Consider the following 60,948-nt stretch of genomic DNA (forward strand, 5'->3'; position numbering starts at 1 on the left):
ATTAGTGCCTTTATAAAAGAAGCTCAATGGAGTTCTTGTGTGCCTTCCACTATGTGAGGACATAGAAAGAAGGCCCCATCTATGAACCACGAAATGGGCTCTCATCAACACTGAATTTGTGAGCATCTTGACCTGAGATCTTACAGCCTCAAGAAGTGTGAAAAAAGAAATATCTGTTGCTTTTTAGTCACCCAGTTCATGTTATTTTGTTATAAGAGTCCAAACAGACCAAGATATTCCACTTAATATGTAGGGGAAGGCAACAAAAACTGCCACACTTAGAATACTCCTGATGCTGGGAGTATGAAAACAGGAAAAACAAAACAAAACTGCTCTTGAAGGTGAAGGAGGAATACCACTGAGCTCACCAACACAGCCAGGAAAAGAACAGAAGTGTGAGAAGGCTACATTCCTGGGACCCTGAGAAAAAGTACCTGCATAAGACTGAGATGAAATTACCTACTCTAGTTATAATTGAAATCCCAAAAAGAAAAGAGGAAAAAATAACGGAGCAAAAGAAATATTTTTCAAAATAACTGCCAAAAATACTCTAAAAGAAGTGACAGAAAATCAAACTTCAGATATAGGAAACTCAGAGAATGTCAAATAGAACAAAAATAAATAAGAATTACATCTTGAAAAATCTTTAAAAAATCAAGTCTAAATTTTATATCTTGCTCCAAATATATAGAGATATAAATAGGTTATCAGCAAGATATGGAGAAAGCCATATCATGGAAACACTAAAATAAAGCTGTGGAAGGACTACATTGATATTACACACAACAGAGTTCAGAACAAGAAATAGTATCAGAGATGAGAGATAATACATAATAGAATAATCAATTCTCAAGAAGATGTAAACATCCTACTAATTAGGGTATGCAGCTAACAACAGAGCCTCCAAATACATGAGGTAAAACATGAAAGAAATCAAAGGCGAACTAGAAAAATCCAAAATTATATTTGCAGACTTCAACACTTTTGTCTTAGTAATGGACAGACTAGGGACAAACTCAGTAATCATATGGAAGATAAGAACAACAATATCACCAACAAGACATCCAATCTTCAATGGCAGATACGCTTTCCTTTCAAGTGAAAAAAAAACAGTATGGCATATTCTCTAACAAACCCAGAATTTCTAATATTTGCGGTCTTCCTTCCTTCTTTCCATTTTCCTTTCTCTTCTCTTCCCTTCCCTTGCCTTCTTCCTTCCTTTCTTCTTTTCCTCTTTCTTTTCTTTTTCTTTTCCTCTTTCTTTTCTTTTTTCTCCTTCCTTCCTTCTTTCTTTTCTCTTATTCTTCCTTCCCTCCTCCCTCCCTTCCTTTCTCCCTCCCTTCTTTTCTTCCTTCTTTTCTCTTATTCTTTCTTTCTCACTTTCTTGTTTTCTTTCCTTTTCTCCCTTCCTCCCTCCCTCCTTTTATTCCTTCCTCCCTCCCTTCCTTTCTTCCTTTTTCCTTCCTTCCTTCCTTCCTTCCTTCTCCTGTTTTCTTTGTTTCTTTGCCTTCCTCCCTTTTCCCATTCTCTCTTCCTCCTTTCCTTCCTCCCTTCCTCCTTTCTTTCTCACTTTCTTTCTCTTCTTTCTTTCTCTCTTTCTTTCTTTTCTTGTGTTCTTGCTTTATTTTTAGTCCCTTCCTGCCTTTCTCCCTTCCTCCTTCCCTCCCTTCCTTCTCTCATTTCCTCCTTCTTTTCTTTCTTCTCTCTTTCTTTCCTTCCTTCCTTCTTTTTTCTTTCTTTTCTTTTCTTCCTTTCTCTTTACTACAATTCATATTATTTAAAAAAAATTAAGAGAGGGAGGCAGAAAAAGAAAGAACACTTTAATCTGCAGGTAAATAGATTATGTCTGCTGTAGACAGAAGAATGGCCTCCCAAAAATGTTCATGTCCTAATTCCCAGAGTCTAACATACAAATATGTTAGGTTGCATGGCAGTGGGAAATTAGATTTCAAGTGAAATTAAGGTTGCAATAAAATGATGGAGAGATTATCTTAAATGGGTGGGATCAACAAAATCACAAGCTTCCTTATAAGTGAGAGAAGAAGGCAGAAGAAAGGCAACCATGGAGGTCGTAGCATGAGAAATTACTCAACATCACTGACTTTTAAGATACAAGAATGAGGACCCAGCGCGGTGGCTCATGCCTAATCCCAGCACTTTGGGAGGCCGGGGTGGGTGGATCACGAGGTCATGAGATTGAGACCATCCTGGATAACATGGTGAAACCCCATCCCTACTAAAAATACAAAAAATTAACTGAACATGGTGGCACGTGCCTGTAGTCCAAGCTACTTAGGAAGCTGAGGCAGGAGAATCACTTGAGCCTGGGAGGCAGAGGTTGCAGTGAGCTGAGATCGTGCCACTGCACTCCAGCCTGGGTGACAGAAGGAGACTCCATCTCAAAAAAAAAAAAAAAAAGATATAGGAATGAGGTCATGTTCCAAGGAATAAAGGTGGCCTCTGGATGCTGAAAAATATCAAGTCCATAGATTCTGCCACATAGCCCTCAGAAAGACTGCAGCCCTGCCCAAAACTTGATGTTAGCCCTGTGAGTCTCAGTTAAGGCTCTGACCTCCAGAACTGTAGGCTTAACAGTCAATTTATTGTAAGATATGAAGTTTGTGGTAATTCGTTACAGCAGCAAGAGGAAGTTTATATAGTAATTGTATCATGAAAATGAGAACCATAATTTACAACTGCTTTTAATACTGCACTTGGATGTTTGAAATCACGTACATGGAAATGATCTCTATCTGAATGAGGGAGGATAGCAAATTGATGCCAAAATAACGCAAATGCAAATCTTACACTCATTTCTATGTAGGTTTCATTTAATCTTTGAAATTAAAGTGAAATTAAAGGATTATGATATTTTGATGAAATTAGACTAAAATGAACAATAACAAAATAAGAACTTACTTATATTCTTTATATGGTCAATAAAGAAGTGTCAATAAATAATAAATAGTGGTCAATAAATAGTGGAAAAAAACAAGATCAAATGAAGGTGATGATTTAGGAAGTTGGAAAGATAGCTTAAACTACAAAATGGTATATAACTGGTGAACACTTAGACACCCTGATTGATGAACTTCAGCTTTTGGCTTGGTGACAGCATAAAATGAGAGCAGCTGAGGTTTGCAAATTTGTAATCTCCTTGTGGAAAAACGAGAAAACACATCTCAGCCTAATAAGATTTATCTACTAAAGAGTCAAGAATTGATCCATTTGTCCTTGTAATTCAAAAGCTAATTCAAATCCTGATTTGATGTATTGTGTGAACAACCATTGCTGATTATCATCGCGTACCTGGCATTCTCTTTTATCTGATATCTAAAATATTTGGTAATTCCTGGACTTTCTCTTTTCAAACCCAGTACGGTTTAATTTCAATCTTAGAACAGTTGTCTTTGAGAAATTCTTCCCTCTACTGCATCTGTAAATGGCCATAGCATGGTTACATATATACTGTCGCCCCAGAGAACATTTGTTAAATTAAAACCAAAGTTTAAAGCAACAGCTTTAACTCACTGGTTTTACTAATGTTTTCCTCCCCAATAGCCACAACAATATTGATACCCTCACACCTTTTAACATAAAGCTTGGTGTTGTCTACTTTTCAGGTGCTGTCATCTATATGATCTCAGTATTTTAAAAATCAGCTTCCAGCCCATATGGTGGCTCATGCTTGTAATACCAGCAGTTGAAGAGGCTGAAATGAGAGGATTCTTTGCGCCCAGGAGTTCAAGAGCAACCTGGGCAACGTAGCAAGACCCAGTCTCTATCAAAAGTTAAAAAAAAAAAAGGTGGGCATGGTGATGTGCACCTGTTGTCCTAGCTATTTGGGAGGCCAAGGTGGAAGGATTGCTTGAGCTTGGGAGGTTGAGGCTGCAGTGAGCAGTGATTGCACCACTGCACTCCAGCCTGGGCAGCAAAGCAATGCCCTATCTCAAAAAATATATATAATAAAAATAAAAATCAGCTCTCATTGATTTCTGCATAAATATGCACAGGTGATGTCCATATAGAATAAATAATAATATATCTGACAATGGGCCCATATGATCTTCAAAATGTAAAATGCCTATCTGTGTAATTGACTGGTTAGTCTCATTAATGAATATAGATTCAATTCTACTTTCTTGTTCTAGATAAATTATATAATCTAGCTTTTCATTTCACTTATTTACTGATAACAACATGAAGAATGACAAGATACCTATTTTGGAAAATTACTCTGGTAGGAGAAAAGATGAAACAATGATAGAATTGCATGGAAAACTAGAAAAAAGTATGGTCTTCTGATATTCTATCACATCATATACTAAAGGCCTCATAAAACTCAGATATTTTATCTAAAAATGTTATTTTCATCTTAGGAATGATCAAAGCATGAGACTAGAATTGTATTGCAATGTGCTTGTATCACAAGCACATGTGCTAAAAAGGAGGGGAAAACATCATTACTGATATTTTAAACGTATGTTTTACTTTCCGTCAACATGAACTTCAACTTGATATGATGCAGATTGAAGGAAATCACCCATAATTCCACATTAAGAAGGCCTGTGATATTTTATGGGAAAATAAATAGAGAAAATGCTAACAGAAACCCTATTAAGCATGAAGCTTGATGGAGCAAAGACAAATCCAGTGGTGAAAGATACACACTCGAGTTCTGTTTGTTGTCTTGGAACAATTTGGTTTAGAGGTGACTGGTGGGTGAGGAGAACATATGCAAGTTCACCAAACAGAAAAGCTGAATGAGGCAATGCCTCTTCCTGACCATATCTCTTACTCAGATAACTATATAATTTATTGTCCAGTAAAGGGTATATTAAAAAATCATATTAAAAGTCATGTAATGAAGTTGTCCAGGGAAATCAAGACTTAACAGTCTCACTCTGACAACAATGAATAGGGGGGTTCCCTGAAGATAGACTAGGACATGACCCCACACTGGCAGGTAGTAGTACCAGAAAAGAACCCATGGAAAATCTTTACCTTATGCTTGAGATAGGGACCAGGCTTAACTGAAAGCCAGACATAAAATTCTATCTAAAATATATCCACAATCGATGAAAATATGTGGTGTACAGGCATAGAATGTCTTTACTGGATCATTGAAATAGTAAGATAAATTCAACTTTTTACATTTTTTTTTTCCTCCAGTTAGGGCTTGAGGTTTGTCTCGGGAGAGTGACTGTCAATTGGAGCCCTGCCTTTCTGGGGTTCTGGGCAGGGGGTTGTGGATGCTTAACATGTGCCTTTCACAGGACACTTCCTTACCCCAGCAGTGGCCAGGTGTGCATCCCACGACCAGGCCTCCCTCTCACAGAACATCTGTTGAGACTAGGAGATGCCTGGTGACTGTTGCCTGACCTGTGTCCTGTGTATTTCTGACAAGAGCCACTCTCACAGATCCTGGCCAGGAGGAGAGTTAGGTTCCAGTATAGGTCAGATCAGACACATGGAGGCCACAGGACCAAACATGGGAAATCACAGAAGTAGTTTAATTACTCACAGATACAGAGAGAAGAGGGTAGCTGAGAAAAGGGTTTAGCTGTGTCCCCAGCCAAATCTCATCTTGAATTCCCACATGTTGTGGGAGGGAACAGGTGGGAGGTAATTGAATCATGGGGGCAGGTCTTTCCCATGCTGTTCTTCTGATAGTGAATAAGTCTCACAAGATCTGATGGTTTTATAAAGGGGAGTTTCCCTGCACAAGCTCTCTCATCTTGTCTGCTGCCATGTGAGACTGCCTTTCACCTTCCACCATGATTGTGAGGTCTACCCAGCCATGTGGAACTGTGCATCTATTAAACCTCTTTCTTCTGGAAACTACCCAGTCAGGCATGTCTTTACCAGCGGTGTGAAAATGGACAAATACAGTAGCACACCTCATAGGGCTGAACAAAACGGAGAAGATGAGTGGGGAGCAAGAGAGAGAAAAGGGGTCTGTGGGACTCCAGCCTTTATTGGGCCCAGAACAGTACCCAAATAAGTTTTCCACGGGGCTCTAGTCGGTGGGGTGAGTGCCAGCAGGCACATTTCTTGGCTTCCGCTGCAACTGAGCAGGTCACTCTGGCGTCTGGGGGCTGTCCAAGTGGGCTGTGAGGTCTGTGGGGTGAGTCATGCAGATTGTATCCAACGGTTCCATAGCGGGTAGTCACCAGGAAGAGGCAACTGTGTAGGGTCAGTATCTGGGCCAGCCACACTGAGGAACTGTGAGGGTTAGAACTGGAAATTGTCAAGGGAATCTGAACCCAGCTACCATATGAGAGAGTTCAACTTACGTTCAATGTGAATGCCGTGGCAATATTAAAAGGTAAGAATTCGCTCCATACGTGCTTGAGGTAAATAGGAGAAACCTAGAATTTATGTAAACAGTGAGAAGATTAGATGCGTTTTCTGTCACATATTTTAATACTGGCAGCATATTATATATGTCAATCCATCAGGCATTCAGAATTACATGCTTATGAAAATTTTTTGCACCATCAGACAAAAGACAAGGGTAGAAGACATTTTTAACCCTATAAACACTAGTAAATTAAAAACAGAAGGACCTTTATGTCCTAATATATCTGTGTTGTGAAAGGCTGCCCTGCGAAATACGGGATTTCTTAAACATATTTTAAAAATCATAGGTGTCAATATTTTTTAGAAATCCATTTAAATTTTCTCTTGCTATTTTACAATGCCTATTTAGTGGTTCTGCTGATTTTGATGTATATCCTAAACTTTACATTTTCTTTAAAGTATGTTTTATGCAACTTTATGTAAAATGTTTCAGTATCTTCACATTCTCTCCCTGTCCTTTTGTTTTGCTCTTATATGGTGGCCTTGAGTCTTTTCTCTGGCTTTTCAAACCTAGTAAGACTAAGACACTAAAGTAACTTTGCCCGTGGTTTGGTAATGCCTTCTAAAGCACATCCTAAGCTCTCGTGCATACAGGGGTCTCCTTTGAGCTCTATGCTTTTGAGATCCCATATACCTAAATTCCAGTACTCCAAATCAGTACTGCTCAGTTTTAGTTACTAAGTTTAAAAATGTATTTTAATAGCAAGTTAGTTTAGTGCACTCTTGCTTCTTTCTTTACTGCTGGTATACATGTATATTCCTTTAAATGAATCTTGGAATTTATTTAAAAATTTTAAATTATACTAATGAAACCGTATATTGTTGTGAATTCATAGGTGAATTTGGAAAGAATTTGTCTTTATGATACTAAATCCTTTTTATCCAAGAATCATATGTGCCTTTATATTTATTCCAGTCTATATTTATATCACTGAGTAAATATATAGAAATGTAGATACATACAGCCATAGTTATAGATAGATACAAACATAGATATAAAATGTTAAATCTATATCTATCCCATATAACATGTATACATGTTATATGTGTGTGTATATATATTTGTTTGTGTTATTAAAGAGCTCCCTTAAAATTTTTCTTTTATTTCCTATATAATTTTAGGTTGAGCTTGAATTTTCCTTGTATAAACAAGCAAATATTTATACTAGTTTTCATACTGAGATTTAGACATTCTATCTTATTTTAGCATTGAATATTTTCACAATTATTATAAATATTATCTAATATTAATAATGGAACTGTTAAAAATGTTTAAAATTGTACCTTTGAATTATTTTCTTGTTGAATTTAAATTCCTTTAAGTATGATAGTAAATTTCTATTTTATGCTTTCTCTATGCATATGCAAATTAATCTATCCACTTCTCTATCTCTATGTAGTAACATATGAAAATCAGGCCTCTCTTCTTCTAATGGACATACACATGTTTGCATATAGAATATCAGACTCTTTATAGCATTTAAAATCTTTAAAGACATGAATATTACCTTTTGACAAATATATTTTTGCATGTACTGAGAATACCCTATTTATTGTTTATTTGGGCTAATCAATATGATTATTAATATTATTGGATTACCAAATTTAGAATCACACTTTCATCCCCAAGGTGGATATTTGTGGGTTTTTTTGCCAATTTCTTGTCTTACTCTTTCAAATATTGTTGGATATTATTTTTATTTTATTTGGCATTTTAGTGTCAATATTTGTAAGTGATGAACTCTACTTATTTTTTCTTCAATATCTGGTGGGTTTTATAATTACTGATATATTGGATTTTTAGTAGACATTGACAAAAATTATTCCTGTACGTTTTATAGCTGTATGAAGGAAACAAATATATTTTACCCCAAAATATATTTCCTTGATATATTTCAAAATGGCTATTCAGAAGGGCTGGAAATGCAAACATAGCTGCAAAGCTGTCTTGGGGAGATTTGCATCAGTAGAGAATCTGCCTTGATGCAGCCAGGCTTTCTCTGAGGTCTGCCCCCTTGTCTGGGTCTAGGAAAGGTTAACTGAGAGTCTGAGGTCTCCAAAGGTCTGAAAGAAACATTTTCTGTCTATTCTCTCTGAGGACTGCTCCCAGTGAGGTTTCACCTACATAATAAGGTAATAAGTCCACTGTTGCTAGCCAGGGTCCTTTTCTCACATAACCTTTTTTTTTTCCCCCCTGTGATCCAGGACCCCATTCTTTCTGTAAACTTCATGTAGTAGATAAGCTTCTGCACCCATCGTGTGTCTGGGTCTTCATTCTAAGGGCTCCAGTGTACACACATTGCAGAAACTGGTATGCCTTTTCTACTATTTATCTGCCTCCTATTAGTGATTTTCAGGGAAACTTCAGAAGGCAAAAGGGACATTCTCCTTTAGCCCATACTCAGACAAAATCCCCCAACATTTAACTGATTCCTAATAGCTTAAAAATCACTTTGAAAAATCCATATATTTATAACCTTTTCTTCCCTCTATGATTTCTGGTCAGCTTGGGTTTTGTTTTTCATTCCATTTACTTCATCCTCGAAAAGATCGATTTTATGTCTATTTATTCTCATTTATTGACATTGAGAAAAGAAAATAACTTTCATGTGAGAAATGCAAGTCCTTTTAAATAATCAGGCCCAGAGAGATATTCAAATGAGACAGCAGTTCTGTCCTGCTCCTCTTTGAGCTGTGTGTTCATCTAGGCTGCTTGCTGTTCCCACAGTAGCTATAAATTAACCAATAATGCCACACCAGACACTACAATCCACACCCAATAATAGTGTAGCAGTGTGTAGCCAGTCACTAATAATTGTTATTTCCATAAGCCAATGAGAATTTGTGACAAACCTTTTTGCATCATCCCACTTCTTGTCCCTTTTTTGCCTTTAAGAAACTGCTTGTTGCAAAGCTCCAAAGGGAGTTCATATCCAAGGATACTTGGGTCTGTTTCTTCCAGGCAGCTGTCCTCATTGTGGCTCAAGTAAACTCTTTGAATTACGTTTTGTGCTTCAGCCCCTTCCACTTAGATTAACAACATGGATTTGTGTCACCATGTACAGCAATTAAAATGTTTACGCTTTTCCCCTCGAGGGCATTGATGTGCTTTCCTGAGCACTTGGAATAGCTACATAGTGTTCACTTTCTAGATTATGGTTTCTCAACCTTGGTGCTACTTACCTTTAGGACTAGAGGATTCTTTGTTGTGGGAGGCTGCCCTACCAATGCTAGGTGTTTCGTTTGACCTCTAAATTTCACACCTCCACCAGTCTTGACATCCCCACAATAACCCTAGACATTGACAAATGTCTCCTGGGGAAAACTCTCCACCGGTTGACAGCCAAACTTCTTGAAATATTGGAATTGTCAATTGAGTTTTTATCTTATCCAAAACAAATATTTTTCTTTGTTTTTAAACATCTACTTCCATCTACTTATCTACTTATTTTTACTTTTATTTGTAACTTAATTCCATCAAGGAGAGAGAGTGCATTTTCTGTTATGCTAAATTTTTGAAGAATGTGTTGATTTTTTTATGACCTGATATATGGGTGATATGTAGATATTACATGTTTGTATTATCAAATTTCAGGGTGATAATAACATTAATACTTATAATATTTATATTGTCAGTGTATGTTAGTTATTTTCTTTCTTCACTACAGGAGTTTTTCAACCTAAAGGCTATTTTCAATTCTAGGTTATCCAGTAGATTTTGAAATGTTATGATTAAATATCTACTTCTCAAGCATTCATCTTTGCAAATGAATTAATTCCAAGCTCTTATAATGCACATCATATAAAGGGCAGATTAGTCAATATATGGTTCAGAAATAATTATGTAATATTTATAAGAAAATTAAAAATTTAGATCCTTAACTCAGATAACAATAATCCAAATTAAAATTTGATTTAATTACATAATTTAAAATGACACCAGAATACTAGTAAAAATGTAGATCAGTTTAAATAATCCTTTTTAGCTGTAGGACTTTATTAGCATAAATTCAAATACAGGAACCAAAGTAAGATTGAGACCTATAGTCAAAGGTTAAAATGTACACATTATAGGGGCATGATTAAACTAATTTAAAGCATAATAACATGGAGAAATATTGCAAAACATACATTTTACTGAATTAATTGTTAATATCTAATTAAGTGAGAACAAAGGTAAAGAGTAGCTACACACACACACACACACACACACAAGTGCAATATTGTCAAATAAATGTGATGTTCAGCTACACTAGAAATCACACCTGTGTTTTCTCCACAGAAGAGTAAAGATTAAAAATCACAATAATATTTATTGTACATATGGAGGTAAAGATACTCAAAATATTACCCTAAAATACATTTTTTTTTGGCATGGAGTTTTGCTTTTATTGCCGAGGCTGGAGTGCAATGGCACAACCTTGGCTCACTGCAACCTCAGCCTCCCAGGGTCAAGTAATTCTCCCAGCTCAGCCTCCCAAGTAGCTGAGATTACAGGCATGTGCCACCACACTCGGCTAATTTTTTGTATTTAGTAGAGACGGGGTTTCATCATGTTGGTCAGGCTGGTCTCGAACTCCTGACTTCAGGTGATTTACCCACTTCAGCTTCCCAAAGTGCTGGGATTACAGGCGTGCGCCTGGCCAACTTTTTGACATATTTCAAGATGGCTACTCAGAAGACTGGAAATAGCTTCTTCTACAAGAATAGCTGAAAAGTTGTGTTTGTTGGGGAGATTTGCATTGGTACAGAAAATCTGTATTGATATAGACAGGCTTTCCCTGAGATACTCCCTTGTCTGGGTTTAGGAAAGATTAACTGAGTCTGGCACATTTACATTTCTAAAAACCATTTCCTATGTATACTTCCCAAGAGGAGGGCTGCTCCCTGTGAGGTTTCATCCATGTAACAAGACCACCTCTGCTGCCAGGCTCCTCTTTCTTCCTTGTCGTCACCTGTCTTCTGCAAAGCCTGATTGACCAACGTACAGCTCTGTGTTTTCTGTAACCTCAAGACAGCATAGGCATGTTGACTACCTTGCCTTTCCTGGAGTTTTTATATATGTAGTATATATTTGCATATCTATTTATAATATACAAATATTTGTATATATATTTATATATATTATGTAAACTCCAAGTGCATACTTGTGCACATAATTCTATCTGTAAACCTTTTTTCTGTTAATTTGTACATTATCAGTTTGTTTTATAGACTCAAATAATTAAAGCTTCAAGGGAAAAATTTAAACTTTCGTATAGAGAAAAGACAAATATATATGTGACAATATTTAGAGTGTAAGACGCTTTTTAAAGGTATATTTGCAATTTCTGTCTAAACATTTAAATATACATTTGTTACTTTAACTATAAAATTTCAAATAATTTAAGCTAAATACATAGTATATGCAGAAAATTTAGCAATATTTGTATGTAGCACCTTACTGTGTATTACTGTAACCAGTTGTGTAATATAAAGAATTAATTAAGGTAGCACCTACTTTTCAAATATCACATTTTTTCACAGACCTATTAAATAAGACAAATAACATTTAAACTTTATTTTTAAATTTGTAGAATAGTAGTTTTCAGCAGATGGTTTATTTTAGCAAATTCCATCTTCAGATTGTGCTATGCTTTTATGAGTTCCAGCTGTTAACGGATAATATTTTACTGCTGAAGCTATCATGTGTGATATAATTGCTCATTATGTGCCTTAAAACACAAGGAATATAGTTATTTTCAACTTTTAGCAAATTAAAATCTTATCAGCAATTTAAAAACTCTAGAATTGTCTTCTTCTGGTTAATTATTTTAAACTTGTATTTTTCTCTCTATGTTTTTAGTGAGTTGTCTTATCAAGGAGAAGAACTCAAGCTGATTATTCTTTTTTTTTCTCTTCCATCCACCTCGCAGGTGTGTTAATAATTTCATTTCTCAGAAAATGTTCTTTCATAGCCATCTTACAAGATGAGAGACCTTTCAACATCTTCCATTCGGATGTGATACCAGTAATGGAAAATATTCCAGCTTCATGAATATGGTGATACAAATAGTTATCCGTCTAACCTCTGTCAGTGCCAAATGTTTACTTTACTCAGTGAATTACTCAGTTGACTGGTAATTTCTTCTGAAATCACAAATGAGAGGATCAGAGGTCTGGCTGTTGTCTATACCGCATATGACTCCCAGTGCAGACAATTGTTTCTATGGAGCACAGACAGTTGAAAGGATTGACTTCCTGCTTAGAACAGTTTCTGCTGTGCTTCTTATCCTTCTCGTGGAGATTTCAGATTATCTGAATTGTTTTTCTATCTTAAGAAAAAACTCAACAATTCTCCCACCTGCAATTCTCCCACCTGAGAGGAATGTAAACTGTAGTAAGTTAGCAGAAGCAATCCGTAAAGTTTTTACATTGTTTGTTGTAAAATGCAGCGTTGGTGTCTCCATCACTAACATTTTGTATCCCTCATTGCTCTTTTTTTGACTGCAATAGGATACCTCTAGGCAAATCTGTATTCCCGAGACAGAGTGCCCTTTTGGTTAGCTATAAGTACACTCAATGGTAGGCTGAAATACTAGTTTTTATCTATGGCGAAATGGAATCATATCAGTGATTTTCTTTAAAAGGAAATTTAACTCTTGCTATGGTTTGAATGCTTGCCCCTTCCAAATCTCATGTTAAAATTTGATCCCGAATGTTGCAGGTGGGGCTTACTGGGAGGTGTTGGGTCATGGGGATAGACCTTCATGAATGGATAATACCCTCCCTTAGGAATCTCAAGCTATCCTCCCTCCTCGGTGCCCTCAGGAAAGAATGTACCATTCTTTATTCAACTATAATTCCCCCACCCATCCTTTTTGAGATATTAATTACATGTATGTTACACTGCTGCATATGGTCTCATGTATCAATGAGTTTTTGGCTTTCTTATTTTAGTTTACCCATTTTCCTTTAGTTTGTAAAGCTTCTATTTTTTCTACAAATTTTCTGATGTTAGGGTAAAATCCATTACTTATTCTATCTCATGGAATTTTTATTTCAAATATTTATTTTTCATCTATACATGTCACATTTTTCATTTTATAACTTCTATTTTTCTCCTATGTTCAATTTTCATTTAAGTAATTTGACATATATATGTATTTATCTATATGTATTTATAAAATATATTTACTTTAAGGACCTTGAAAATTCCTTCTTCTCTGTCATTTGTAAATGACTTATTTTTATCCTGTTAATATTTATCTTAATAATATATATCTTCCGGCTTCTTTGCAGGTCAGAGTTTTTTTTTTTTTTGGATATTTTGATGTTATGCTATTGAATATCTAGATTTTATTGGCTACCTTTGAACAATGTTGTGGCAGGCAGTTCAGTAACTTCGGGAGGAGTAATTTTCTGTTGTTGTTTTAAATCTTCTCTTTAAACTTTGTTGAGTTAGTCTAGAGCCATCTGTAATTTGGAGCGAAATGAGCACTGTCACTAGGGCATGAACCTCCAGTGGTCTTTACTGAATATCCTGGAGGTACAGAGGGGATTCCCTTCTCTGGCTGGTCAGAGCTAACATGTCTTCCTGTCATGTGATGCCAGGGAAGCCTTCTTCTTCCAACTCCCTGGTAGAGTCCTTTGCTGAGCTCCTTAGAATTTCATCCTATGTACATTTGGCTTAGGGACTTGGGAGAAACCTTAGGCTGATTCTTATTTCCTTTCTCTGTAAACTTTCTCTTCTACTACACATTCCAGCTGCTTAACCTTTTTTGATTTTTATCTGGTTCCTCAGTGCAATGACAATGTCTGCTGTCTCTGGGATTCCGCTCTACTGCTGTCACGGAGAACCTGGGAATAAAGCAGGACTCATTCTGGTTCCTTCTCTTCTCTTGCAGAGCACAGTCCTGTGCTGCCTGATGTTCAGTACTTCAAAAAAATGTTTCATATATTTTGTCCAGTTTACTATTCTTTAACTCTAAAAGAGTAACTCCAGTCCCAGTTACAGCATCATGTTCTGTAACTCTACTCCTTGTTGCTTCATTCTGCCATTGTCTGGTATGATCTCCCCTTTCCCTTCTGTAATCAGGCCAAGAGCATAATATAATACTAGTTATAACTGCACAGCTTGCCTCCATTGTGTAAAAAAATCACTGAGACTTAACTGTGTCCAACTTTTTAAATGTGAATATAAGTACAACTAAAGCTATATTTTGGTTAATATTTGCATTGCATGCTTTTCCATTATTTACTTTCAACATCTGTGAAATATAAATATAAATTATAAAAACTTTAAGAGAGTCCATTTAAAAAAATCTGGTCTGATTATGTTTTAACTGGTTTATTACAACGTGCATTCTTGACTCCAGGGTCTAATATAATTGGTACATTTGTCTATTTGCAAAAAAACTTGACAATATTTTAAAATTAATTTATCCAACTCACAACTTATATGCTTCTGCTGTTGTATGGAAGATACATTTTAAACTTTATGAGATAGCATTCTGTTATACAGTCGATATCCAATTAAATTTCTCTCCATGTTTATTTCTTTCATTAAAATAAATCATTCTTCTAACTGCAAACTTTCATCAGGGATCATGTCTCTTCTACCTGAAGAATAATCTTTAGTATTTCCTTTCCTATGGGTCTGCTTGGGAGAAATTCTTTATTGTATCTTTGCTTTTGATGGACATGTCCACCAAGTAGACAGTTCTAGGTCGGCCCTTATTTTATTTCAGGACTTGAAATATATCAGTACCTCACTTGTTGGCTTTCATTGTTTCATTTGAGAAGGTCGTTATCAGTCAACTCTTTCTCTTTGTAGTTAGCCCAATTTTTTATCACGTGCTCTTTATATTTTTCTTTTACTTTTCAGAAATTGTCCCATTATGTTTCTAGGTGTGTCCTCTGTATGTGGTTTCCTTTGCTTTGCAAAGCCTCCTGAACCTGTGGTTTAATATTATTGGTCAATTTTGATAAAACCTCTAACATTGACACTTAAAATTCTATTCAGACCAGCTGTTTTCTCCTTCTTAGATTTCAACGTGTGAGATTATTACTGTATCCTTTATATGTTTTAAATGACCTTTCTCTACTTTTTTTTTAGTTGGTTAATCTGTATTAGTGTATACTTTGTTTTTTTATTTTATTTTATTATTATACTTCAAGTTTTAGGATACATGTGCACAATGTGCAGGTTTGTAACATAACTATTCATGTGCCATGTTGGTGTGCTGCACCCATTAACTCGTCATTTAGCATTAGGTATATCTCCTAATGCTATCCCTCCCCCCCCCCTCCACCCCACAACAGTCCCCGAAGTGTGATGTTCCCCTTCCTGTGTCCATGTGTTCTCGTTGTTCAATTCCCACCTATGAGTGAGAACATGCAGTGTTTGGTTTTTTGTCCTTGCAGTAGTTTACTGAGAATGATGATTTCCAGTTTCATCCATGTCCCTACAAAGGACAGGAACTCATCATTTTTTATGGCTGCATAGTATTCCATGGTGTATATGTGCCACATTTTCTTAATCCAGTCTATCGTTGTTGGACATTTGGGTTGGTTCCAAGTCTTTGCTATTGTGAATACTGCTGCAATAAACATACGTATGCATGTGTCTTTATAGCAGCATGATTTACAGTCCTTTGGGTATATACCCATTAATGGGATGGCTGGGTCAAATGGTATTTCTAGTTCTAGATGCCTGAGGAATAGCCACACTGACTTCCACAATGGTTGAACTAGTTTACAGTTCCACCAACAGTGTAAAAGTGTTCCTATTTCTCCACATCCTCTCCAGCACCTGTTGTTTCCTGACTTTTTAATGATCGCCATTCTAACTGGTGTGAGATGGTATCTCATTGTGGTTTTGATTTGCATTTCTCTGATGGCCAGTGATGATGAGCATTTTTTCATGTGTTTCTTGGCTGCATAAATGTCTTCCTTTGAGAAGTGTCTGTTCATGTCCTTCGCCCACTTTTTGATGGGGTTGTTTGTTTTTTTCTTGTAAATTTGATTGAGTTCATTGTAGATTCTGGATATTAGCCCTTTGTCAGATGAGTAGGTTGCAAAAATTTTCTCCCATTTTGTAGGTTGCCTGTTCACTCTGATGGTAGTTTCTTTTGCTGTGCAGAAGCTCTTTAGTTTAATTAGATCCCACTTGTCAATTTTGGCTTTTGTTGCCATTGCTTTTGGTGTTTTAGACATGAAGTCCTTGCCCATGCCTATGTCCTGAATGGTAATGCCTAGGTTTTCTTCTAGGGTTTTTATGGTTTTAGGTCTAACATGTAAGTCTTTAATCCATCTTGAATTAATTTTTGTATAAGGTGTAAGGAAGGGATCCAGTTTCAGCTTTCTACATATGGCTAGCCAGTTTTCCCATCACCATTTATTAAATAGGGAATCCTTTCCCCATTGCTTGTTTTTCTCAGGTTTGTCAAAGATCTGATAGTTGTAGATATGCGGCATTATTTCTGAGGGCTCTGTTCTGTTCCATTGATCTATATCTCTGTTTTGGTACCAGTACCATGCTGTTTTGGTTACTGTAGCCTTGTAGTATAGTTTGAAGTCAGGTAGCGTGATGCCTCCAGCTGAATTTCATTTTCTTGTGTCCCTTGAAGTGCTTAAAAAGGATTACTTGGGTAATAATTATGTCTGTATGTGAGAGGACTCTTATTTTCTTTATTATAGCAACAAACATAATATATTGCAAACAATATCCAGATAAAGTGTCAGTAGTGGTTTTGATTAAATGATAGGTCTTGTTTGTTATTAAAACCAATTACTGATATATCTGAAAAGAACCTTTGACGTTTGGATATCAGACCAATTAAGGACAGATTAGTAGGTTAGTGTTGACTTACATGAAAAGCAGATGCTTTAAACCCAGGCAACATGGATTTTCGTGTGGTTCTTATTATTTTAGTCAATGCGTGTTGTTTTCTGGATTTCGTTCCTAAAAATATTAAACAAGCACCTGTTATGCCACCAAAACAAACAAACAAATAAGCAATCAGCATAAGATAATACAGTCACAGGCATAAAGGTGCAGAAATGTTTTAAAGAGAAACCTGGTTACAGAAGATGCTTCCCTAACGTATAGGACTAAAATTATCTTGCTATCTTTAAACTCTTTTTTCCTCTGTATTAGTTTGTTCTCACATTGGTATAAAGAAATACCTGAAACTGGGTAATTTATAAAGACAAGAGGTTTAATTGGCTCATGATTCTGCAGGCTGAACAGGAAGCATCGTGGCATCTGCTTCCGGGGAGGCCTCAGGGAGCTTTTACTCATGGTAGAAGGCAAAGTGGGAACAGGTGTCTTACATGGCAGGAGCAGGACCAGGAGAGGGAGGGGGAGGTGCTACATACTTTTAAACAACCAGATCTTGTGAGAACTCACTGTACAGTAGCAAGGGTGGATGTTGCTAAACCATTCATGAGAACTCTGCCCGCATGATCCAATCACCTCCCACCAGGCCCCACCTCCAGCGTTGGGGATTACATTTCAATATGAGATTTGGGTGAGGACACATCCAAACCATATCATCCCCACTCCCACTTAATGACCTTAAAAATCAGGGCCCCAAACATGTATTTTACTCAAGTGACATTGTATATAATGCTACTGGACTTAACAAAAACCCACTGCCCTCCCCGTACTTTTGAATCTTGATCCCCAAGAACATTTTTTTCCAACCCCTTTAGCTCTTTTTCTGGTATTTGTCTCCATTTTTCACATAACATTTTTATGTTGCTATTTCTTGATTTTTTTTTTAGCTTTCATTTTGATTGTCTGTCTACTACAGAATATGATGACTTAACTCCCCACAGTGCACACATTGCACATGGATGAGTGCATGAACACACATATACTTCCTTTCCTCCAATCTTTCCAGTAGGATTGTATCATAATTCTGATTTAATTAGTATTCAGTGCTTGTATTATCATGATTCTGCATTTGATGTTGCAGTTAATCTAGTGTACTAAAATACCATTTCTATTCTTAAACATTTGGTTTTTCCTGAAATTAATCATTTCTTGCTTTGTCATATGCTTAGATTTCTGTATAACTTATCAATTCATCCTCAAACTTTGACAGAACTATACATATCCTTTCAGTATATCCAAACACCTCAAACAGCCCATCCATTCAGCTTCTTTTCTTCTTGGAGATTCTTCTGGAGGCTTCCATTTCCCTGCTCTAATCTGGGTGGGATGATCTTTGGACGTTTGATGGCTGTTAACTCTGCTTCTCTTCATCATCACTTTGAGAAATCCCCTTTCCTTCTCCTGTGCTGAATTCCCTGCTACTTGGATTCTGGGTCTTGTTCGTTCTTGTTTCCTTTCTTGGTTTGGAAAGTTTCCTTCCATCCCTGAGAAGCTTCATAAAAAAGGTATGCATGGAAGGTAAATGATTTTTTGAGTTTTCTTCATATTTTAAATAGACTTTATTCTACCCACACACTTGATATATAGTTTAGCTTGCTTTCTTTTCATTTCAAATAAAACTCATTTTTTCTTATAATTTTGAAGTCGTTGTCCATTTTCTTCTGACTTCACATTATTGCTGTGAAAATCCTGAAACCATTCTGAGCCTTAATCCTTCCCTGTAATCAGTTTTTACTCACGAGTGTTTTAAAATTTTGTGTTAATGTTCCTTCACATAGGTTTTCTTCCTTCCCCTTCCTTTCCTTTTCTTTTTGCTGGCATTTTATAAGTATTTTCAATCCAAAAATTCTTATTCTTCAGTTCTGAGAAATATTCTTAAAATTTTCTTTAGTAATGGCTTCTCTTTATTTTCTCTTTTGGGGATTTCAAAATTGGAAAGTTAAGCCACTTGAATGAATTCTCCAATTTTATGGTCATTTTCATTTGTTTTACTTTCTGAAATATTTTCTCTACTTGCTCTTATACCTTATCTATTGAGATATTTCTATCTTTTCCTTTTTAATTTCTAGGAGCTCTTTCTTGCCCTCTGAATGTTTCTATTCTTTTAGCCTCCTATTCTTGTTGCATGGACACACTTCTTGTCTCTGAGGATATTAATAATCTTGAAGTTATCTATGTATGTCTTATTTCTATGTCCTCTAAGTTTATCTCTTCTGTTTGTTTCGGTTCCTGACTTTCACGGTAGAGGCTCCTCTCAAATGTCTGCTGTGATATTAAGAGTGAGGTGCTGACATGGTGTTTGTGAGCCTTGGAAGTGAGGACAAATTCATTGGCCAGTGGGCTTTACTTTAGCTCGAGCAGGTGGAATTGGTCATTTAGTTGGGAAACATCCATGTAAGTATCATTATGTCATTACCCTTGGACCAGATTCTCCAGAGAAGACTCTTCCAATTTTCTGTATGGGGTTTAGTGGGGGCAGGGGTGGATGGGGGGAGATAAGTCAGGCTGCTGCAGTCTGGATGCTAAACAGGGAGAGGGGACCAGGGACTATCCATTCAGCGTGCAGACTTTTATTCTATAGAAACTCGCTATGTCTTCAGCTGTGTTTGATGTCCCTGAGTTCATCCTCTATAGAAAATTACTCTCTGATCTTCTGTGCAGAGGGACTGGAGTTGAGGGAAGGGACTTTAGAGATTTTCAACCAACTCCATTTTCAACCCCACCTTCTGCAGCCTCTGGTACCTCCACTCCAGGGCCTTCATCATGTTAAGTGGAACACCAGCTTTGTTTCTGTTGGCCTCATCCCCAGCCCCACTCCTTGTGGGCTCTCACTGAGCTTTTTCTATTCTGGTAAGTCAGTTGCAACTTGGTAATCATCTGCTTTTCAGCTTTCAAAACATTGATGACATTTCTCTCCTCTTTTCCCCGCTTTTTTTATAGTAGACAACTTAGTTGGGTATTTGGAGGAATTAGAGTGTCTTAGCTCAGGTTGCTAAATCAAAATACCATAAACCGAGTAGCTTAAACAAGAGACATTTATTTATCACAGTTCTGGAGGCTGGAAAGTCTGAGATTAGGATGTTAGCCTGGTTGGGTTCTTGGTGAGGGCTGTCTTCCTGGCTTGCAGACGACGGCCTTCTCACTGTGTTCTCACATGGTGAATGGAGACAGAGAGAGACAGAGAGAGATCAGTCTGATCTTTCCTCTTCTAATAAGGACACTAATCCCATGTGGGAGTCTTACTCTCATGACTTCATCTAAACTTCATTACCTCCTAAAGGTAATACTATCACATCAGAGGGGTAGGGCTTCAACATGTGAATTTTAAGGGTATACAGACATTCAGTTTATAACATGGAGGTAAATGAATGTGTTCTATTTTCCATGCTCAACAAGAGGCCAGGCCATGCAACAGTCCTTTTTTTGCTGCTGCTATTAGTGAGTCTCAGTAACAGGATGGAAGTAATTGAAAGGGTGCTGTATCAGGTGGCTCATCTCCATTTTCAGGTTTTTAAAATGGGAAAGACAGAGTAAGAGAAGGGAAGGGGAAGGGAGAGAAAGGGAAAGTTGAGAAGGATCAAGAAATAGGAGAGAGAAATGGATGAGGAGAGGAAAAGCGAGGCTATTATTGAATAGTAAAATGGAAGCCATTGTTGTCTTCATCTTCAGCCTATCGCCAACACTCCTTTCATTTTTTTTTTTTTGAACTGACAAGAGAACTATAATGCTTCAATGAACTGGTCATCAGACCCCTAGCACCTGACCAAGGCTCCAATACTCTAACAAAAAAATAAGTTTTTAAGATCCCCAGTCATGCTTTGACTTGTGAAGTCAGGATTTATAATTTTGAATTGGAAAAGTTTTCTGATGTACCCTCTAGTTCATCTCCTGTAGGATTTTCAAAAAGCAATTTATTGCATTTTACGTGATGTTCTATTCCCATATTAGAATTTACATAATTCACAGTACTCATGGGAGGGAGCTATGTGGTATATTCATAGAAACACAAAATGTTGAAATTCAAAGGCATCTTGAGATCATCCTGTCAAGCACCCTTCTTATTACAAATGAAGGAATTGATAGCCACAAATGTTACACATCTTGCCCAGGGTCATGCAGAGGCAACATGGGTGTGCTCCATTGCAGGGATGAGAAGAGGATAGCATGCCATGAGTGAACTTGAACGAGTGCTTCTGTTACTCTGTTTATATTCCGGGATCTTTTTTTTATTAAACAAGCTAAGCTGCTTTTCATTTGTAGATATTTACATGTTATATATGGTTAAGCTATAATGCATTTGCAAGGAGAATGAATTTTATCTAGAAGTCACTGCATGAACGGAAATTGTAGAAATTATATCACAGAAATTTATGAAGTAACAAATTGTTATCCTTTTGTCATTTGCAATTCTGATCGATTTTCATTTTTGTGCTTGGATGATGTTGGGATTGTTGGAAGCTTAATGTTCTTTTCTAAGATCTCCCTTAGATAAACAATACCATTTAATGCAGAAAGTTATAAAACACCTGCTATATTTCCTATAACACTGAGAATGTAGATGTTTTTGGTTTCAGTAAAAGATTGTTTGACAGTGCATCTTTAAATTATGCAATATTGACCTGGCTTGCACATTTTCAGAATTTCTAATAATAAGAATAAATTTTTAAAAACCTATTCTCACAAGTTCTGATGTGTTTTAACATTAAAATAAAGCCTTGTAGATAGCTGTTTGATTAGTTGTGATTACATTTTATTGAGTCCAGCTGAAATCCTTCATTCTTAGGATTGATGTGTTGCTATTTCCTCTTCCAGTGGTCATTTTAATGGTTAATTTTTTTTCTGTATTCCTTCTGCAGTAACATGAGTTGTCTGCTTCTTATTGTGGAAAAGTGAGATTAAATCTCCTTTTGTACATAAAGCAGGGTGTTTATTACATCATATTTAATGACAACATTGTCAAAGGAAATATGCATCTCTGTGGACTGGTAGTATCCATTAGAAATAGATTTTGCTGGTTTTTGGCCGGCTGAATCAAGCATAATCTCACTTCTGAAATGTTTTCTGACTTGTTGATTCTGAGGCATATCAATGTATCATACAACTATTTTTTATGCTTCTCTGACCACGTAATTCCAAGGCTGCTGGCAAGAGCCAGTAAATCTTACTTACAGTTGCCAAATTCCATTTTCTTGGTCTTTTGTCCCTAGGCTGCCCTATATGATAGCATTTCTCACATCAAATTGTAGTATTTGTTTATGTATTGTGTTGTTTACTGTTATCTCCTGAAGATGAGGGACTGTGTCTTCTTATTCATTCATGTAACTCCAGATTCTAACAGAGAGCTCAGCATGTAGCAAGAGCTCAGTTAATGCTCCACGAGTGATGACAGGCAGACCCAGGTTTATGGAGAAAATAGCTTGCAATAGGCTCTTTTGAGAGGATGTCAGTCAATGAAATTTCTATCCAACTTGAACCAGACCAAAAAACATTTATCTAAACTGTGCAGCCTTGATGATGTAAAACTTTGAAGTTCACATTTTGAATATACCACCTTACCTGTTGATGTTGTATTTAATTATGTACATTGAGGCGACCTAATGACCAAGGAGACAATTATTGAGAGATAATAGTAAAGTACAGGAATTATTTGTTATTAGGATTAGGTTGACAAGGTTTGCATTTGACTCCTCAATAGCCGTGTGATCTTGGGGACAGTTTTTTCCATGTAAAAAGAAATTTATAATGTTTACCCTACTAACCTGATAGTATTAGGATATTATGAGGCTGAAATTAGATATTAAAGCATTAGTGAAATAGTATTTTTCTGTTCAAATATATTATTATTTGCTATTTGTTCTAAAAGTAGATCTTTCATTAAGGAAAAGGTAATAGAATCGTGTGTGTGTGTGGGTGCGTGCATGTGTGTGTGTGGTTGGAGGAGGTCCTTGCATCTCAAGCTACTAATTATCTTCTATTTTGAATAAAATCTAGTCCAAAATGTATTCTGACAAGAGTCCTTCAAAGAATTATGCTGGGCATGGTGGCTTCCACCTGTAATCCCAGCACTTTGGGAGGCAGAGGCAGTAGTATTGCCTGAGGCCAGGAGTTCGAGACCAGCTGGCCAAAATAGCAAGACCCCTATGTCCACAAAAAACAAAAACATTAGCCAGGCATGGTGGCACACACCTGTAGTCCTAGCTACTTGGGAGGCCAGGATAGGATCGTCTCTGGAGCCCAAGAAAATGTTAGATGGCTTGCTATCCAAAACATATCTATTCACTATCCTTTCTTTTTAGTACTATCTGAATCCAAAAAGTTAAAAACATAACTGCATTTTTAACCTTTTTATGTACTAAACACATGGATCAAATCCTCCTATAGGGAATGATCTTGCATTACCTAGGGAAACACTACGTGTTACTTGCATTTCCTTGAAAGACTGAGTTTTTAAATGCTTTGGGTGCTGATGTTTGTTCTCTGAAGTTCATTTCCTAGTTTGTTTACTGCCATACATTGGTCATTGTACAACCCTTGCTCAGAAGGGTTATTTGGCTAAAATAATAATGACCTTTCTGCTATCAGTTTATTCTTTCTTAAATTGAGAATCTCAGCCATTGTATCTGTTGAAAATGCTGCTTTGAGCAAAGACCCCTCACTGTTTGAAAGCTAATACATAGCAGAATTTGGGTAATGCTGATAAGTAGAATCAGATATTACTTGGTGCTAGGTAGAAGAGTGCACATAGATTATAAGCTCTAATACCTGCTGTTGATGTACTGTTGAGAATGTCCTATCTGCAGAAGGTATTTGGAAATGACTTTATGATATGTACACATATAACACAGATACCAGGATACTTTGCCTTTTTCTGAATGATGGTGGTTTTAAAATGTGGATATGCTTATCTATTTATTAGATAATTTCACTGTATCAGGAAACAGTGGCTTCTCATTTATTCACGTATTTGTCACACATCCAATGAGTGTTCACAGCTATCAGGCTTCACTAGACTTAGAGATACACTGGGGTGTTTAATTGCTGCAATTCTGTAATGAAATTATTAATTCTGTAATGGGCTTAATTCAAAGTCTAATGCTGTTTTAAAGTCCAGAACAAGTAAGAAATTTAAACAGTGCTCACTTTGATTTCAATATTGTCTTTGTCATAATGGTTTTTCCAGGCAATATGCTGGAAAATATGTCAGAGAGTCTGTTCATATTGGTCATTTGAGCATTTAGAGGGAGTTAGTTTTCTCTTTTGAAACCTTCCTGTCATATTTTTTGCTGCGGAGTCTGGGAACCTAATTTGAAATGGCAAAAACAAATAGACAGAACAAAATAAAGGTCACAAATCACTCACCAAAAAATAATCTAAAGAAAATACAAATGCACACAACACATTAATGAAATTCATTTAAACCTAGTAAGTGCTCCTTCTCCAATTGTTCCTCACCTTGCACTTGCTTTTTTGACCCTACAGAGAATTCCTTTTCTGCCCAGTTCCATAGATACCTCTGGACTGGGTGTTCTCTCTCAGCTCTCCTCTTTCTACTCTTATTCTCTTTCATTCTCCCCCGACGCCATTTCTCTTCTCCCCTTTCCCCTTCCTGCTTCTCTTCTTTTATATTTCTTTCTTTGTTTCTCTGAATCTTTCCCAGTTCCTGTACCCATGTCTCCTTAGACATTTCTAATTCAAAGGAAGAGGTAAGAAGAGGCAACATATCAGACATTCATTTCTACTGTGGTGAGCATAAGTTTTTCTTCTAACTATACAGCTTTCTGTAGCCGACTCTATATCCCCCTTGAGGAATCTCTAGTATGAGTTGTGATTCTGGGTATACTTGGGGAATGAAATTTGAGGTTTCTAGAAATAATGCAGGTGAATATCACTTGATGAAAGACAATCACTGTTTCTGTGTGGGGGCTGTTGATTTTGATTTTAAACAATTTACAACTAGCAGGTGTTTTCTGAGGAAAACATAATGTGTTGAGTGTCTATTGAATCTCTTCACAAAGCCCATTTGGGCGACATCTTCTCAATCTTCAGATGAGGGACAGAGGTACAAAGAAGCCACCTCACTTACCCAGTCTCACATAGCTAAGAAGAGAAGGGCCAGGATTTGGACCTAGGAAGTCTGACCCTAGAGACGAGATTCATATTCACCCCACTCCTCTTTTCCTCTGAGCAGACCTCCAGATCAGTGGTGAGTTGTGGCTGAGTGAGAGCCCAGTGTGGACGCTGACCCTGTGAACCTACCTAGACCCGATCCACCTCCAGATCACAGCATCTCTCTGAGAGTACATCTGCAGACAGGCAGGAGAGGGGCTCTCTGTGCCAAGGTCCTTTTCTTTTCTTTTTAATTATGATTTTCTTTTTTTAAAAAGTATCTATTTTTATTTTAGATTGGGGGGGTACATGTGCAGGTTTGTTACAAGGGTATACTTGTGTGATGCTGAGGATCGGGTTTCTGTTGATCCCATCACCCAGATGATGAACATAGTACTCAATAGGAAGTTTTCAGCCCTTGCCCCACTCCCTCCATCCTTGGGGAGTTTCCAGTGTCTATTGTTCCCATCTTTATGTCTGTGTGTAGCCAAGATTTAGCTCACACTTATAAGTAAGAACATGAAATATTTTGTTTTCTGTTTCTGCATTAATTTGCTTAGGATTATGGCCTCTAGCTGCATCCACGTTGCTGCAAAGGGCAAGATTTCATCCTTTTTTATGGCTGTATAGCATTACACAGTGTATATCTACCACATTTTCTTTATCCAGTCCACTGCTGATGGGCACCTAGGTTGATTCCACGTCTTTGCTATTGTAATAGTGCTATGGGGAACATATAGGTGCATGTGTCTTTTTGGTAGAACAATTTCTTTTCCTTTGGGTAGATATCAAGTAATGGGGTTGCTGGGTTGAATGGTAGTTCTGTTTTTGGTTCTTTGAGAAATCTTCATACTGCTTTCCACAGTGGCTGAACTAATTTACATTCCCACCAACAGTGTATAAGTCTTCCTTTTTCTCTGTAGCCTCATCAACATGTTATTTTTTTACTTTTAATAATAGTCATTCTGACTGGTGTGTGATGATGTCTCATAGTGGTTTTGACTTGCATTTCTCCGTGACCAGTGATGTTGAGCGTTTTTTTCACATGTTTGTTAGCCACCTGTATGTCTTCTTTTGAGAAGTGTCTGCTTCTGTTGCAGTCCCGTTTCACAGTGGATTGTCTTTATTTCCCTATGCATGGTAGCGCATGCCTCTTCTGTACCATTCCTTCATTGCATTGCTTTTCAGAGTCCCTTTAAGATTCCACATGGCATTTGATAGAGGAAAAAGTATAAAATGTTTGAAAGTGAGAAGGAGAAAATGAACACAAATATAAGTGCAGTTTTGCTCTTTTAATCCATGTTGGTACTTTCCTGCTAAGTCCCAGTTGTACACCACATGAGGAGGCGAAAATATTGTTACAGGATGCGTGATTACACTCATTTAAACCATAGAACAAATTTTACTCAACTACCACTAAAGGACGAATTACTTTAGGTCAAATTGTTAGTTTACTTAGTCTTCAGAAAGATGGAAATATAAATTATGCTAAGGATATTTAGGGTAGAGAGTTTATGTGTTTCTATTGCCTTAAAAAAAACTGGTTATTTTGTTTTGCTCATTACTATTATCTGAAGGCATGTTCATAAGAAATAAATAATGGTGGATGGGCTGTATCACATTTTTATTAGATCAAAAAATGTTTAATTCTAGGCAAATTTCTTATGGTCAAACTGTAAGTCTAATCATTTTTAACCAATAGTCTAGTCATTCTCTTTAACAATTGATAAAATGGTAATTTTGTTTGCTTATTTGTACACCAAAACCAAGGTCTGTCATGTAGCTCTAACAAATTATATAACCACAGACTTGAGTTGATTTATGTAGAATTTAATTTGATGGAAATTGTGAACCAACTTGAGATACTGATAATACTGTAGTCATGTTGTTTTTTTAAAAAGCACACTTAGTATTCTATACACAGCTTTGTACGTAATTTCATTCCAATAAGTTAATCCTCAATTTCCATCACAGTTGGAACTTGGTGCTGTGACATTGTTTCTTGTTTTATTTTTCTCCTACTATATTATTAATAGAGATTTTTGTCTTATAAATGAGCAACAACTAAAAACACAATTCTTTATCCTTTTAGATTGTTTTAACAAAACGTCTTTATTGAAATACCAGAAAGAATGAAGGTCCTATTTCTCCTACTTGTGCTGGCTACAATTCCAGTTTTCTACCATTTGTATAGATTGCCTTTCTTTGTGCAACAAGACGTCTTTGAAAGGAAGTTTTAACATTAAATAATAACATTCTATTAATTATTTGCCTTATAAGGCAAACAATAATCTACGGTTGTTTCAGAAAAATGATATCTTCATTTTTGTATAAATTTCAATTATACATTATTAACACTAATGTACATATGGTGAATTGACCTTCAAGATCCCATCAGTGCATGACCTGTTATTCGTATTTCTGGGAGTGCTATAGGCAGACAACCTTCAGCTCTGAACACTGTGAGGGAATGCCCTGGCTACAGAGAGCTGCCTTGCCCAAGGTCACCTTCCCCTCTTCCAGAGTGGCCCAGATCTGATGATTCATTGTATTGGTCAGGGTTCTCCAGAGAAACAGAACCAAAGAGATTTTTTGTCAGATACTGGCTCACATAATTTTGGAGGCTGAAAAGTTTTACAATCTGCTGTCTGCAAATTGGAGACCCAAGAAAACCAGTGGTGTAGTTTGAATGCCTCAGAGCCAGAGGCACTGAGAGCAGAAGATCAATGTCCCAGCTCAAGCAGTCAGGCTGAGTTCATTCAACCTTGGTCTACATTTTTGTTCCATTTAAGCCCTCAATATCCCAGCCTGCATTGGAGAAGGTAATCTGCTTTACTCAGTCCACTAATTCAAGTGCTAATCTTTTCTGTCTTTTTTTATTTGTTTTTTTGTTTGTTTGTTTTTGAGACAGAGTCTTGCTCTGTTGCCCAGGCTGGAGTGCAGTGGCGTGATCTCGGCTCACTGCAAGCTCCGCCTCCTGGGTTCACGCCATTCTCCTGCCTCAGCCTCCCAAGTAGCTGGGACTACAGGTGCCTGCCACCATGCCCGGCTAATTTTTTTGTGTGTGTTTTTAGTAGAGACGGGGTTTCACCGTGTTAGCCAGGATGGTCTTGATCTCCTGACCTCATGATCTGCCCGCCTTGGCCTCCCAAAGTGCTGGGATTATAGGCGTGAGCCACCCCGCCCAGCCAATCTTTTCTGACACACCTAGAAATAATGTTTAACTAGCTATGTGGGCGGCTTGTGACCCAGTCAAACTGATACATAAAATGAATCAATGCACTGATTGATGTGGAGGTATAATGGCCTGGCCTTTGTGGCCTGTTTTAAAGCAACTCTGAAGGCCACTCTAGCCTCAGAACTTCTTGTGGTGTCAGCAGCCTCTCACTGGGCCACAGCCAGCTGGATTTCTCTGCTTCCCCTGAGCCCTCCATCAGGTAGATGCCAAGAGCAAATTTTGTGCATTTCAAACTCCTTCTGAGGTCTGCTTCTAGGAGGGTCCAACAGTATTATCTCAACACATTAGATTCCAGCCTCTTAAAAACGTAGCACAAATGTTTGAATGAAACAGAACATGTGGTTGTTTCCATAACAACTTTTGCTTAACAATTGGCACCCGTTAATATTTTAATGGTTTTAACCATTTTATTAAAGAGTTAAATTCTAATTTCAGCTCAGATATTGGAGCCAAATCTTTACTACTTATGGAATCCATTTGAAAGGAGAAATAATTCTTGGGGGTAGGAACTGGGGGATGGGAGAAGAATGTAAATAACTTTTCTCATTCTCTCACCTTAAAATTGCCCAGATCACATTGTAATCAACAATGATGAAGAGTGAAATCTAGTCATTTCATCTATTGGCACAGGCAAGTGAGCAAGTATCACTTTTCAGAATTTAGGATGTTTGATAATATTACACATAAAATGGTGAAGGTTCAAAAATATGATCTGTTGAAAAACCTGTGTTTTGGGGCTGAATGTCAAGTATCTCTCGGTGTTGGTGATGATTCTTGTCTGGTTATGATTATTAGTGTTATTAACACTAACAATAATGTGCTACATTGGCATAGGAATTTACCCTTTATAATTGGATTCTCACAGTATACCTGAGAGATAGTTATTATGAACCTCATTACAGAGATGAGGAAACTGAGAGATGAGAGACTTTTCAAGATTACGTGGGGCCATTCTCAGGTCTTCTGACAAGTCTATTTTCTTTCTCATTCCACCATCTCTCTGCACTTGCAAATCAATACATACAAGCCTTTTATCTCTCATATTTGAGACACCTGACCACTCACCCACAAGTCTCAGCCTTCTAAAGAGGTAAAAATTCTGAAATGGCATTGTTTACAAATTTGCTCTTGTATCAATATGAGGAAATTCTAATGCCACTCTACAGATGAATACACTAAGACCTAGGTAGTATTCTAATTCATGGCACCCTAATAAAAACTATTTTGGGAGGCAGATCCCATTTCAGTGACAACTTCCTCTGAATTGTCATGGCCCAGATATTTTTTTTACTTCTTTTAATGACATCTACTTTTAAACATATATTTACATGTAGCTATTTGTTCCCCTACTTGATGGAGAAGTCTTTGAAAGCAGCACTGTCTCATTTGTATTTCTCTATCCTAGCAGTACCTGTCACAAGTCTTGCATTTATTCATTCAACAAATATTTGTTGAAGTCTATGTACCAAACACAGTGATACGTGTTGGTGTATACTGATAAATTTGAAAGACAAGGTTCAATACTCATGGATTTCTAATAGAAGAAGAAAAAGAAAAAGAAGTAACAAAAAAAAGTAAAATTAAAATTATTATGATTGCTGCAGCATGAAAGAAGTGGAAGACAAGAACCTCAGAAAAGTCTTCCTGAGAACATGCATCAACAGAAACAACTGGAAAGTTTGGAGGGTAGACTGGCTATTTGCTGAAGAACTTTAAGTCAGTTCTATAATCTGCATGGATTCCAAGTATTTTAATTAAGCTCTTATTTAGGATAACAGAAGGACTGTATTTATGTAGCTGTCAATTAGATTTACAAGGGACAACTGGCAGGGTTTTAAAAAAAGAGTCTTTAAATTTGCTTTATCTTATCCATCAATCATTTGCAGCCACTAAACCATTAAGCCACAGGTATAGTCAATTATGGATGGGCAAGATGATGGAAGAAGTCTAGACTTAGAGGCAGACAAATCTGGCTTTGAACCTGGATTTCAGTATCTTGCAAGCCATTGGTACCCCTGTTTCTCATTTTCCTTATCAGAAGGATGGTCATGATACAAACCTTCAAGTTCTGCCATTAGGAATAGAGATGGTGTCACTGAGTAAATGAGACTGGAAAGGAGTGATCATGTATATTGTATAGTATACATAAAGTGTTAAATTCAACAAATGATCTTTAAATTATTGTTAAGTAACCAGAAGGAAAAAAAATACACAGGCTGCAAGGAAACTAGCCAGGAAATTCTAGAAAACAGTCAATTATAAATTCCTTCATACAACATTTTGCCTGTAAGTACTAAGCTTTAAAAATTACAGAACAGGAACACCCCTGCAGAATAGGAAAGTTAAAGTCCCTTGAATTGTACACAATTAGTAATCTTTCAGACTGAGACATGGAAGAATAGATGTGGTGGACACATTCTTTGATGAAGGGCAACTTCTCTTCCTCCCACCCACCCCAGGAATTTAAATCAAGACAGAGAGTCTCTTTAAAAAGTCAAGCAATGGATGTGGAGTATTGTATGGAAAACGTATCTTTGAGGTCTGAATCTTTGAATTTCATTTTATTTTTAAAACCAAATTCTAACAGTATGTAATGACCTCTTCCTCTTATGAAGTCATAGGACTATTTTAGGGGATGACCTATTTGTCATTTATGACTGAACTGTGGTATATCTTATGCTGTTATCTGTGTTACCTAATTTACACCCTTGTCTGACATTTCTTATGTGTACGTATTGTCATTCGATTATATCATAACTGCTGAGGACTGGTGGTCTTTGTCTGTAGCTCCTGAAACATAGTAGACCATGAGTGCTTATGAACAGATTAGCTGTCTTGTTTTTGACTGATATGAAGAAAGAAAGTGTGAATGGGTATCAGGGTTAAGGAAATAATCCCAGTCTTCTAAGTACAATCATTTGAGAAATAATTAATCTACACTTTAATAAAATATCCACAGGCACCAAACAGCACAATGCCATGTGGAACAGGTTCTCTACAAGCATTTGTTCAGCTTAATAGTCCAGTGCCTCTTTCCAGGAAAATTCAAACTGACCAGGTTGAAAGATATGAGGTGAGATGCAGGAATAGCAAAAAGTGAAATGGATTTAAGCTATGTTAAAATTCAACTCAGCTAACTCAGCTCTTTACAAACAAAAATGTTTAATAGGTCCATGGTGAATAAATAAATCAATGAATTCAGACTAAACTATGTTTGGATTGCTTGTTTGCTTCTTCTGAAACAGTAATAATAAAAATTTTCAGAACTTAATTTTTTATGGCTACAGATTCAATAACAGTCTCAGAATGATGCTCAGCATATAACATGTCTTTAATGGGATGCTTAAGTAATCATGGCAATTTAATTAAAAGGGCAGTCATCTTTTGAAACAGCTATTGTTCCCTAGAGAGTGTTACTTCATATTACATTTTTGCAGTTACCTAATGTTTCCACTCACGGAGGTTTGCTTGTTTGCATTTTAAAGAAATTATGCATAGTCTTCAACTTACCTCTAGACTTCATTCCAAAAGTTTTCTCAAAATATGTAATCACTCCTTTCCTCCTTCTCCAAACCTGATTTTTTTCAGAGTTTTATAATTCACCTTTTCTATTGCTCATTTAAATATTCTCTCTCAGTGACCTCTTTGCCCCACAACACTTCAAATACCTAACCTATCAGCCCCTGACGAAAGCATTACAGTTTCCTTCTCTCTCTTTAGCTCCAGATTCACTTTTTCAGTTTGACATTCCATGCATACTTTGAAGACAACCTGCCTCCAATCAAAATCATTCTTTCCTCCTCCTTATCCTCCTGGATTTCCCACTTGTTTAATGATACCATCACATAACTGGTCACAAAGACCAAATCCTTGGAGTCATACTTAGCGGCTTCCCATTGCTTCGCTGCTTACATCAAATCAATACAAAGCCCCATTGATTCTAACTCAGAGATTCTGCCTTAGCTCCAGCTGCTCCTCCCCAGCACCAGTAGCGCTGGCTCAGTCATCATTTCCCACTGCCTATTCCAATACCTCCTTGCTGGGCTCATTGCCTCCTGTTCATCCCACTTCAGGCTGCCCTCTGTATCAGCGATCCTCATCCATTTTTCTTCCATGGAGTGCAATGCTCATACATGAGACATATTCCTATGGGCCACTCAAAGATCGAAGAAATAGAAACATTTAGTGAGAAAATTAAGCATTTAATTATTCATAGTCTTCCACAGGCCCTGCAGAGCCACACACAATCGGACCCTTATCTCCATCTCATTTTTGTTGCCCACTCCTCTCACCCTCTTCTGCCTCTTCTGCTTCTGCTTTCTCCTTCTCCTCCTTCCCCTTCTTCCTCCTCCTCCCTCTTCCTCCTCCCTCTTCCTCCTCCTCCCTCTTCCTCCTCCTCCCTCTTCCTCCTCCTCCCTCTTCCTCCTCTTTCTTCTTCCTCCTCCTCCATCTCTTCCTCCTCCTCCTCCATCTCTTCCTCCTCCTCCTCCGTCTCTTCCTCCTCCTTCCATCTGCTCCTCCTCCTTCCATTTCCTCCTCCTCCTCTTTGTCCTCTTCCTCCTTCTTCGTCTTCCTTCTTCCTCTTCCTCCTTCTTCCTCTTCCTCTTTCTCCTCCTCCTTCTCCTGCTCTTCTTCTTTCTCCTCTCTGTTCTTTTTCTCTTCTTCTTCTTTCTTTTTATTTTGCATAAGCCTGATTTACCCACAATATTTCTGAATTCTGTGAACTTAGAGAATTTCTTTTATTCACCATTGTGTCCACAGCACCCACACAGTATCTAGCAGATACTGGGCACTCAAGAAATATTTACTGAAGGAATGAATCAATTATCACAACTAGTGGTGGTATATCGGTAGACTAGCTAACTGCGGGTAGTGACAGCCCAATCTTGTATTATAGGCAATTCCCACCCCTGGGATGCAAATTGTAAGGTTACTAAGAGTCCTGCTATTGCAGGCATAATTTTGAATGTTCTCTAACTTAAAAGAAAAATAGTTTTATATACAAGCACCAGTTAGTCATACATCTGCTGTACATATTAAGTCCGATCACAGTGCCCTGGAAATCTATCATTTGGCTACCAGACGTTTCTTCTTTGAAAGTCTACCTAAAGCATAAAGCTCAGCACATACTTCTCCTGCTGATGAACCTAATGGATCCCCATTGTTTTCAGAATAAAGTCCGAGTTATGTGATGTCTTAGTCTCTTTGGGATGCCATAATAAATTATTATAGGAGACCAGTGCGGTGTGGTGGCATGTGCAGAGTAATCCCAGTTACTCCGGAGGATGTGGTGGGCAAATCACTGGAGCCTAGGGCTTTGAGGCTACAGTGAGCTATGATCTGGCCACTGCACTCCAGCCTGGGTGACAGAGTAACACCCCCATATCTAAAAAATAAAAAATAAAAATTATCATATACTGGATGGCTTAATCAATAGTAATTTATTTTTACAGTTCTGGAGGCTGAAGGTCTGAGAGCAAGGTGCCAGCATGGCCAAGAGCTGATGAGGGCCCTCTTCCTGGTTCAGTGTCTTTTTGCTGCGTCCTCACGTGGCAGATGGTGCAAGAAATCTCTCTGGAGTCTTTTTTATAAGGGCGCTAATCCCATTCATAAGGACTCCACTCTCATGACCTAATCACCTCCCAACAGTCCCATCTCCTAATACTTTCACACTGGGGATTAAGTTTTAACATATGAACACTCAGCCTACAGAATTTGGCATGTCTAACAAAACCATTCTCAAGCTGGACCTGGTCATTGTTTCCAACTTCAAACCCAGCCAGTGTCTGCCATAGGCCATGATCCTGCTAGGTTTTTACATACTTTGGCCTCCACCAGACATGTTCCACTTTTGTCCCCATACGGATGTATATTTGCTCTTTAAAATTCAGCTCTCTCAAGCACTTTAGTTACTCCTTCTTCTGTGTTCTGATTGTATTGGGTATCCTATTAATTATATACTTTATTATCTATTCCATAGTAACTTATTCAAATGCCTGTTTCCCAGACTAGGTGGTAACTCCTGGATTAGACTGTGCATTTCCAATGTTGAGCCCAGTGTGTAGAATATAATGGCATCCAATAACAATTGGATGACTGAGTGCATTGTCAATTGTTTGGAAGTAAAAATGCCTTTGCCTACTGAAGCAATGCTATAAATGGTGATTTAATTCTTAGCTGACTAAAAAAAAAAAATACTGTTTATACCATAATGCAACTGAAACCTATTGCTAATATTGCTTTCTCATCTAGTTTCAGAATGTTATCTCTGTTTCACTGCAATTGGGGGAAACTCTTTCTTCTCCTCCTACCCCAGCCCAGAGGCAGAGATCTTTTCTATACTTTTCTCTTTTGTCCTTCATTGCCTAAGAAGGAGAGGCCAAAAGAACGGTTCTGTCTTTTTATTTGTAGTGAAAATGAGATGGTATTTCTGCCATTTCGATTTTCATAGTGGAGATGTATGTCAATCCAAAGTTGGCATCTTTGGGGTTTGCCTGTGTCTTATATAGCCTTGAAGACCACTTGTCTCATAAGACATTGCTATGCTGATGCATGAGGATCTTGCTGCAGTTCTATTAGCTATACAATGAAATTAACTTTAAAAGAAGTCTACCAGTAAATAAAAGTAACAAAAAGACCGTGCTACTTAATAAGGGTCTCAACTATAAGACATACTCATACTTTTATTAATTCTGTCACTTGTCCTTTGGTTTATATTGCATAAACCAAAAGAGCCCTTTTTCTTTCCACCTTTTCACTCTCATCACACATCTTATACACCTTGGTTTTCTTAGCTATAGCCACAAAAATAATGTTTAAATTTTGGGAAAGAAACCCATGTCTGATTAATAATTGTTGTCATTTATTTGGTGAATATATTATAATGCAAACAAACATAATTGCTCTTAATAGGTGAGAGTGACACATATTTTGAGAAATAATATTCATACAGAAGTATGTGCTTTTACAAAGTAGATAATTGGGTTTGCTAATTAAATAAATGCTCTTTCTGAATCACCCCCTCCCTTCTTTTTAAAATAGGTGGTGTTTGCATTGCTCAGTCCCAGAAAATCCCATGTGAACCAAGACCTGGAGAATTTGAAAAAATTATCAAATGCCTGCTAGAAACACCTAATGCTCAAGCAGTGATTATGTTTGCCAATGAGGATGACATCAGGTGCTGATTACTTTTCTTCTGTATGCAGGGTCAGATTTGTGTCCCATATCCTCTTTCTAACATATTTCATGTTCAACATAAAAGTTTGTAATTCCCTTCCAACAACAGACTGCTTTCTGCTGCCTTCTAGTTTGTAAATCTGAAATACCTACAGAGTAAAACTTGGGGACTAAATGAGATAAGACAAACAAAGGTGATAGACAGAATGATGTGAATGAGGTTAAGGATAAGGATAATTAACATATGTTGGAGTTAGTCTCTGCTATATTGCTTTTAGGAGATGATAAGACTCGGGCAGTTAGAATGATTGTCTTAATTGTTAAACGGTGACCTACTGAGTGTATAAAACTTCCTAAAGCTGGTATTGTAATATTCATAATTGTGGTATTTTTAATACATGTGATATGCATTATTTATTTTTATTCCTACAGGAGGATATTGGAAGCAGCAAAAAAAACTAAACCAAAGTGGCCATTTTCTCTGGATTGGCTCAGATAGTTGGGGATCCAAAATAGCACCTGTCTATCAGCAAGAGGAGATTGCAGAAGGGGCTGTGACAATTTTGCCCAGACGAGCATCAATTGATGGTAAGAATGCACCGTAGAGAATTTGTTTTATTCCAGTTGGATCTGAACTCAAAGGCAAAACTGGAGTATCATAATATGAGGAAATGCGCTCATTACTGATGACTTGATACAAATTTTAGCTTTGGTGGCAGAATTGTCAAGACCAGTATTTAAACCAGCATGCATACGCATATATATATATATATATATATATAAGTAACAAAAGGACCGTGCTACTTAATAAGGGTCTCAACTATAAGACATACTCATTCTTTTATTAATTCTGTCACTTGTCCTTTAGCTTATATTGCATAAATCAAAAGAGCCCTTCTTCTTTCCACCTTTTCACTCTCATCACACATCTTATACACCTTGGTTTTCTTAGCTATATCCACAAAAATAGTGTTTAAATTTTGGGAAAGAAACCCATGTCTGATTAATAATTGTTGTCATTTATTTGGTGAATATATTATAATGCAAACAAACATAATTGCATTATATACACATATATACATATATACACATATATATGTATATGTATACATATATACATATATGTACACACATATATACATAGATACACATATATATACATATATACACATATATACGCACATATATATACACACATATATATATGTATTTTGTGTGTGTGTGTGTGTGTGTGTGTGTGTGTATTTAGGAAAGAGGACCCATTATATTTTTTTAAGAAAAAGACCGTAGTCAGTTATTTCCATTATGTTAGTAATTGCACTTTGAGTTTGAGTTTGCATATTTCTGTGGGTATTTATGGTGGTTATAGCATTGTTGGAGGGAAATGCTTGATTTATAGAAAATGAATATATGATGCTGGGCTTATCCTATGGATAAATAAATGCAACAGGAAAGACTTGGAGCATCCTGAAAGGCAGTCTATCTTCTAAACATCTTTTCCAGTCGGTTTGACAGTAACTGAAATTCCCATCTTAACATTATCCTCTGGAGTAAGGCATTATTTCCAGGGGGTCTCCCTTCAATAAAGTAGTTACCTGAGTAAACCAACACTTGAGTTCATGACTCCATAAGATGACATTAACATGATTGCTTTATTGAATTAGCTAAAAACAGCATATGGGAAGGAGAAATTTTGAAGTATGTGGAAACACAGGAAAGTCTGGAACATTGATCCATGCTAGGAAAGAGAAAAGAATGAGGGAAGTTTAAGTTGGGTTCTGAGTATTCAGGATTCAGCATGAAGTCACTGGTTGCTGCCTCTGGGAGAAGTAGAGTAGGAGAGGGTATAAGAAGGACGCTGACACCAGGCTTTCCTGTAGTACTTATTCACAGAGCCAGGTGCTTGAGTACTGGTGGTGGTGTGGGGGGATTGTCCATTGATCCTCCTTGACTTTTGCCATAAGAGAGGCCTTATTTATGGGCTACTGGCTTTCTCTCATTTGTTATGTGTTTTTTTTTCTTTTCATGCAGTGATCCAAATATAATGTCCATTTGAAAGTTCTGACAATATTTAATTTTGAAAGAATATTAAAATCATACCTTTCTCCTTTGAAATAGGATTTGATCGATACTTTAGAAGCCGACCTCTTGCCAATAATCGAAGAAATGTGTGGTTTGCAGAATTTTGGGAGGAGAATTTTGGCTGCAAGTTAGGATCACATGGGAAAAGGAACAGTCATATAAAGAAATGCACAGGTAACCACTCAAATGTTTCCTGTGGTGCATTTGTTTCATTTTCATTTGTTTTCATTACTTGATAAATTATGTTTTTCTATATGGATAATGATGAATGTATTTTCTATTTTTTGTGTCTTTTTGTTATAGTGTCTCAGGGCTGAGCATACACTGAACATTCAACAAACTTAAATTTGTTTATTGGTTCTTTCAATTGATCAGCAAGTTTTTATTGAACATATACCATGCATACAGTACTGAGGTATCTGGGAAACATTTATTGTCTACTTTGGAAAATGTACTTTATTAGGTTTGATGGAATACAGACAAATAAGACATGGTATTGCTCTCCAGGGGTTCAAAATGTAATATGTATCATAATAAGTTGCTATAAGACAGTATTTTTCAACTATTTTAATCCCTGTCCCCTATAATACTATTATTTTCTTAAATCCTGCATAGCAGCTATCCTGGAACATGTATGATTTTTTGATGCTTTACTTTCCATAGCTTGTGCTTGAAAATAATAATGATATTGAATATGCATTTTTGAATATATGATTAAAACTATATTTATTTTCAGATGATTGTGCACGTAGAAAAAAACCCGCATAATTTTTTTTTTTGAGACAGAGTTTTGCTCTTTCACCCAGGGTGGAGAGCAGTGGCGCGATCTTGGCTCACTGCAACTCCGTCTTCTGGTTTCAAGCGATTCTCCTGCCTCAGCCTCCTGAGTAGCTGGGACTACAGGTGCATGCCACAACACCCGGCTAATTTTTGTATTTTTAGTAGAGATGGGGTTTCACCGTGTTGGCCAGGCTGGTCTCAAACTCCCGACCTCGTGATCCACCCACCTTGGCCTCCCAAAGTGCTGGGATTACAGGCGTGAGCCACCATGCCTGGCCCAAAACCACATAATTTTAAAAGTTACTTAGAAATGAGTAGTAAATTTAGCAAGGTTACAGATGTGACGTCAATATAAACATTCACTTTTAATGTACATATTAGAAACTAACACATAGAAAATGAAATTTAAAGAATACTGCTTATAGTAGAATCAAAAACATACTACATATATAAGGGTCAATTTTAACAAAAATGCGCAAATCCTTTACACTGAAAACTACACAACTTGAATGTGTATTTTAGAAATGATTCATTCCTTCTTCTACCCCGCCACCCCCAGACTTTGATATGTCCTCCTTTCCCTCCTCCTCACTTTCTTTGGAAATAGCTGTTCAAATAAAAGATGTAATATACTAAAAGCTAGCACAGACATATAAACAGAGACAGAACAAGGAGGTGGAAATGGGTGCCACGCTGTGGAAGAATCTGATTTCAGGCTTCCATGTGCCAGGCACTTTTCCAGGAGCTGGGTTGAGTGAAGAAAGGCAATATTCATGCTCACGGGGCTTACATTTGAGTGTGGAGAGATGGACAGTCCATAATAAACATAAATGAACAGATGTGTTCAGATGCTGAGATGTGCTTAGAAGAAATACAACAGATTAACTGTGAAAGACTAACCTGGGTATTAGGAGGAGGAAGGTAATTAGACTGTGTGGTCCAAGTATGCCTCGCCAGAGGAGGTGACATTTGAGATAAGACCTGAGTGACAAGAAGTGGTCAGTTGTGTAAAGATATGACAGGAGTGCATGACAAGCTCTAGCGCCAGAGTAAGGCTCTTTTGTTCTAAGTAAAGGGGAAAAAAATAGTTCAGGGAGGTTGGAGCAAGAGTGAATATCGCGAGAGGAAGCGTGATGACAGCTGAGGCTTTGATGATAGTCTGGAGCCAGATCATGCACGGTCTTGAAGTTCTTTCCAGAAGTTCCAGAGTTGCGGAATTTGGGCTTTATTCTACCAGTAGGACACAATGTCTTGAGGCTCTTCATCTAGAGAATTGCTCAGACACTCGGTTCAAGAAGATTTGCCTGGCAGAAGTGTGAGGAGGATTGGGGTTCAGGGGAGAAAATGGAGGCAGGTCAATGAAGACTCATCCAGTATCCTGGGGACAGGCCGTCATGGTCTAAGAAGTGCTAACTAGGGGCCGGGCACGGTGGTACGGTGGTGCACGCCTGTAATCCTAGCACTTTGGGAGGCCGAGGTGGGCGTATTGCCTGAGCTCAGGAGTTTGAATCCAGCCTGGGCAACATGGTGAAAACCCATCTCTACTAAAAATACAAAAAATTAGCCCGGCGTGGTGGCGGGCGCCTGTAGTCCCAGCTACTTGGGAGGCTGAGGCAGGAGAATTGCTTGAACCCGGGAGGTGGAGGTTGCAGTGAACCGAGATTGCACCACTGCACCCAGCCTGGGCGACAGAGTGAGACTCCATCTCCAAAAAAAAAAGAAAGAAAGAAAGAAAAAAAAAGCTAGCTAGGGATGTAACACACAGGACAGACGCTCTGGTAGGTAGTGTTATGTTTATCTAACGCTATATAGTGTTGTATTTATATAACAACCAGCTGAGTGGTTGATGCTGGGGCGAAGATCGTTAAATCATGGAGGATGCTGATGTTAAACCTCTATCAGGGAGGTCTAGGAAAATGGTGATGTAATTAGTTAACAGAGGAAAAATAAAATAAATAGAATGGTTAGGTGTTTGGGAATAAACTTGCATTTTGTTCTGAGATAGCCCCGTGAAACTGGCCAGCAGGTGGCAGCATAAGGTCTGGGACCCCACAGACAGTTCACTAAAATTTGAGATTAGGAAGTCTTGGAGATTTTGAAGTTAAAGACAAAAGCAGAGATGCAATTGCCATGGGAGACTGAGAAAAGATGAGGGGTGATGACTGAGAATTCAAGGGCAGGAACCAGGAAAGGACACTGAGAATGCTGGGCTTGGGGGAAGGAGATGAACCGGGAGTCAAGGTTGTCTCAGTCTCCAGGAGAAAGACAGGTGCGTGAGGTTTCAGTGCTGCAGGGACTTGCAGCTGAGAGATAAGGGTGTGCCCGGGTAACCAAATTAGAGGGGCTGAGAGAGAACAGAATAGAAGTGGAGGAAGGGATGCTGTTTAAAGAAGTTTTGAGAGAAAGAAAGTAGATATGGTGGGAGAGCTTGAGAAAGAATTGGAGATTTCTTTAGGATAGGGCACGTTTAAGCATGTTTTCAAAAAAAAAAGAGAAGGGATAACTAGTGAAAGAGAATAAATGCAGAGTAGGATCTTGATGGAAACTTTAAGGAGAGGCATTAAAGACCAATGTTACCTTTAAATCATGTGATTTTGTTGGGGGATAAAAAGGTACACACAAACATATGCTTAATCAGAGAGGAAAGTTCTATGATTAAATGCTAAATTTGGATATAGATAATTAGGGAAGTTCAGAAAATGTATGTAAGTTCACATTGTAAAATCCAAAGCTCTGTGGAGGAGATGAGTGTTTGATGACAAGAAGGATTTGGGAAAGACATCCAAGATGAGAAGAAATGGGGAGTCAGCAGGACAAAGGCATGGAGTAGGACGTGATGTGTAGGTGCGTGAACAGCAGTAAAAAGGTCCAGCTTCTTGGAGAGGAGGATACATGAATGGAAAATACAAAGTGGCAGTTTATAGATGGGTTTGGAAGGAGAGTTAAGACACTTACATGCTTTCCACTGAGATATATTTTACACTATGCTTAACTTTGAGTTCTGAATGTTATTGTTTGATTCTCTTTAAATTCATTTCCTGTTATTTAGACTGTATTGGTGAAAATACCCCAGTTAATGAAACGGATGGACTCATACACACACACACACACACACACACACACACACACACACACACACTGTTAACCAGTCACATAACTTTTTAATAGGCTGTTTTCAGAATAACCAGTTTCTCCAAACTCATATTTTCTTTCTTTTTTTTTTAAACTCGTAAGTGGGAGTTGAACAATGAGAACATATGGACACAGGGAGGGGAACATCACACAGTGGGACCTGTCAGGGGGTTGAGGGCGAAAGGAGAGTGAGAATTAGGCCAAATACCTAATGCATGCGGGGCTTAAAACCTAGATGATGGGTTGATGGGCGCAGCAAACCACCATGGCACATGTGTACCTATGTAACAAACCTGCACGTTCTGCACATGCATCCCAGAGCTTAAAGTACAATAAAAAAAAATCATATTTTCTAAGTTCAGTCGAGGTATGTAGCTGTTCCTTTAGCGTCTGTAGATGGTATATGACTAGACTTTTATTTCAGGCACAAATACTGAACTGGTTTGTGGCCGAATCCAGATTCTGTGGCATGTCTGCCTCCAATTCCTTTGATTTATTTGGGTGTTGCTAAAATTATAACAATTTGTCCAATTAGAACTATTTCTAGTGCAATGAAAATGGTGTTTACTCCAAGTGCTAGGGCAAATGCACCCCTAGGGAACTGGGTCAGTAAACAGATTTTCATGCAAATTCCATTGTGGGTGATACCAAAATAACTTGTCTCTGGGTGGAAAACAAATAACACTAATTTAATTTTTTTAAAAAGCAACATATGATAGTTTTCAGATGATGAGAGAAGATATTTGTCCCCCAAATTACCATTTTACCCAGTTTTCATTTCTGTTTTAGGGGAGAAGGGAAGATGATCTGGCATGTTAGTGGTCAAATGTACTTGAAAGGAAAAATTTACAGGATATTCACGAGTAGAGGTGTCCAGCGTTTGCAAAGTGCTTTAAGATGTGGCCATAAAAAGTTTACATTTTAACTACCTGCAATGAGTCAAAAAGTTAAGACACTCTCTGAAAGTGAGATATCCATGAGGCCCTTTTTGTTCATTCAGAACATCATTGGTAGGTTAGGTTATACGTGTTGAGTAACATTTTACATTAGGCAGTGGTGATCTGCGAACGTAATTATTTGCTTCCATTGGGGGCAAAATTGGCAATGTATTTACATGGATGAGAGAGTGCTTCCCAGCAGGGAGGGACTTCTGTCTTACCAGTTTTCCAGAGATAGAACATCTTCAAGCAGTGAGGAGCATTTCTTCCTGAAATTTACTCAGTAGAAACAGTTTTCTTTGATAATTTTCCCCTCTAGAATCTCAGGAAAGCTTTCACAAAGATGTGATATTACTGCTAACTTTTGATTTGCTGGCCAAATTCCAAGTGAGGTAATTCCTACCATCCACTTAGCTATTTATGTAGTTATTATTGCTTCTGAGAGCTGCTGAGTTCTGAAAGCTACTACTACTTAATCCTACTTAAAATTCCCTTTGTCTTTCTCTAGAAGAAAAAAGGACTCTTTTATACTTGTTATCAGTGGTGATGGGTGTTATTTTATAGACTTTTATCTGACCTCTCCCTCCCTCCCTGCCTTCCTCCCTCCCTCATTGTACTCTCAGGCTTAATGTCTTTCCACTCTCCAAAACCCAGACACCCACAGACTCTCTTGAGAATTGCATCTTCATACTCTCCCAGTCTTTACACATTTTTCACACACTTATTTCCCCACTCAGGCCTCTGCCACAATTCCTCTCCCTTCATTGCCTCATTTTTTCTCATTCGTATCTTTTCTCTGATCAGTCCCTTACTTGACCTTGTTTTGTCCAGCAATATTCTCATTGGCAGTAGTCTTTCTTCAGAAGTTTTGCTTTACTTTTTAAATGACTGTCATTCTGATTTCTTGTCTTCTATAGTGAGGACCCGATAGTGAATATTGCAGAGACCTGAGTATGTGGGTTAAGCTGCTAAACAAAAGCCAGCTCCCTCCGGACTCAGGCCGGGTCTTTTCCTTCCTGTCTCCATCACGAATTGTAAATAGCTCTGCGCTTATCGAAACGACATCCCTTGACTGACCCAGTAAATACAGTTGATTTCATATCCTATCTTAAAACCTTCCTTTGTTTCATTCATCCATCCATTCATTCATTATTCATTTAGTTGTTTATACATTTTGAAGCTCCCCATGTGCCAGGCACTGTGCTTCAAATAGAGAGACAAACAACAGACCTCCCTTACTCTCAAGGAGCTCACAAAGACATATACACTGTCTTGTGGAATTTGAGGTGTTTTCTTTGCTAGGTTTTAATTCTCAGCCAGGAGGCTGGGGCACTGCTGCTTAGCCTGCATACAGCTGACACTCAGATACAAAATAGTGGTGAGCATATGCTATGCAAAATGGCCTGTTGATTCTTATTTATGATGATAGAAATAGCGGTAATGGAAAAAGCAATGCACAAATATGTTTCTTCCCACAAACAAGCAATCCTGTCAGTGAACCAAATAGCAGGCTCAATAATTAGCTCCCTGAAAGACCTGTCAGTTTATTTTCTGGTGTGAGATTAACTATGTAACTTTTCAGGTATAACTACCTCTCAGCAGTCCTCTGTTTGTTTTGTGAAGTTATGAAAGGTATAAGCTCTCCCGTATTCACTCAGGAAACATAGGGACCATATGAAGGAAGTAGGTAGTCATCAAGGGGGATGAATTTACATAATTTGATTTGGTGATTCAGAGTGAAAGATAACCCAGGTAGGTTCCCCTGAATTAAAATGTGTTCTGCCTTCCCCATTTGTCCCCTTGCCTAGAGTAAAACTCTGTTGGGGAGAATGCCTTTACATTAGCACTATGAGGTAGGCATCCATATGCTCTTGTTCTTCGCAAGTAAAATAGCAGAAATCCAAGGATGACTTATTTATGCTGTCTCTGAGATTTCATGGTGAATTTCAATAGATCCATCTGAGATGACAAAACAGGCATTGATTTCAGACATACTAGATTTCAGAATTTAGAGCTGGGATGTAAAATAAGAATCAATCTCTTGTTTTCTAGTGAAGAAACTAGAACCCAGAGAAGTAAAGTGAATTACTGACAAATCACAGTGTTAATCTCAGAGCTGCAGCCAGGATCCTGGTTTCTTTTATTTGGATTTGTCCTTGACATTTATATCCTCCATTTATTATTTACTTATATTAGACATTTTACCACATAGTTGAAAAATATTTTCCTGTTTTGCTCTTTATGATACTTTATGTGTGATGGAATACATTTTGGAATTTTAATCACCAACTATAAAGTGAAGCAAAAATAACATATTGGTTATTACCTAATCCTTTATAAAGTAGTAAATATTTTAATATTCTTCACATTGATTTTCATTTATACATGTAGTTTTTGCTAGTGGGTCTTGAACAGCATAAACCTTTACATCCAGTTCCCTGGCCCCTTGCCTTGTATAAGAGTAGACCTATGACTACATTAAGCAAAAAACAAAATAGGAGAAACTATCAACTAGAAGTTTCTATAACTCTGAGTCCAATGACATTGAATTATAGCAGTTCATGTTGCTAAATTATAGTTAGTTTACTCATTTATTCATTCTCTTAAAGAAAAAATCTATTTTAAAGCAATATGGGAAGCACTATGTCTAACAGCATTTCTAGAATGTTAGCATGCACACAAATCACTTGAGTACCTTGTTAACATGCAGATTTTGATTTTGTAACTCTGGAGGTAGGCATTCTGCATTTCTGACCAGTTCCAGGTGACATGGATCCTGGTGAGCTCTAGGGTATACTTTGAGTAACAGAGAATATTAGAGTTAGTTTATAATGATAACCATAGCACCTGAAGCTAAATTAGCAAAATAAACATTCAACTGTGCTAAAGGTTACTGATAAACTCAAGGTGTCTTACAGAAGACCGTCTAAACAAGACTTGATCTATACATTATCAATGCAAAAACATGCAATCAGTAGCCAGCTTTATATACTTACTTGAGTATGTATTCAAATCAGTAAAGTATAATGACAGAGTAATATGTATATGTGTGTGTGTGCGTGTTTTTCTCATTAGTAAATTTGAAAGTGGGAAGCTTGATTACTAAATTACTAAATCTAAAAAAACATACACAGATGCACCTGTATCTTCAAAGTCTGCAAAGCAGATTGTAAAGTTTGCCATGTCAGAAACAAAAAATATTCTGAACACTTAGAAAACTGTACTGTCAATCGTAAATACACATAGAGTGGAGGAGTTGAAGAGGTCCTTAGAGATTATTTAGCTCAGTTTCCTCACTTTGCAGAAAGGGAAATTGAGGCTTATCTGGTCAGGTTGGTTGTCTAAAGCCCTGTAGCTACCTAACGATGATAGGACTGAAGTCTGATTTGATATTTGCTTCTTTCCTTCATCCTTTCCTGCTCTGAAGAACTTTACCAAAGTGGGGCTGAGTTGCACTGACCCATTCTACTATTTTTCCTGGTATATGGGCCTGTATGTTTTTTTGTTGGCCACCTGAGGTTAAGTATTCCCTCTTTGTGAAGCGCCTGACTTCTAAGGGAGTCAGATTGATACATTTGGTCTGAGAAACTAACATATTTAGAAGGGAAGCAATTCTAGTTAAAATTTCGAGTACGTAAACGCTCACATTTTTTCAGACAATAATTTAAAACAAAAATGCTCATCCTACAGAGAGAAAAAATGAATTCAGGAGTCTAGGAAATCCTTTCTGCAAAACCCACAACAGAAGCTGGCATTAGCTTGATTGATTGGAAGATGAATGTATCTGAATAAACACAATCTCTGGAATATTACACTGAAGAACTCAGAAATGGAAAAGAGTGTATAGGCAAACAGGTGACAGTTCAGCATTTTTGATCACCAATTATTTGAAAAACTATGGTAAGGCTTGGGCCAGAGAGGATGAGAAAGTTTAGAAAAATACAGAAACATTAGGATAAATTGTCTTCCTTTAAATGTCTATTAAACTTCAGTTGAGGGAACCAATTCATTAAAACCAAACAAAATTTTAAAAAGGAACAATGTATAGATGATTCAATATCAGGAAAACTTGATTTCTCCTCTTTTCTAAAAATGATACAAAGCAGATAAATACAGGAGACTATTTATATTTCAAAAATAATATTTATTCTCTATGTTTTATCTTGGGATTCTTTTTAACTCAGAGGATTTGAGAGAGTCTCATAGATATGATTTGCTGAAATACAAGAGAATTACCACAAACTCTTAGGAACATAGCTAAACAAAAGAACTAGCTGAACAAAGGATTGGATATAGTAGGGCAAAGGAGACATAAAGTATGATTAGAGCTTACTAAGGCTAATTGAGAAATCAGCACTACCGAAGAGTCTTGATTATTTTTTGATTACTTATGACATTTGTTAAACTCTATGTTGTGCTAAACATCTGCCCTCAAGGAGCTTATCTTTTGTGGGAAAGATAATAGTCAGACAATAGTTTGTAAGTTGCTAGTAAGCAGGGTCTGTATCCTCAAGACTTAGCATATGCTTAGCATTATATGTCTGTTAAGTTAATTAATTGGCCTATAATGTATGGCCAGATAGTCCTCCTGTTCTTCATTATAGTGATGTAGATATGATGCATGGTGCCTAGCTTGGCATGCATTTGATAAATATTTTAATTGTTGGAATGATATTTTTTAATAAAAGAAAAAGCTCAACATAGTTATAAAAGGGCTTTTACTGTAATTTAAGAAGAAAATGTACTATTCTGATAGTTTGTCTTTAAATTCCTGACTGCGATGCTAATTTAAATGGGAATATGATTCTAGAAACACATATAGGCCTGTGTCCTATAAAATCAGTCAAATTTTATTGGAATATTTGGTTACCTGAATATTTAACTGGAATATTTGGTTACCTGAATATTTAACTGGAATATTTGGTTACTTCATTATAAATGCCATGACTCCATAGTGTTTTGTTTTTCTAAAAAAATAAAATTACGTTTATACTATTTGAGGGAAGCACTTTATTTCCATACTACCTCTAATGAGGTAACAGAATAATGAAAAGACAACTTGGAGTACATAATGAAAATGTCATTTAAAAAGGTTTCATTTATACAATTTTAAAAATGTAAAAAATTCATGTCCTTCGCCCACTTTTTGATGGGGTTGTTTGTTTTTTTTCTTGTAAATTTGTTTGAACAGACACTTCTCAAAAGAAGACATTTATGCAGCCAAAAAACACGTGAAAAAATGCTCACCATCACTGGCCATCAGAGAAATGCAAATCAAAACCACGATGAGATACCATCTCACACCAGTTAGAATGGCGATCATTAAAAAGTCAGGAAACAACAGGTGCTGGAGAGGATGTGGAGAAATAGGAACACTTTTACACTGTTGGTGGAACTGTAAACTAGTTCAACCATTGTGGAAGTCAGTGTGGCGATTCCTCAGGGATCTAGAACTAGAAATACCATTTGACCCAGCCATCCCATTAATGGGTATATACCCAAAGGACTATAAATCATGCTGCTATAAAGACACATGAACACGTATGTTTATTGCGGCACTATTCACAATAACAAAGACTTGGAACCAACACAAATGTCCAACAATGATAGACTGGATTAAGAAAATGTGGCACATATACACCATGGAATACTATGCAGCCATAAAAAATGGTGAGTTCCTGTCCTTTGTAGGGACATGGATGAAATTGGAAACCATCATTCTCAGTAAACTATCGCAAGAACAAAAAACCAAACACTGCATATTCTCACTCATAGGTGGGAATTGAACAATGAAAACACATGGACACAGGAAGAGGAACATCACACTCTGGGGACTGTTGTGGGGTGGGGGGAGGGGGGAGGGATAGCATTAGGAGATATACCTAATGTAAATGACGAGTTAATGGGTGCAGCACACCAGCATGGCACATGTATACATAAGTAACTAACCTGCACATTGTGCACATGTACCCTAAAACTTAAAGTATAATAACAATAAAAATAAATAAATAAATAAATAAAAAGTAAAAATAAAAATGTAAAAAGTTATACAAATATTAAAACTATATTTATACAATTTAAGCATTTTCTAAAAAATTATTAGTTTATTAGGGTTTTTTTTGTTTTTTTTTGGTTTTTTTTTTTTTGTTTTTTACCCTGCAAGAACATGAGCTTCATGTAGGAAGAGATTTTGTTTCATTCACAGCTGCATCTCAGTGCCTTGGGTGGCATCTGGCACAAATAGGCTTCCTTAAAATATTTGTGGAATAAATGAAAGAATTAAATTCAGCTTATTTTCTGCTCTTTGTCAAGCACTAGCTATTAGATGTCAAGGACATGTTCATGAGCAAAACGAAAATGGTTATTGTCCTCATGGGGCTTACAGTCTAATTGGGAAGGTGAATAATTTAGCACAGTTCCTGCAATGCAATGTGTTATGTTAACTGAATAGCCAGCGTATAGCAGGGAGAACTGATGTAGCCTAGGGGAGAAGATTGGTGTCATTGAAGTTGAGACTAAAATATGAGCAGAATTAAGAAAAAGAGGTTATCAGTAGTATTATTATTTTAACCAGAGGGTGGCACAAAGAGCAGTGGGCAAGAGAAAGGATGGCAGTTGTAGAGACTAGGAGAGGGGGATAGTAAGAGAGTAAGGATAGAGACCTAGGCAAGGGACAGATCATATAAGACTTTATATGCCTCAAGAGGCAGTTGAAAAATGTTTTGAAAGTCAATGAATGGGCACCAGAAGGTTTTAAGCAGAGTAATAGAATCACCATCTTAGAAAGATTATTCTGGCTGTAGTATGGATAATGTATTGGTGACGCATAACACTGGAGGAAGGGAGACCCATGAGATACTACAGTAATTTTCCAGAAATGATAGTGGCCCAGCCTATGATGGTTGCACTGTACTAGGAATGGACAGAAGTAGATGGATATATTAATAAAAAGACATTTTAGGGATATATGTAGGGCTTGGCAATTAATTGGATGTTTAAGGAGAGGACAAATCAAAGATGATGCTTTGATTCTTGGAATGGGAAATTCGGTCATTGATTGAAAGAGCATTCCTGATATAATGAATGACTGGGGAAGAGGGGGAAGGAGGATGATGAATTTTGTGGGATATACTGAGTTTAAGGAGCCTATGAGATATACAGCTGCAGATGTCTGGGAAAGGTTAGTTGGTTATGTGAGTCTGAAGCTAAGAATACAAGGTCTTGCTGAGACAGAGAATTGGGGCCTCACTAGTATATTAATGGGACTTGGTGAGACAGATTCAGAAAGTATGTGGGGTGGAAATTGCAGAGGGCCTGAGATAGAGCCTTGAGGACTCAGAAATGTGTTGAAGGAGAGGACCCTGGCATTCCAGTTTCTCTAGAAATTGTTTTCCCTGTCCATAAGTGGAACCCCTCTGGCCATGTCTCTATTCTACAACCCTGATCCTCTCCCTGGTGTCTCTTCAGCCACAACTGATTGATTTAACACTGAGCTCTTCACTAAAGCTAAATTATCAGAGTCCTTTCAAGTAATATCTAAAATGGGAGTGAAAGGAGGAGGATCATTCTCTCTCAGGGGGTGGGAGGCAGTAGTTTGAGGCTGTGAGATATGAGGCTGGGAAGTTTCCACCACAAGGGGGAAGCTGACCTGGAAGAATAATACTGACTTGTGCAACAGAATAAAGGTGGCAGATGGAAAGAGTTCTGATGGTGATGAGGACCTTAACCAGGCTTTTCTTGTAGATATGTGAGATAGTTCAAGGTTCTCCTAATTATGTTTTCCCATTTTTAGCTAGCAACCTAGAGTCCAGACTAATACATTATAATAATACTTGCCTCATAGAGCGGTTGGGAAGTTAAAGGAAATAATATGCATAAAGATTATTGCCTGCTACATAGGGAATATAACAGATACTGTTGCTTACTGATTTAACAACTTCCTTTTCTTTGAAGCCAGCACTGTCTAATAGAACTTTCTGAGGTGAAGAAGATTTTTCCATATCTGCATTGTTTAATACAGCAGCCATTAGTGACATGTGGCTATTGGTCACTTGATGGAATATGGCTAGTGCAAACTGAAAAAGTTGAATTTCAAATTGTATTTAACTTTAATTACTTTACACTTAAATGTAAATGTAACTTTGATTTCTTTACATTTAAATGTGGCTAATGACTATCATATTGGACAGCAGAAGTCTAGGGTGATAGACCTATAGAACAACAATTTTTAAAGCCATTTTGGATTGGATTTTCTATCATTTGCAGCTGCAAGCATCCTAACTAATACAATGTATTAAAAATAAGTGGAAATGATTTATTTAACATGGCATGAACATCCCTCATTTTAAGATGATATTAAAGAATTAAATTTTTGTTTTTATATAGAAATTCTGAATTAAGTCAGAAGGTGAATATTTGCCATACACACAAATTATTAAACTAATTTCTCACAGGTTTCCTAAATACCAACTTCTCCGTCAGTGAATATAAAATGTGATTCAATTTATTAAAATTAAAATGACATACAGCGTTTCAACAACATTTCATTCAGCTATATTTCTACATAAGTTGCAGAATTATAAAACACACATACTAGAGATTGTCCCTAACTTTATCAAAATAATTCTCCTTTGGGTTCCTTTAACAACATGCCCTCTAGTCTACCAAAATATTATTTTACAGATGGTGGGGGTGTGCTACTTGCAACCCAGATAGACACTAATTCAGCTAAGCATTTTTCTTTGCAGTAAGTGAAAATCTGTTCAAAGTGCTGGAAGTTTTATCAACTGGACCATAAGACCCAAGAGGAACTAAGTGTTTCTGTTATGCTTTCTGTGTTTAATAATTCCCAGCCTTGTTGGTAGACACTCAAACACTGCATCCTAGCTGTGGAATCTTGGGTAGGTAACATAGTCTCTGAGAAATTTTGATAAATGCTAATTTTCCGTGTGTTTAGATTTTGGTGGTGAGACTGGTGGTTGCTACCTCTATGCCTGTCTTTCACAAAGGTCACTCAAATTGCTCTGGTTTCTTTTTATGTTACCAAAATGCTCTATAGCTAAACTATTGAGCTTAAATGTCAAACTTGCATTATGTTTAGAAATGGGTACTTATCTCTTTATGCACCTTTCCCTTACACCCCAACGGTGGGCCGACACAGGATATGGTAGAGGAGTTAGTATTCTGACAAATAGGTGATGTCATTCCACCCATGTATCACTTTCCATTAAATCTTTGACCCATATATAACCTTTAGCTGCAGGTTTGTTTGCTTACATCACTGTGATCAAATGGTTAGAACTGTAGATTTTCATTTGGGAAAATGATTATTATTTTTTGTTAAGGACATTATTGCTGGTTTGAATTATCCTTTTGTTCATGGTTCATGCACAACAAAGCTTTCCCTAGCCCTTCTGTGGGAGGTGGAAAGATGCTCTACACCTGCCTCCTACCCAGATCTTTTTCAGAAAGAAAATAGACAGTGCTAGCTAAGCTGTTGGATGGGAGCAATATTCAGTTCTTTGCCAAGAGAGATCCTAGACTCCAGATATGCCAATTCAGCAAACCACAGGGAGACTATCTAAAACTGAAAAAGGGCTCAAGAATCCATCAGAATATGAGATAATTCAAATAAAATTTAAATCCTACTCACCAACAGACAACCAGAGGACATTAGAGAAGGAAGGAAACTTGGAGGTCATCGTGTCCGATATTTTGCTGAGCGTCACCTCTCAGGCTGATGTAAAATGAGGACAGGGAGTACATAGAAACATTTCGGTTTTTCTGATTCAGTAGTACTCTTGAAGGCCGTTATTGGTGGTGCAAAATGAGGCTTTCTCATTGACTCTGAATAGGCTTATTAGCAGCACGCAGAAGGATTTCCACTGTGATCTTTTCTTTGTCCCTAGTCAGAGTGAAGGCATAGGTCTGAAGCAGGCTGATAGCTTTGGAAGTGAAAAGTACTGGCAGGCTGAGGGCACAGAACGGGCTGGCTGCCAGTGTTGAGTTCAGCACCCTGAGGAGTGTCATTTGTCGGAGCCACTTTTATGAAACAGAAGCCCTCTTTCGTGTATTTGTACCTGTGAAAGGGAGCAGTGGTATAGCTGATCCAAAGTAGCAGAAAAACAAACAATTCATATTGACTTAGGATGCTCACCTACCACCTCTTTTGCAGGAGTGTTAGTTTGCATGTCAGTACATGGCCAGCCTCCTTGGATTCTGGCATGATGCTTTCCATAGGGGTTTCATTAATTGGTGCAAAAGTTTATTTCAGTAGAGTCCAGGAAACTGTTAGCTTTTTGTTCTCTGCCTAATGACAGAAAATGTCCCTGTGACTGATTTCTTTGTGGGACCAGTCTGCATCATTCCTAAGACTGACACAAAGCCCCGCTCGAGCGTGTGGGATGAACGGCATGACTCACACATTCCCCTGGAGGACTGCAGGTTTGATTAAATGTTTAAATGACATTTTAGGACAGATGATTATGAGGATGGGCAAACAATTTGTTCTTTTAATTCTTAATAACTTCAGTGTGTATTTGGGCGGGGAGGTATATGTAGACAGTTTGGAGGAGTGTGAACAAGAGACTTGGGTAATCACTGGAGATAAGGGTGATGATGATGATAATTTGATATAAATAAGCAGAGAGTAAGATTTGTCAAAAAGGGGCAAACTCATTGCTGTTCTCAATATCTCCCTTCTTTCACTTCAAACACAGACACTCACAGCATGTTCTGTTTCTGATAACTTCCTAATCACACAGGAGCTCCAGGATTTCTGAAGGACCACAGCCCTGTGGCCAAAAATCTTTTTTCCTTGACTGTTCTCTGGGCAGCTCAGTAGTATCTTTAACATGGCAAATATAAAGATAGTAGATTCACTGCAAGGACACTTCGAGAAAAATACTACCTGCCTTTGTAAACCATACACAGTCTTATTATTCAATTTGTCTTTATGAAAGCTATCAGTTAGCTACAGGTTTCCTTTCCTATGTCTGATGTACCTATCTCTAGTTGATTCTTTCTCTCTAACTCTAGTTCTTGAAACACTCTCTGCTGGTTTGATTTTCAGGTGCATTCATCCTCTTTTCAGATTCCAGAATGAAAACTTCCTTTTTGAGACACCCAGATAGACTACCTCTTCCTTAGTCCACCTGGCCCTTATCCACATCCCTTGAATGAGTTTTCTTTGTTTGGACACATTTCTGAAGTAATGCTTCTCTGCACTCCCAAAATACAGCTCTTCCTTCTTTCGGCCTTTTGCTGTGTTTTATTACATTATTTCATTGCCACTCAGAATAAGCACTAGACAGACATCTAAGGTTTAACTTTACATTTTATATATTTTATTATATCAAAAACTGGTCACATATAAACTATAGTACTTGGGAATTGAGGGTATTTCTTGAGTATTACAAGAAAGTATTACTTTCTTGAGAAGATATTACTCAAAAATATATACATTTTGGATAAAGAAATTTTGATAGTATAAGATGAATTAGCAATGATGCTTTTCAGAAAACACGTATGCAGTAACTTCATTTATATGACCATGTTATTAATCTGTAGGCATTAATGGATTTATGTAGCCTGTTCAGAAATTAATGAAGCCTGTTTATTCTATGGATTTTGTTATTAGCTCCTTCCCTCTTCTTTTGTCTTCTTGGCATCACTGTTGACATCACTGATGGGAATCCCACTACTGCAGCCATTGCAAGTGTTTTTGGTGATTATTATCCACTTAGGCACCTTTGTGCACTGGATCTCTGATCAAATTATTTTGAAATTTTAATATGAAATACATAGGAGAAAAAATTGAAAATGTGTAGAAGTAGGCAAGCTTTTCTTTGTTAAAAAAGCGTAATTTAATAGAGTAAGAGGTGTGAAATATGTCAGGAATTTTACTAACATAAAATTTCATCATTTGTCCAGTTGTGTACTTAATGGATTCATGTTAAGTATACAGTAATTCCTGGCAATAATGTGGGGAAGCTCAGATTTACTTTTCAGTGCATGTTAGTATGTAAAATGACCCCTATCTTCAATATCTCTGTGTTTTAACACCTGCTTTGTTTTTACAATAGAGGCCCTTGTTTGGAACAAAGCCACTTAAGTTAAGCTGAACATCGTTGTGCCTGCACAGTTACCTGGGTTATCTGTGGTTGTGATGAAAATTACACCACCATAATCACCCCAGGCTACTTACAAGGCACCTTCACAGAAATGATACTGTGCCAAGTGCCACAAAGAATATCAAAATGCAGCCCCTGCTTCAGGCACTTATGTTTCCAAGGGGAAAAAAAACTGGCCTTTGGATTTAGATAAGAAACTTTATTGTGATTACAACTTGGATTTCCTGTTTTTATTTCAGGAAAGTTGTAGAAGATAGCTAGAATTGCCCTTTCTCTCACCCCCGGAGGGTTTGAAACCATTCTTGAATGAGTAAATGTATTCAAAAATTTAAAATTAAGTCAGATTTGCTATATGGAATCATTTAAACCTAATTTCTTAATTAAAGGGATTTTAAGTTCACTTTCTGTTCCTTAGGTGTAAACATCTCAAGCTACAAAAAACAAGAATAGATTCCACTGCTGGGGTGAAAAGCCACGACTTTTCTTCCTGTGTTCTGTTTCCCAGGCCTATCAAAGATATTTAAGTGCTGAGTTAGGTCTGGCTAGGGAACTCCCCTGACTTCTTTAGGGGCACAGATGATAGGGAAGAAAAGAGTAGACTGTGGGGTTAGTCTTGGACTGATTTCTATACTCCCCTTTGATGTTGATAGCTGCTTCCTGTTAGGAACTTCTGTTGGAAGCAAACTTCTTACCTGAAGAAAGTTCTGAGTTGAGACAGTTCTACCTTGACTTATTTACCAAGGCTCCTAAACCATATAGCACATCACTATGAATACATTCAGGATGGGGTCAATGGATCCTACCCAGATCCCTGTAAAGCCAGCGTGGTTCTGCAACCATCATTCATGGATAAGGACCAAGACTGAGCTGCTCTGGTTGAAGAAGCTGTTGGATGATATGGGGTTTGTGCCACAGTGTGGTGAATTCATTTTCCATGATATGCTGGGCTCACTCTCAGCAAGGCCAGCTGAAAGCTGAGTCTGCTTTGGATGCAGAGGTACGTAGTCAGTGGCTGTGCACAGGACAGGACTTTGGGATGTACAGGAGGATATACTATCCTTACAAATACTTCCTTCACCTGTTTGCCGATGAGCAAGACTCCAGGAATAGGATACAAGGCCCCTAACTTGTCTTAACTCTCTGATTAGGTCAGATCTCCCTACTGTATGCCCATAGTGCACCATACTCATTTTAGCTTTTATTACAGTTACAGTTGTACATTTATTTGTGGGGTTGTTTGATGGATATTTATCTCTTATTAAATTGTAAGCTCCATGAAGATAAGGAGCATATCTTTTTGCTTATCTCTGTGGCCACTGCGCCTGTCACATAGAAGGCACTGGATAATCCTTTGTTAAATGAATAACTAGACCTAAAAAATACTTCAAGGTATGTGATGCAGTCATTAAGTTCACACTACAATGAAAGACAGTTCTTCCCAACAGGACATTATATGTTTTTTCTACTATCATTTCTATTTGCTAAATTGACTTTGAGTTTGAGAAATTGGGCTATGACGCAATATGTGCATAAAATCTTCAACAAATACTGTGTTCCATTTTTTTAAAGCAAGGATAAGGATGAAAAAAATAAAAAGATGAAAGAGTTTATTTAAGCTACTGATATCCAGTTGTTGGTTGAAAAAATATGTGGCTGTTTGCATTTTGTTTAGCCACAGAACTCCCATATAAACATTTCTGTCTTTGACAAAGGTTTATGCAATTGATCTGGCTGCTCATTTTTCCCCCTTGATTTCCTTTTTTTAATTCACAGGTGAATGACATTTAGTTCTTGGTTGTGGAAAATGCTCTTAATGCCTCCATCTTTTAAGGAGATGTTCCTATAGCTCAGTTACTTTGAATACAGTTTTTTGTTTTGTTTTTAATTTATGGCATCAGCAAATGATTTACACCATAGTGTTAACCAGTGCTCATGAGGATGCTGATTTTAGCAGAATCCTAGGGAACTAACAGAAAAAAATCACAGCTAATTTTAGTATTTGTAGGGCCTTATGACAGATATATCTGAATACTATTATTCACCCTTAATAACTTCTTGCTAAATTATCTGTATTGTCTCCTGTCTAATTTTATTTCTTTCATGAATACACATATTTTATACATCTGATATTTCAGAAAATGTGCTTAAAAAATGTCTATTTTTCCATTTCTCCATTGATTATCAGTTTAATCTGTGTATCATCCATCTCTAAACCTAATTTTTGAATACATATACAACCAATAGACGTGGGATATACCAACAATATAATTGCATGATAGTCTTAGTTAAAAAGTTTAGTCTGTCTCTGTGAATTTGATTGTTCTGCTTTGCATGATTCTGGCTGAGTCCTTTCATCTGGTGCTGGTTTTTGAATACATATTAGGCTGCTTCCAATCCATCTGAAATGCAGTCTCATGAGAACATAGGTCTACAATCTAAAAAAATATACTTTGATTATTCTTGATACATATAACAATAGCTATTTTTATAGAGTTAGAAGGAATATTAGAGATTATTTATCTTATATCCCTTTTTTACAGATTGAAAAGCTGGAATCAATTGGAGTAAGTAACTTACAAAAGGGACAAAGAAAAGAACCAGGATGAGAAATTCCATATGTCTTCTTATCATACAATTCAATCCTGTGAATTGTTGATTATTTGCTTTACTACTCTAAATGACTTATGCATGTCGTTTTATTTGTCTTTCTACCATCAAAATAGAAGAAGGCCTATTTCTTCTTCTTCTACCAGTTGCATAGTTAAAATGAGGCTGAACATTCTCTTGTAAATTCAGGGTGTTTACCTAGCCCAGGAAAATCAGTCCTAAGCAGACAAAGGAGACTTGGAATGATTTATCTAAACACCTAAATTAGTTACATCATTATTTATCTGTGAAGCTTCTTGAGTTTTGTTATCATACTCTGGATGGAGGCCAATCAGAAATGACCCTTAAGATCTGACTCTGTCTAGCCAGTCTCCCCTTGACCAAGGAGAACATCTGGGCATGAACTGTAGTTTTCATTGTCCTCTGACCAACTCAGATTAGAAATAGCTACCTGAGGCCAGCCTTTAGTTCTATTTTGATCAAACTGTCTTATAGACACAGCCTTCAGCCTTCCCCATGACCTTTGAAAACTGCCCCAGGGTAAAGGCGAATTACAAATACTATTAAGGTTGATGAGTAATCAATTCAGTAATGAGGATACTATTTCACATTCTTAGGGGTAGATGCTTTTTCATTGTGGGATGCCTGAGTAGGAAATTTTGATGGCTCCAAATGTGGCCACAACAAACATCAGGAGGCTCTCCTATTGTAGAGATTTCCCTGAAACTGAACTCTGGAGGATGAAACATTTGGTGTAGATACTTGACCTTCTAAAAATAAAGCTTTATGTATGTGTGTATCTATCTATTATTCTCATAGCAGCAATTAGTCTGAAATCTAATGCCTTGTCAGTGAACATAACAATTTTTGTAAATGTTCTCCTCTTAGCTTTTAAGTTTTTTTTTAGCGATGAGTCAAATTATACTCAGATTTTTATAGGTTATCCCTAGTATTCTTGTTTCTTGTTATTGAAGATATTCAAATGTTAATATATTGTAATAAGAAGTAGCTCAAAAAGAGCAGAATGACCTCTTCCTTACCCCCTTAGTGATACAGACAAATAGAATATTTGTTCATGTTATATTTTGGATTTTATTTTTAAACCAAGGAGGTTGAATTAGAGACAGAGCAAAATAAGCAAAAACCTGAAGCTATAAATTTCTAGGTCAATCCAAATACATAAAGCATTAAAAAATGTCAGATGCGAAGCTAGATGCAAACTGACAGGGAAAAAAAAAAAAACCTGTTTGTGTACTTAAAGCCCCAAACCAAAAGCAAAATTAAAATTTGTGCTGACCCTTCTCCCTTGGGGCTGCAGATGTCACTGCTGTCCAGGGCACTGTCTGTTACTGAGTGGAAGGAAGAGGAATGGCATCCAAGTCACTAGTGTAAAATAAATCGTCTGCCTGCCAAATCCTGAAGATGTCCTGCCATATTTGTTAAGGCCAGGGGATGGAGGGTAGAGGTGAGCAACAAAGGTGACCATTAACACTCATTGATTCTTGTCTTTTATGACTCATTCTTTTATTATTACATGTTTTGTAAGAGGTTTTATACTTATACATATATAATTTTTATTTAGTCAGTCACAGCAGTGGTTACAATTTATTTAGCACTTATGGGACAAGATATTTTATACACATTTTTTCACTGGATGTCCAGGACTATTATACAAACTGAGTATTACTCTTATATTAAAGGTAAGGAAATAGCTTCTAACTAAGCAAAGTTGCTCAAAGTGACACATAGAGTGAGGTCTGCGGCTGTTCTCTTACTCCAAATGTGGGGTATCTCAGAAATTGCCATCCTTCAGAAGGCTACAGTCTAGCTCAGACTGTGCAAATTGTTCTCCATTTGCCATTCCCCCATGCACTCAACACTATTCCATGTCTTCCGTGTGCTCTGGGAAGCTGACCCTTGTCATTTGCATGACTGGGACTCTCTGCTCTCTGTGATTGTCTTAGGTGGGGCCTATGGAAGGCTTTAGCAGGATATTGGAGGGCAGGAAGAGAAAGAAGTCAGGATATTTCCTCTTCATGTCCTACTTCGGCCCTGTGCGCTGGCCGTGATCATGTCCTTTCAGGATATAACTCCCTTCGCCCTGTTCTCCTCTGTACCTCTTCTGATGCAGGGCTCCTAAGGAAACACTGCTCCTTTTCCTTGACTGTTTATCCCTAGGGGTAGTATTATATTTTCACCATTGCTATCCTTTGGGTGCCCTGCCACCTTGTTTGCTCCTTAAGTCTGTCTACAATTAATGCAAATAACTCCTTTATTAAAATCCCTTTATTTGAACACTCTGGGATGAATTCTGTTTTTTTCTGGGACCCTGACTAATACAGAGGCTGATACTACACCCATATGAAAATATATCAAAGATAATTTGCAAAGCATGTTTGAAAGCTCTACGTTAGGATCACTAACACTAGCATGCCAAAAGGCACAGATAAGAAAATACAGGGCATAGCAAAATATTGTTTCTTCTTAATAGAAAAACTGCCTCAGGGAGAGACTAGGCTGGTGAGAAGGGGGAAAGACTTTAAGAGTCTTATAGACCAGGCATTAGAGAATCGTGATAGGTTTTTGAGCCTGTGATAAAAGCTGTGTTTGGGGAAGATTTTTCTAGCAACCATTTGTAGGAACAGTGGAATTAGGAAAAAAGGGTGACAGTAAGGAGAACAGTTAAAAGGCTTTTAAAATAAGCCAGTGTAAAGTGATTGGAGGCAGGTTCACAAAGTGGCAACAAGTATGAAAAATAAGGAATGAAATAAATAGTGAAAGAAACATTATTACTATTGGAATTTGCATTCTTGCCCATGTGATGCATTTGCTTTAAATTGGTGTAAGCTCTTCACATGCGGAGGGCTCATATGCCTTGATGTAACATTAGATCAAGTGGCGGAAGCTAAATTTGGAATTAAGGCAATATTTGGTTGTAGAGAACATCATTCTCGTTTCTAGCTCTTGGACTTTATGTGGAAGCACTTTAAGTCCTAAGAGGCTAATTTTAGTTCAATCTATTTAGTTAACAATATTTCAGATCCTTAATTTTTAGTTTCCAGATGATCAGACTCCTCAGCTTGAAATGCAAGGGCATTATAGATTTCAAGCAAATTGCATGTGCATTAAGACTATTGAACTTGGGACGAGTAATCCTATAAAAGCAAAATCATTGCTAAAGCATTTTTGTAATCATGTATTCCTCCTGCATGTTCATTTGAAAATGTTCTCTTTTGGTGTGGAGGCAAATGAGCTGATTATATTGAGCTTCGTCCACCAATTTATTTATTTATCTAATAAACATTTTAATGAAGGGGTATCAGGCACGTTTATGTTTTACCCAAGAGACTTATTTAACAGTCATTCAACCATTTGGTCATTAATAGTGAAAAGGTCATAGGCTTTGGCATGAGGCAGGCCTGGGTTTGAAACAGATCTTCACCATTTCCTAGAAGGGTTGTCTTAAGGCAAATTATTTTTTTAGACATGTTTTCAGTTTTTCTGTTAAAGGAA

General features: G+C 37.3%; 1 protein-coding gene across 2 annotated transcripts; it reads left to right on the top strand.

Annotated features, from left to right (window-relative positions):
- The first annotated feature begins 6,127 nt into the window (after positions 1–6,127).
- Positions 6,128–59,728, top strand: LOC129523662 (metabotropic glutamate receptor 8-like). Of its 2 annotated transcripts, none has more exons than XM_055346947.2 (5): positions 6,128–6,328; positions 35,631–35,766; positions 36,198–36,353; positions 37,884–38,021; positions 57,369–59,728. In XM_055346947.2, the coding sequence occupies exons 2-5, from the start codon at positions 35,751–35,753 to the stop codon at positions 57,371–57,373; spliced, it is 315 nt and encodes a 104-aa protein (XP_055202922.1). In that variant the 5' UTR covers positions 6,128–6,328; positions 35,631–35,750; the 3' UTR covers positions 57,374–59,728. The 2 variants fall into 2 exon arrangements, with proteins under 2 accessions (XP_055202922.1, XP_055202923.1); XM_055346948.2 differs by lacking the exon at positions 6,128–6,328 and adding an exon at positions 20,371–20,525.
- Positions 59,729–60,948: the final 1,220 nt, after the last annotated feature.

Source organism: Gorilla gorilla, chromosome 6, assembly GCF_029281585.2.
Source record: "Gorilla gorilla gorilla isolate KB3781 chromosome 6, NHGRI_mGorGor1-v2.1_pri, whole genome shotgun sequence".
NCBI classification, from domain to species: domain Eukaryota; kingdom Metazoa; phylum Chordata; class Mammalia; order Primates; family Hominidae; genus Gorilla; species Gorilla gorilla.

Coding starts and splice junctions, on each gene's coding strand:
- LOC129523662 (XM_055346947.2), top strand. Junction 36,354..37,883: donor CAGACGAGCATCAATTGATG/GTAAGAATGCAC, acceptor CCTTTGAAATAG/GATTTGATCGATACTTTAGA.